At 44.4% G+C, this 71,580-nt stretch overlaps 2 protein-coding genes across 2 annotated transcripts; one reads left to right on the forward strand and one right to left on the reverse strand.

Annotated features, from left to right (window-relative positions):
• Positions 1–10,225: 10,225 nt before the first annotated feature.
• Positions 10,226–15,241, reverse strand: MMGT1 (membrane magnesium transporter 1). The gene is made up of 4 exons (XM_065410803.1): positions 15,119–15,241; positions 12,832–12,884; positions 11,739–11,842; positions 10,226–10,653 (listed from the first exon to the last, which is right to left on the reverse strand). Exons 1-4 carry the CDS (start codon positions 15,198–15,200, stop codon positions 10,491–10,493), a joined length of 402 nt encoding a protein of 133 aa, XP_065266875.1. The 5' UTR covers positions 15,201–15,241; the 3' UTR covers positions 10,226–10,490.
• A 4,379-nt stretch (positions 15,242–19,620) lies between these two features.
• Positions 19,621–60,028, forward strand: SLC9A6 (solute carrier family 9 member A6). The gene is made up of 16 exons (XM_065410338.1): positions 19,621–19,644; positions 28,962–29,161; positions 29,667–29,744; positions 30,850–30,926; positions 32,771–32,883; positions 35,815–35,920; positions 43,892–44,033; positions 45,457–45,562; positions 45,980–46,068; positions 46,252–46,365; positions 48,126–48,237; positions 48,856–49,009; positions 50,932–50,962; positions 52,734–52,813; positions 54,532–54,637; positions 55,486–60,028. The coding sequence occupies exons 1-16, from the start codon at positions 19,635–19,637 to the stop codon at positions 55,759–55,761; spliced, it is 1,794 nt and encodes a 597-aa protein (XP_065266410.1). The 5' UTR covers positions 19,621–19,634; the 3' UTR covers positions 55,762–60,028.
• The last annotated feature ends 11,552 nt before the right edge of the window (positions 60,029–71,580 follow it).

The following is a 71,580-nucleotide window of genomic DNA, read 5'->3' on the forward strand; positions in this document are numbered from 1 at the left end:
GCTGTGTAGTCAAACTTACACAACTCGGCCACTCAGTAAAACCCAGAATTACAACAGCATCATAGGTAGTATTGCAAATGTGAATCGGACATTTCCCACTGCAGGTACAGATATTCACTGCAATGTAGCTATTTGCTGGTCAGGCTGCAGCCTAGTTTTTCGTGGGTATTGCCCCTTGAAGAGTTGCTTTTTGTTGAATAAATAAACCGCACATGGTGTGCGCCAAAAGCTTTTTCCCCTGCTGAGATGAGCACTAGCTGTCTTACGAAGCCAATACAGGCTGCATCAGAACTAAAGACAGTGGCCCAGATTCTGAACTTTTCATCTACAGGTGGAGATGCACCTTTATGCTTCCCAAATTAAATACGTTCTTTTAAAAAAAACAAAAACCACCACCTATTTAAAATTATGGCAACCTATGTAAAGGCCTTAACTTGCTATGCTGCATTAAAGTCATTTCTATGAAACCAATATGCAAGCAATACATGTTTGCTGCCAAGCAAAAACATCCGCATGCAGAGAAGCGCATTGTTTGTCCCCATCTGTAAAATATTTGCCTAGCTCACAAGGGTATTGAAGCTTGATTGTCAAGTGCCAACTTTCTCTTGTGTGTGTTAGTCTGGGGTGTCTTTTGCTGTTTTCTCCCAGCTTTCTTGGAAATAGGTCCACTGTTGTGAGACAGTCTGAATTGGAAAAGCTCCCCCCCCCCCCCCCCCAGCTGTGACCCATTTGCTCCATAGCTGCTGCCTTGGTGGTCATTAAACGCTGTACAGAGGGGGCTGGCGGGCTCAGATTTTCCATGCAGAGGGATTCTGTTGTGGAGCTGTCCAATTGACTTTATGCTGAGAGGGGGTGTGGCTGCGGGGAGCTGCCTGTTGGAGGCTGGAGCTGGCTTTTGGTTAGATTTGTGAAAATATCTTTCCCCTCAGTAGTGGAGTGTGGTTTTTAATGTCTGAGGATAACGGTAAAGTTTGGGGTTCTTGCTTGTTTTTACATAGGTTCCAGGCTATGCTGAGTGTGATTATGTTGATCAGTATTCATTACATTGTCTAATTGCTGGCTGACCTGTGCCAAACTGCTAGTCTGTATATTAGAGTGCGTCAGGATGAAGAGATGCTTCAGGAACAGGGAAGTGTTTAAAAAACAATACTAAGGCTTGGTCTACACTTACCCCCCAATTCGAACTAAGGTACGCAACTTCAGCTACGTGAATAACGTAGCTGAAGTTCGAAGTACCTTAGTTCGAACTTACCTCGGTCCACACGCGGCAGGCAGGCTCCCCCGTCGACGCCGCGGTTCCCCCGTCGACGCCGCGGTACTCCTCTCGTCTAGCTGGAGTACCGCAGTCGACGGCGATCACTTCCTGGTTCGACTTATCACGTCCAGACAAGACGCGATAAGTCGAACCCAGAACTTCGATTCCCAGCCGCCGAACTAGCGGCTGGGTGTAGACGTACCCTAAGATTAAAAGTGCTGAAAACATTCTGCTGCGTGTGAGTATTACAATGCAGCTGCACAATACCAAGATTCCTGCCATGGAAAATCAAATGGGTTCTTCACTAGCTATTTCCCAAGCTTTGCAACATATTAAATTCCTCAGCGCAAGCGGGCACCCTTAGTTTTTTTATTTTGAAGTGACCTGTCCAACTGCAGCCTGGCTCTCCAGTTGCTTATAGAATAAGGGGGGGGAAAGGCAGTTTTCACTTTTCCGCAGTCAATTCTTTTTGAAAGTAGTGCTTTATAGACAGTCACATGGCACCCTGCGAGATGGGAAGGGACTTGCCCATAGTCATGTGGCAGAGCTCATCATAGAACGCAGAAGCCAGGACTCCGGCCTCTTCTCTAGCCACTGTTCTCTCCCTGCTTGTTTGTGGTGTCTGTCAAAGGCACAGGGACAGTCAGTTGTGCACTGTGATGCACGTTGGCAAGAGTTCATCCATAATTAGCCCTATGTGCTTTCCCATTAGTGCAATGTCGAGCACCCTCAGCTGAGTACAATGCAACCAAGAGGATAAAACAGCAACGCGGGCAGCTGGGCAGGCAGATTGTCCAGTTCTGCTGTTGCATGACACTTCCCAAAGGAGGTGGCAGGTCAGCGTTGGCCTCACAGCAGACGTGCTGCTGTTCGACTGGTGCACCCAGGAAACTTACTCTGAAGTTAAGCTTGTCTGGTGAGCAGTAATGAAAATCTGTCCAGACTGGGTTGTTTTTCGCTTCTTGCACATTAGGATTATTCCTAGCCTCGGAGCTGGCCTTAAGGGAGCACTCTGCGTTGCCAGGCAGGAAAATTGATACCACTGTAGCACCTATTTCCTTGCTCATTGGGAGCAGTATTCACAATCATAGAATCTCAGGGTTGGAAGGGACCTCAGGAGGTCATCTAGTCCAACCCCCTGCTCAAAGCAGGACCAATCCCCAGACCGATTTTTGCCCCAGATCCCTAAATGGCCCCCTCAAGGATTGAACTCACAACCCTGGGTTTAGCAGGCCAATGCTCAAACGACTGAGCTATCCCTCCCCCCTGAAACTGGGAGGGGAACAAGCAAAGAGCAGGGAAGTGACTTGCACCAGGTCACATACATGGTTAGTGGCAGAGCTGAGATTAGAACCCAAGTCCCCTGATTCCCAGCCCACTGGTCTATCCACTGTACTATGCCGCCCTGAGAACATTTCTGTTTCCCCTTTCCGGGTGTCTCAGCCAGTAAACTGACACCTTCTCTGCACTGTTTGTGGGGTTTTGCACAGTTGTAGCTTACACTAATAATCTTGCAGCTAACCCTGGCTTCACATTCTCCTTACGCCAGTGCAGGTTTCAAACTGGGTTTTAGCTGCATCAGTGCAAGTCACTTTTGACACTAGAACACCATGTGTACACTCAGGGTTTGCAGTAATGCAGTTAGTTACACCTCGCGTAGACCAGGTCTGGGATGCAGAATGGCAGTCATTAGCTACAGAAAGGTGGGGAGGGTACAGAGAGAGACAGGGAGCCCTAAAGGAATTTTAAAAACCTACTGGGCATCTGCACTTTAGATGCATCTTGATTTTAAATCCACTTTGGTCACCAGCCCAAATCACTGCCCAAGCACACTTGAAATTTCTCAGCCTTAGCAAATCTATTTTAAAAACCATGTGAATTATATTTTGCTAGTTTGGGGGCTTTTTGGTCTGGCATTAAAACGTACAAATGTATAGTGGAAATCCTTGAGAAGCTGAAATCGATCTGCCTTAACCTTTTGTAAAAGCTCTTCCAGGGGATGGCGGTTTTAAATCGACAGGGATTTTGTAGAACGCCAATTCTGTTTCCGGTTTGTTCACTGACATAGTGGCAGCAGCGTACCACTCCGACTAAATGCTCCCTGCATTCTCTGCACCCAGTCTGCTGCCCTAAAAGCAAGTCAGGGTACTTTGATCCAGCACACTAGCAGCAACGTTTGGGAGGTATTTTTTTGACATCCCGCTGGATGAGAGCTGGTGGGGAGTGCCTGGTTTGTTGCCAAGGAAGAAGGGCAAGTGGCTGGTGACCCATAAACACTGTGCGGCCTGGCTGTGCTTGTCTGAGCTAACCAATTACTGCCCAGTCTCTAACCTCCCTTCAGGAGGACTGGATCCCTCTCCGTTCGAGGCCCTTGGATATGCCAGCATTCGTCTGGTTAGTGACCTCCACAGGGCAACGGAGAGGGGTCAGGAGCTCATGCCAATATTACTTGGTCCACCAATAACTAGCCAAGTGCTTTCATGCCCTTTTGGAACCTGGGCAGGAACCAGAGGGCAGTGATTGGTGGACCTTTTCTCTTGGGGAATGTCCTAATGGATGGACACCGTCAGGCTCCAGCTTGTGTGCCCTCTTGTTTAGCATGTCTGAGCTGTGGAGGGAGAGTGAGGCATTCAGATGTTGGGATGCTGTATGATAGGCATGAAAGGAGAATTCCTGTAACTTCAGAAAACTATTTAAAGTTCATGACCTATTGGTATTTATCCTTCCCATATATACCCCATTCGACTCGCCTTTCGCCTGCCTGGATGGGCGGTGAGAGCCAGAACTGCCAGGCAGTCTAAAAGGTGTGAATCGAGCCCTCTTTTTAGAGAGAGGAGCCCCGTCAAATGCTGAGCCTGTTGGAGAGGAGCTGAGACATTTGTAGAGATGGGCTGATTAACATACGTACCAAACTGCTGCTCTTTCCAAAGGCGAGACGGACTGAAGTCACCAGTGGGCCTGGAGATTTGTAGCACAAGTGATTTTTATCTCCAACACAATAGTTAAGCATCCTCGTTAATTCTCCCTCCAACTGTTTCCACCAGTTATAGGGACTCCAGGGAACTGATCTTTGCCAGCAGTTTTCCCTGCTAAAGGACCCTCCTGTTTCTAACCCTTTGAAAGCTGCAGTTGCCCTTCTACGCCCCGGTTACGCTGTCACTGCTGGGGTTCAGATCGACTGAAAAAGGCAGTTAGGAAACTCCAGACCATGTGTTAAGCAACCATCTTAAAGTATCGCCAAGGTTTCCAGTACAGTCTTGTTTGACTTTTTGATTAGAAACCCAGCCCTCTGCTAAGCAGCTGATTTCTGCCTAACCCTTCCTGTTGTTGTTACACATATTAGAATGCAGAGATCTATGGTGATAGCACAAAGCCGGGGCTGCGAGCACAATCCAAACCAAGTAACAGTTTGGAGGTAGGGTGAGCAGACGCCCTGCTATTGTCTTGGGAGGATCCCCTCTAGCTTTCCGACCAGCATATCCGAACCACCCAAGAAAAGCCTTTCCTCACAAGATCCATCCCAGAGCCAGTGCAAACTGGACCAAGGCTCTGGGGGCTGGATTTTCCCATGTGGGGTCATGTACACCAGCACAAGGTGGGTGAACAGTTACTAGTCTGATCTGGTAGTACTCTACCTCCCACTTCGTACTGTAACGAAACTGTCTGAATGGCTGCAGAGCATTAGTGCCATAGGGCTAGCGTGCAGAGCACGTGAGCAGCAAAGCTCTGATCTCGGTTCCTCACTACTGAGTCTCTGAGTTAAGGAACTCCCAATAATAAGTCCAGCCCCCACCTCAGCAGAGACTGACCAGGCAGCAGCTCTGTCATGTGAGCTGAAAGGGAGCCTGCCTTTGGCAGAGGCACTGGGAGTTGTGCTTGGCTGGAATTTGCTCTTCACATTGCTTCATCCGTTGTTGTGTAAGCCTGGTAGTTACCCGAGTTTCTGTGGTTATTTCAAAATTCCAGTAACGCCCCTTTCATTGTCTGTCTGCACAGATTAAAAGGGGTGGCTCTCTGGCCTGGGGTCAGCTGGCAAACCTCAGAAGTTGGCCCCATGTGGCCAATTTTGATATAGTAAGTCAAAAAGCCTGGCTGGGACTAATAATGTGTTTCAACCTGGCCCCAGGTAAAATACCCAAACGCTGAGTCTTTACTATGCGGGTTTGTCGTGGACATTTCCAGCTCCATTTCAGACCCACCTTTGAATCAGAGCTGTCGAGCCGGGTGGGCTATTTGGAGATTGCTGGCACCATAGTGTGAACTGTAGCTAGTGCTCTGTTTAAAAATTGAGTAATTATATAAAATAAACCCTCTTGTCCTGTTAAGGTCTGGGGACGGACATCTCAGAGGATGCTGAGATGTGGGGAGTTGTCCTTTCCCCATGCTTTTAAAGTTGTCCTGATAAACAACTGTTGTCATCCTGGGTGATTTGAGAGGCTTCAGTGTGAACTGCAAGGCAAAGTAAAGTAACTTGTGCCCTCAGGGCTGCGTCGTAATGCAGGGAGCAGGTACAGGTTTTCTGCTTGTTTTAACATTCAAAATATCTCACCCCCTGTCCCTACGGTCCTTTGGGATCACTGGAGGCACTGACTAGTGATGACAAGGCAGCTGTAACCCAAGCGGCAGCTCTCCCTGCCCCTTTGATGCTGCCTCCTAAGGTGCCTGTATTCCAGTAATGGTGAAGCTGCACTAGGTTGGCAGGGCTCAGGCATTCTTAGGCTAGGTCTACCCTACCCGCCTGAATCGGCAGGTAGAAATCGATCTCTCGGGGATCGACTTATCGCGTCTCGTCAGGACGCGACAATCGATCCCCGAATCCACGCTCTTACTCCACCAGCGGAGGTGGGAGTAAGCGCCGTTGACTGGGAGCCGCGGAGGTCGATTTTGCCGCCGTCCTCACAGCGGGGTAAGTCGGCTCCGATACGTCGAATTCAGCTATGCTATTCGTGTAGCTGAATTTGCGTATCTTAAATCGACCCCCCCTGTAGTGAAGACCTGCCCTTAGCTGCTGTTTTCTGAGGCTGAACTGCCCCTGAATTGTCTATATGCATCCGAAGAAGTGGGCTGTAGCCCACGAAAGCTTATGCTCTAATAAATGTTAGTCTCTAAGGTGCCACAAGTACTCCTGTTCTTTTTGCCCCTGAATGGATTCCAACCACCAAAAAGGGCAAACAAATTCTCTGCAGGGTGGAAGCCCTGAGAGACTAAACCCCGGGAGGATGTTGAGGTCCATGGCTAAAGTACTAATTCAGAGGCATGGGTTGTAGGGTTCTTCCCTCATCGATCTGGAGAAGAGGCAGTGAAGTGAATGCTGGAGTGGGTTGAATCTGAATGGCCCTTCCACCAGGCACAAGGAGGTAAAAATTAAATAGTGCAGGAGCACTTCAGCTTGAGAAGTCATTTGTGTCACCTGCTTACAAGTAAATAGTCACTTATTCCGTGTCAAATCTTTGGTAAGAGTCTAACACCCATCTCCCAGAGATCTAAACACTGCTCTGGGAAAATGGATTACAGCTGTGGGGGGAGCACATACCAAGTACTAAAAATAAAGCCACACCAATTAATCTGATTGTCTTTTGTTTTCCTGCACTAAAGAGACGTTTCCAGCTCTGTTACACTACAGACTTGTCCAGAGTCTCAGTTATGACTACCAGAGCTGGAACCAAAGGAGAGTGTAACGAGTGGCTATTTTAGAGACATGTAAGCGTTCAGGCCTATTTGACCGATCTTTGAGAAAAGACACTTCTACCAGCTGTGGTCCATAGAAGAACCAATACACCATAACAACCTGTACCAGAGGAGTGGGGGTATGAACTGGGAATGTTTTCTCACAGAAACTATTGCCCATGTCCCATTGTTATTTGAAGGAACAGTTGATTGACAGCAGCACTTTTTTTTATCCAAGATAAATGTGGACCTACATTAAATAGTGAGGAGAGGGAAAGAGAATGCAGCAACACAGATGCTAATCTGGATTCAAATTGCAACCAAAAGAATAGAAATGCTCGTTAGTGGCCCGTCTTTAAGGGATTAATCTTTTGCAGTATTTAATAAAGCCTGCTGCTTGAGCAGAAATATGCCCTGTACACTAGCCAAGTAGATACAAAGAGTAAAGGCACTGGAAGTATTTGGATGAGCTGGGGAATGATTTCCATTTGGCTCACTCAAAGCTTTTGATGGTGCAACATATTTTTGCTTCCTTGCCACTTTCTGAGAACAGAAAATAGTCTATAGCAACTTACGTATGAATGCCCCAGGGATAAATGCAACATAGCTGGTTTCCAGAGCAAATCTGCAATACTGCAGTGCCCCCTCTTACGAATACTGTACTAAGGAGTGTGTTTGTACCTAAGGTGCTGAATGTAGACAGGGGACTTAATAGAGTGAAGAGAGTATAGTAAACAAAGATGAAGAGTGATCTCTCTATTGCAACCATGTTTAAAGCTGTAGTTAAGCAAATTGAAATATTTTTCTTTGCTAATTTTACAGCCTCCAAATACTATTGAATGTGATGAGTTAGATGTGGCTACGCAGTTATGACCAGTGTTTATCTCTGGCCTTAGGAAGCAGGGGTGGGACTTTCCTCAACAACTCAGACACCAAGGAGACAAGATCTTGGGTGTACATGCCTTCCAATGAGGTTGCTCATCATTTAAATATAGTATTAACTCACATGTGAAGAGACTTTACTCAGAGTAAATATATATGACTCAGGCTGTTGAGATATAGACTAGGAATGTTGAAGGCAGCCAGATAATGCAGGCCAAGGATTTAGTGATCCTAAAAGCTTGTTTAGCCACCAGGACATTGTGTTGGTCTGATTCCCTTTTTATGTATCTGACACAGTAATGGACAAGTGGCATGCAAGAACTTCACTGCAAAGATGCTACAGCCAAAGTAAGGTTATTAATTTCTTTAGAACTACTAGCGGGACAATTTCTTGATAACCCTCACTGACCTTGGTCTGACAAGGTGCAGGACAATTGGGAGAAAAATCACCACCAAAAGCTCTGTAAGGATATCTGTTCTTTATTGGACATTGCAAGACAAGAAAAAAATAATTTGTACAGCTTTGCGATATAACCATTGTTGCTAAAGAGTAAGGCTACTCCTCATGTGGTTAACAGGCCTGATGTAGCCACCAACGTGCTTCGCAGCTCTCAAACTATGCAACATTGAGAGCTTGAGAAACAAACATTTGCTCCGAGCAGGACTCTAGCCTTCACGTTGTAGTGCATTTTGCACTGAGTGGGCCTTCCAGTAGCATGAACATGGCCTCCCTAGATATTAATAGGTAAGCAGCCCTGCTCTACAAGCCATTATGCAAATGGTACACTGCCAAACACAATTGAAATATCAGTCTGCTAGGCTGGTTACAGGGCTCTTGCTGTCTTTCTTCACCTCTTCTTCTGGCATTAATCCAATGGCATGAGAACCTCATTCCATCTCCCATCCCACTTTTGCTCCTCCAGAGCTAGCAAGAGTCACGCTGGCTTAGGCATCAGTCTGCATCCATTTCCTCCACCTACCCTGCCAAGGCAAAAAGCAATCCTCTCCTCGTACACCAGCGCTGTACTTGACAATGGAAGTTTTAAGTTAAACGGGGCAACATGAGGCCTTTAGTGGTAGCAGCTATCGGTTAATCAAGTTTATTTGTGACTCCCAGGGAAGGAGAGCCAATACACTTTAGGAAATAGCTCAGTGGAGTGGAGAGTAACGTTTAAATGACCAGAATACTCTTCTGAATATTTAACCAACCCAACTTGAAAATCATAACTACTCAGAGCAACCATCCATACTGCTGCTCTCACCCCTGGGGTCCCGGGCAGTAGGATGGGCCAGTAGAAGGTGCTCTGTTTTCCTACACTTTCTGCCTTTGAACTTTCCGATTGCTGGGTTGAATAAAATAGATTTTTAAAAATAAAAATATTGTAGGGTAAAAAGGCTGACTTGTATGCTGAGGTGAGAGAGCTTCAAGGGGGAATATACAGAACTCTAGGTAAACCCGTAAAGCATCTCACGCAATGCAAAGGGTCTTAGCTATGTCATGGAAGCAGAAGAGAAGCTTTCAGTTACCAACGGGAAATGCCAGAGCTGGACAAAGTTTAACAGTAAAAACAACCTTTTAAAAAAAAAAACATTAGAAAACAGTACCGGTTAAAGGCTATGTCATGTTTTAAGAACGCATGCCCTCAAAACAGTTCTCTTAAATCAGAGAATGGCTCAGAGGTAACAGTTTCGTTAGCTTAATTTGATGCTTCGGGGCTAGTGACAGGGATAGTTATACCATGCACACTTAGCCCCCTTTCCTGTGCTAATCCCTATAACACCTTACTATTGGAAAACACATACAATGCGTTAAAATGGATATTTGTCTTAATACTTATGAAAACTGCTTCTCAGAATGCATGAAAGAAACTAGTTTCTGGTGCCGTTTATGGTACTGAAACACTACTCAGCCATTTCATGAATGTTCCTGTATACATAAGCAAAGAGCAATACACATACAGTGAATAAACAAGCTGAACATATTAGATTATCCAAAAAGAAGCAAGCCGTCTCTTCCATACATATACCAGATGTAGAGTCCCAGATAATTTTGGGAGAAGGATAAAATCTACTTTTAAACAGGAGGATAACTAGAAACCAATAATTTGATAACGAAGAGTTAAAAAACCTGTCAGACATAACCACTTTTTTCTAGCATTGTAGGAATGAAAGCATTCTTTTGAGTTTCACAAACATACACCAAAAGGGGCATTTTAGACATTCTAGGAACAGGAGACGGATAGCTTCCTCTCCTCTATCTTTTCATGCCGCAGTGCACCCATGGTTTCTGAAGGAGTTCCATAAAGGGTAATGCAAGCAAACCAAGAAAATAAATAGCACTAAAGCATTCCCTCTTTTTAAACAATATTCATTGCAATAAAAACTTATTTGCCTTTTCTTAAGGATAGGAATAGTTTTAAATGAAAAAATCAACCGCAACATTGTTTAATATATGAAAGTTCAAAGATGTTTCACAGCATAATTGTAGCAATAATTTACACTCCATTGCCAAGTCAATTCAGTCATTTTCATTAACAGTGTACAAAGAAGGTCCTTAGTTATATATATATTTTATAAAGTCTGGAAGATCAATATAAATACTGCTCCAGAAATTAAAAAAAGTGTTTACACCTCCAACTCCAATATTACATCTCAGTGTCCTGTTCTATTATAATCTGTAAAAATCTTAACGGCGCAGAGGTTCAAGTTTTCGTAACTTCAGTGATGCGCTGGATGACAAAGCATCTTGGTTTGAAGAAGAATTCACTATATCTGGAGACTGGAACAATACTCTACCACGATGATTAAATACGTAAAAAGATGGATGGTTCCTTAATGTGTCAAATGTCCTTAAAATAAACATGAAAAATGAAATTAATGTGGCTTTAGAATGATCATTTGATGAAAGTCACTCTTGGAAACACCAGATTTTTACAAACAGACAGAAAAATAAGTAAGTGCTGTTACCAAATGGCAGAGGTGCCAAGCCTCTAGATCTTATGCAAATTCCCTATGCCATAACACAAACGTTAAGAATTTTAAAGACAAGATGGTAGTGTTACAGAGATATAGATATGCATACAGAAAACACCCACATCAGTAATAAACTTTACTCTCCCTTCTATAGTTTCCTTATGTACAAGTGTTAATAACTACCCACAAAATATCACCCAAATTCCTCCTCCCTTTGACCTTGCCTCAGCCAAAATCCATATTCATGCCTCAGTGCTAATAATGCTGAGCGCCCTTAATTCTCACACACTTCTTAGTACTTCACATTCAGGCCCCCTTATACTGCCTCTTTCATGGATTTACTTAAGTCCCATATTATTCAGACTACTCTCTATAGGAGCAGCTTTTCTGCCCATCTGACTTCCTATCCACCTCAAAATTCAATTCAAAATCCTTCACAGATTTATACAATTCAATTCAGCATTTCTATAGCATTTAACTAATTCATCATCAACACCTTTAGGGGGGGGGGTACGTGTTATCCCTAATTTACTGATGTGAAAACTCAGGCAGAGATGGTTGGAGATAAGAGCTTCTGCCTCCCAGTCCCCTGCTGAGACCACTGGACAGGAGTAGTTCTGTAACCTCATATCTCCCTGTTCCTCACCTGCTCACTCCACTACTCCAACTCTGAGGTGGGTTTTTAGGAGGCCCAGGGAAGGAGCCAAGGAAGGGCAGAAAGTGTCCCAGTCACTGCTGTAGCCTCATCCTATCTAGAACACTACATCCCACAGCCAGACGTTGTGTGGTGGCTTCCTGGCTCTGCCTGTCCTTCCCAGCATCACCTTTACAGCAGGTTGGCAAGAAGGCATGAGCTAAAAAGGAGAACGTTTCTGGGGCTGCTATTTCAAAGGACATGCGGAGTTTATTTATAGAGCAACAGGAAAAAGTGTGTTAACGAAGAGAAAGAACCCCAACATACTTATTTTTTAGTTCTGAAGTGGCATCCATGTCTTTAAATTCTCCTGCAATATGTACTATTCCATAACACGTAACTGCAAAGGCCAACAGTGTCTGAAGAACTATCTGCAACAGAGAGAGATACAATACACCACACAGAGGTTACTAAACAATATAAGAGAACCCTTGTACAAAATTCTCATCTTTTATTCTCTGTTTTGCTCACAGTTGTCTTACACAATAAGCACTTACACATTTTTCAACCAGAGATCTAGGAAACTGGGCAAATAATTATATCCCCATTTTAGTGGGGGGAGGAAATCGAGGCACAAGGATTAAGTAGCTGCCCAAGGTAGAACTGCAAGTCAATAGCGGAAGCAGGAACAGATGGGGGATTTCCTGGCACCCACGCTGTACCCTCTGAACTAGATCATGCTGCCTGGCAGAGTTCTTCAGGCAGATTCTGTATTCCTCACAGCAGTCAGAATCACTGTTCTGTGCACTCAAATTACTGCTTTAACAGGAAGAATCTAGTACTCAGACAAATTATGTAACCTCCATAACACTGTCAACAAGGATGACAACTGGGCACGACCTCTGAAGTCCACTTCTGCACATCATTTTCTTATTGGTCAAATCAGGAAAGTAAGATACAATTAAAATCAGAAATAAGAAAATTGAAGTAAATGAAGTAGGTTGTGCTGGGATAACAGCAGCACACAATAGTACTGAATAAACAAATGTCAGCCAACAAAAGCCAGAGGGAGGCAGATGTTTATGCTGCAGAGTATAAGAGACTTATGCAAGGATTTTCCAAGTTCTAACGACAGAAGCCATGGAATTCCTGGAGGAGACGTTTCACCAACAGTTCTAAAGAAGTAGAAGGAAGTCAGGGCTTATTCTGATTTGCAAACACTCTTTGTAAGAGCTGTAACGCATTACTGGACATTAGGACTGGTAGGTGAAACATTCTCAGGCAGAATGAGAACGTGAAAGATTTAATGATTAAAATTCAATTATTCAAATAAAAAAAAAATGAACAGGAAAAAAAGCAAGAGACCAAACTATATTATTAGTCTTAAATCTTCCAAACACAATGAAAATGTATAACTTACATCTATCGGTAATGTTTCATCTTCCTTTTCTGTTAATCTCATATAGGAACGATCTATAAAGTAAAGACATACTGGTAAGTTAATTTTTTTTGTAATAAGGCAAATCAATATAAATTCCAGGAGTGTTTGGGTTTCTATGTATTATGCCATGGAGTATTAACTCCCAGTAACTCTGCCATTTTTAATCTTGTTTCCACATTTGCTTCCTCAGACAGCATATCTGATCTTCCAAACCTGCCTTGATAAATAATTTCAGCAATAATTTAATCTTTCTGCATGAGAGCGAAAAGGGTGGAAGAGGGCTGATGATGGGGCACGCATATGCAGGAAGAATTCTCTATGAATGCCAGATATTGCTACTCAAACTGTAGTGCAGCCAGCACTCTCACAAAGCTACTTCAGCAGAAGGAATTAGATGTTCTATTTTATTGCAATATATATAGCCACTGTTCCCTATTGAACTTATCTAAATTGGTCATCATTACTAGTAAACTGAAGAGCATGTTTCTGCACAAGACAATCTTCAATTGCTTTACTACTTCAGCATCAGACTACTACATTTAATAAATGATTCCTTCTTGTATACCCTTAGGGCATTGTATATAATATCTACATGGAATACTATTGCACATGAAGCACAAATCTCTTACAGAATTCTTCAAAAATGGGTACACTTTCCAGATGGGTTGGCTATAACCCGTGGAGGTACTAGAACTGTGTGTAAAGAAGGATCATTGAGGAATTATTTGTAAATGTTATACTTACTAGCCTAATTCTACTGACATCCACTAAGTCATAACAGGTAGAAATTTAGCTCATTACTGTTAATTATTTTTCATTCTATTCAGAAGTATGTGTAGTGTGGAATTTTAAAAGCACATTTTGCATTAACTTAATCTGTCATAACATTCAGATAACTCTGGGTTCTAAAGGATACACCTTTTTCTGAATTATAAACATCATCCTAAATGGTTTACTCCATCTTAGTCACTGGGAGATGCACCCACTTACACGAGGGCTGAATTTGATCCACTGTGCGCTAAGAGTTGAAATAATGTGGCCATCTTCTCTAGCATCTTCAAATACTCTTGGCAAAATGGTTCTCTTGCCACGGATTGGAAACTGCACTGTAGCAGTTGCTGTGGTCAGACGCTGACTAGTACTCCAAATGCATTGCTATGCCAAGGAACTAATGCAGCACTGACAAATGGTAGCTTCAAGCTTTAATACCTCACAAACCGTCAAGGTTAAATAGTGTTTGCTTCTAGCACGGGCATGTGGAAAGATACTCAACCTTTAAATCATATCATACTAGTTGTTGGCATGTTCCCCAATCTCCCCACCTCAATTCTGAGATGATTTAGCATCTGGTGTCTCAAAAACCCACTAGCATTGAAAAACAGTATTTTAAAGAAATTGAAAACTTGGAATTACAAAGATAATCATAGATAGTAATCAGAAGTATGTAATATTCAGGTTTGTCATCTACCACAGCTAAACCCATTTTGATGGATCAGAATAAATGTTTTCAGGGAACAGTATTTTTTCCCAGCAAGGGTCCTGGATTAGTGATCAGAAAAAATAATTGGATCTCTGACTGCATAAGCAAGCATTTTTGGAGAAATGATACTGTTTTGCTTTAAACATATTAATGATATCTATTAAACAAACGTAAAATGCACTAAAAAGAGATTAGCTACATTCTACAAATTCTTTTCCTACACAGAATATATTAAAAATGGACTCTGAGTTGTAATCACAGCTTGGTGCTGTATTCCCCCCCCCCCTTTTCTCCTTCCCTTGCCCCAGCCCCCACTGCTGGAAATGCAAATGGCTTGAGGTCCAGTGACTCCTCAATAACAACGTGGCCCTCTATTGCCCTCCTGAACCTCTCTCCCGTCTTGATTAACTCTACCCCATCCCCGCATGTCATCCTGACGCCCACTATCACCCTGGTCCAGCTCCTGCATGCCAGATCTCACCCCCTCAGCTCGATGCACTCAGATTTCATCCTCCCTCCAAGCCCCCCTCACATCCCTTGGTCCCCTCCAAGCCGCCCCCTGCTCGCCCCCCGATCCCTTCACATCCCCTGCTCTCCCCACAAGCCGCCCCCACATCCCCTGCTGCCCGCGCAGTGAGCGTGGGGGAGGAAGGCACCGGGACCGAGGGTGGCTATGGGGATACGACCCCCGCCCCGGGCAGCTGCCCCTCTCACCCACCCCGGATCCTTGCCCGCGGCGTTCCCGGCCCGGGGACGGGGTGTCCGCGCGGGGCCCCGCTCACTCACGCTGCGCAGCGGAGAAGGCCGCGTGGGCCAAGGCGAAGAGTCCGATCCCCACCAGCCCCTTCCACAGCGAGGCGGCCGCCATTGTCCCCCACGGGCCACGGACACCCTCCCCTCCTCAGCCCGGGCGGCCACCGCCAGGGGCGCCCGCAACGCGACCGGCGCACGGAGATGGCGTCACCACTGAGAGGGACCAGAAGGCCGACAGTGATAGGAGGGACGGGCAGGGCCATAGGTCGAGAGGCGGGGCCAAGAGAGATAAGCGGCGGGGGGCAGGGTCATAGGTCGAGAGGTGGAGCGCAGGGTGCGGTGCTGGGTCGGGTTGGCGCTGCTGCGCATGCGCATTCTAGCCCGGGGCTGGCGGCGCCTGGCGAGGGGGCTGCTCCTGGCCGCGGCGCCTTCAAGGGCGCAGCATCCCCTTAAAGCGGGGCCCGCTCCCGGGGGCAGAGTCCGAGGCCTCCCCTACGCCGCCCCCATAGGGCCTCGGCCCCCCAGCTCTGCCCGCCCGGCCCCGCTGCGGACGGGGGCATCCGTCCCCTGCGCCCCGGCAGCCCCTGGCCGCCTTCCACCGCCCCGGGAGCCGCTTCTCCCCTGCCTCCCAACCAGCGCGGCCCGGCTGTCAGCCCGCGGGCTGGGGCGGGGCAGCAGCCCCAGAGCTGCCTCCCCCCGCAGTGTGCCCCGGCCCGGGACGGATCGCTGCGGGGTTGGGGGCGAGAAGAGAGTTGGGTCCCCAAGTCCTGGGCGCCTCCGCAGAACAGTGTGCTGGACAGGGGGGTTGTGACACAGGCACTAGGGATAACACCCCACCAAACTGACTTCACATCTGGCTCTGAACCGCTTCTGAACCTGGAGGTGGCAGACAGAAGTTGCTACTTAAGGGCTGACAACCTGAGGGCTGGTTGTGTTTTAAGCTGCTGTTTGCCTGAAAGGTATGGAGGCAGCCATATGGTAGGTAATGCCCAGGCAGGTACAATAGGCTTGTACCTCAACCCTACAGGATAGGAGGTTGCCCCACAAGCATTCATCTTCTACTTCCAATGCATGATCATCCCTCTAAGCCTCCCCACACCTTTATCCCAGTTTAATCACAGACACAATATGTTAATGGGTATTCATTTTTGAGCCTCCAGGTTTCTCCCACTTTCTATGCACAAACCAATGATTATTTGATAGTTTCTCTCTACTATCAGGGGGTAGCCGTGTTAGTCTGTATCCACAAAAACAACAAGGAGTCTGCTGGCACCTTAAAGACTAACAGATTTATTTGGGCATAGGCTTTTGTGGGTAAAAAACCCACTTTGTCTTTAAGGTGCCACCGGACTCCTTGTTGTCTTCTCTCTACTGTTTACTCAGGGGAGATGGTAGCACTTTGCCCTCCCTCATTATTTTTGTTCTGATATTAAACAAAAAACAGACAGTTATGGGGACTGGTAAAGGATTATGGAGATTTTGTGAACCAGAGGTTTAAGAAGATGGCTATGAGAGTGATGTGTTTGTGTTAAGAAATAGCCTGGCACTAAAAATGCCATCTCCTGTTTCCCTGACTTCTCTCATAATTCAGACTGTTTTACAAGAAATAATTCTGAGCACATTTAAAAAAACAAACAACCACACTTTTCAGAATTATAATTTAATCCTAATCAAATTTGAAATTAGTTCTGAGAACTTCTTGGGGCTACCCTTTATCTCCCACTTGGATAAATGTATCATTGTAGGTACATGTCTGCTTTGTTGTCTCTGCATACGTAGGCCCATTAAATCAATAGGAGTTCTAGCAGTGCAGAGTGTAGGATTAGGTTTGTAGTCTTTTCTCAAGAAACACTAATTAGAGTAGCTTGTCACTGAGGGGGTGAGGACAGAAGATCGTTAAATTTGTTCTCCCTCTTGTTTAAAAACCAACATATTGGAGCTAGGAAGTAGAATTTTGTTGATTCTAATGGTCTAACAAGATTTGCCCTATATTAAAAGGCAATGATTGCTTTTAATACCTTAAAGGTCAGTTAAATGAATATTTACAACAAAAATAATATTTAAACAAATAGGAATATATTATATATGTGATCTATGTGGAATACATGATGGTGTGGGAGAAAGGTTTTGTCAGCATGAGTTTGGGATGAGTGCATTACAAGGGGTGAAGCTATGAGCAAATTACGCAGAACAAAAAATGAGAGCTGATAAAATTATTCTGCACCATGTCATGCTCTACATGTCATGTATGTTCTAAAAACTACTTAAGGATTGTTTTAGAGTTTTTAATCATTTGAATGGGACTTTCTTGTATCCCTCCATCTATACAGCCTCAGGCTTTGTCTGCACTAGGAAATAGAACCATTTCAGCTGTCGGGGTAGCTATCCATTCCTACGGTTCAGTCAGTGGATATCCCTGCGGATAGTGTGTAGCCAGATACCATTCTTTCTATTCTTACTTGATTAAATGGAATCTAGGGGATGCTGCAGTTGAGCATAAATTAGAGCTGCCCTGGGGCTGCTCTAATTTACTCTGAGAGCAGAGAGTGCCAGAATAAGGGGATCCACTTTTTCCTCCCTCTCCGTTCTTGTGCTTTGTGGAACTTGGATGGGACAGCAATTTAAGGTTCCTGTTTCTAGCCCTGCAGGGCTCATTTTTAAGCTGTTACTAGTCCATAACTGGATCTCGCTCATGTTGGGCCTCTGGGATGGGGTAATTTTTGGGAAATCCACATTTGGGGAAGAAGGAGGAAACATTTATCTGGCAGATTAATTAAAAGAGAGCTGCTGAGGACGGAGTTTGGAGTGATGGAATAAGGAAATAGTTTAGCAGTCAGAGAGCATGTAAGGCAGGCAGAAATGTAAGAAAATACATTAATCACAGTTATCATTTATTGTATTATAACTTAATGTGAGATGTATGTATGCATGGTTGTGTCTGTGTATTGAGCAACTGAAAGGAGATATTTTTTTCACACCATTTGAAGTTTTTTTATTGGTTCATTTTTAGTTAATACTGTACCTGTTTAACTTCAGTTTCTAATGAATATTTGAGAGAAAGGATGGCTTTGTTAAGGATTCAGTACTCCAACCCCTTCACTTAAGAGGCTAGAACTTACCTTTTTGAGAAACACCGGTCTCTCCCAAAATAGGGAGAAATGGACAGCCCGCTTATTTGTCACCTTTGACTTTCCAGCCTGTAGGACCAGTGCTGTTGTGAGGGTTATATCAGCATGTATCCTATGCTCCAGGTACATAGCTCACACAAAACTACTGTTACGGGGGGAGGGAAATCACACTAACTGCACTGCATTAATGCCACTGTACACAGAAGTGTTTTAGATCCCACTGACTGACTGCCGTTGTGTTGGCTGGTGGAATCATCTTGAGTTTTGAAGCCGCAGAGCTTATGAAATATTGTGGTGTTTTGGTGTACAGTGGAACCTCAGAGTTACAAACACCAGAGCTAGGGACTGACCAGTCAACCACACACCTCACTTGGAACCGGAAGTAGGCAATCAGGCAGCAGTAGAGACCCCCAAAAGAACACAGTATGGTAGTGTGTTAAACATAAACTACTAAAAAAATAAAGGGAAAGCGGCATTTTTCTTCTGCATAGTAAAGTTTCAAAGTTGTATTAAGTCAATGTTCAATTGTAAACTTTTGAAGGAGCCATGTTTTGTTCAGAGTTAGGAACAGTTCAGAGTTACCAACAACCTCCATTCCCGAGGGGTTTGTAACTGACTGTTTTACCCTGTGGCAGGCTGATGTGCTGCTCTCCGATGCGAGGCACGGGTCTAGAAAAGTGGGGTGTCAAGGGCAGGAGGTGGCTAGCTATGAAACGGAGGGGGCGCTTTCTTCCTGGCAGTTACTCAGCTACAGACAGTCCTACTCGGCAGGTGGGCTCCCGCGAGCCCTGGGAACAGCTCCTCCGGCGTGATCCAGCGGCTGAGGCTGGGCGATTTCCGACGACACAGAGGCAACTTGCCCCGCCTGCGGCCCCCACCCAGGGCCCCTGACTCTGTCGCCTCGGGGGGCCCCTCTCCCCAGTGCAAACGGGCGGGCTCACCCCCGTGCCAAGCAGGCTCTGCGCAGAGGGGGTCGGGGGAGCAGCGGGCCCCGGGGCACAGCCAGGCCCTGCGCCCCCTCACCCCACCCCCATGGCTGCCCCGTGCCCCCGCCCCCCGCTGGCCCCGCCCCGGCGCCTGCGCCGAGCCCCGCTCGCTGCTCCGCTCGCCAGCCGGGCCCTGCGGACGGAGCCGGAGCCATGGCGCTGCGCGGCGGGGCTGAGCGCCGGCCCGGGCGGGGGCTGCTGCTGCTGCTGGCGGCGGGGCTGGGCGCGCGGGCCGGGGCGGCGGCGCGGGGGGAGGCCGCGGCCCGGCCCGTGGCGCTGGAGGAGGAGATCGTGTCCGAGAAGGCGGCGGAGGAGAGTCACCGGCAGGACAGCGCCAACCTCCTCATCTTCATCCTGCTGCTCACCCTCACCATCCTCACCATCTGGCTCTTCAAGCACCGCCGGGCGCGCTTCCTGCACGAGACCGGCCTGGCCATGATCTACGGTGAGGGGCGCCCTAGCAACCGGCCCCCAGCACCTACCCCCTGAGCTGCCATCTAGCCCCCCCCCCAATAACCAACCCCCAGCTCCCACCCCCTGAGCTGCCATCCAGCCCCCCTCATCTAGCAACCAGCCCCCAGCATCCCCCATCTAGCCCCCACCTAGCAACCAGCCCCCAGCATCCCCCATCTAGCCCCCACCCAGCAACCAGCCCCCAGCACCCCCATCTAGCCCCCACCCAGCAACCAGCCCCCAGCACCCCCATCTAGCCCCCCCCAATAACCAACCCCCAGCTCCCACCCCCTGAGCTGCCATCCAGCCCCCCTCATCTAGCAACCAGCACCCCCCATCTAGCCCCCACCCAGCAACCAGCCCCCAGCACCCCCATCTAGCCCCCACCCAGCAACCAGCCCCTAGCACCCCTCATCTAGCCCCCCCAATAACCAACCCCCAGCTCCCACCCCCTGAGCTTCCATCCAGCACCCCTCATCTAGCAACCAGCACCCCCCATCTAGCCCCCACCCAGCAACCAGCCCCCAGCATCCCCCATCTAGCCCCCAACCAGCCCCCAGCACCCCCATCTAGCCCCCACCCAGCAACCAGCCCCTAGCACCCCTCATCTAGCCCCCCCAATAACCAACCCCCAGCTCCCACCCCCTGAGCTGCCATCCAGCCCCCCTCATCTAGCAACCAGCCCCCAGCATCCCCCATCTAGCCCCCACCCAGCAACCAGCCCCCAGCATCCCCCATCTAGCCCCCACCCAGCAACCAGCCCCCAGCTCCCACCCCCTGAGCTTCCATCCAGCACCCCTCATCTAGCAACCAGCACCCCCCATCTAGCCCCCACCCAGCAACCAGCCCCCAGCCCCCCTCATCTAGCCCCCCCAATAACCAACCCCCAGCTCCCACCCCCTGAGCTTCCATCCAGCACCCCTCATCTAGCAACCAGCCCCCAGCATCCCCCATCTAGCCCCCACCCAGCAACCAGCCCCCCTCATCTAGCCCCCCCAATAACCAACCCCCAGCTCCCATCCCCTGAGCTTCCATCCAGCACCCCTCATCTAGCAACCAGCACCCCCCATCTAGCCCCCACCCAGCAACCAGCCCCCCTCATCTAGCCCCCCCAATAACCAACCCCCAGCTCCCACCCCCTGAGCTTCCATCCAACACCCCTCATCTAGCAACCAGCCCCCAGCATCCCCCATCTAGCCCCCACCCAGCAACCAGCCTCCAGCACCCCCATCTAGCCCCCACCCAGCAACCAGCCCCTAGCACCCCTCATCTAGCCCGCAACCAGCCCCCAGCACCTATCCCCAAGCTGTCACATGACTCTCAGCTGCCACCCAGCAACCAACCCCCAGCACCCATCCCTGAGCTGTCACACGACTCTCAGCTGCCACCCAGTAACCAGTTGATAGCAGCCACCCTCCAGGCACACTTCCTGCATGAGGCCTGCCTGGCCATGACTTCAGTGACAGACACCCCGCCCCCCCAGCCATCCAGACCCACCCACTGAACTGCCACCCAACACCCAACACTTACCCACCCATTTGGCACCCACTGCTGGGGCATGTTGACTGCACAAGATCTGCCTGGCAACAATCTATACTGAGATACCCTCCCCAGGACCCAACTGTCCTCTGAGCCACCCAGCAAACAGCCCCATCTCCCACCCACTGAGTCAGACCCGTCCCTGCGCACAGTGCCTGCATGAGACCAGCCAGGACATGAACCCCTCCCTGCACCCCTCATCTAGCACCCACCCTGTAACCCCATCACAGCACTTGCTGCATGGGACTGACCTGGCTGTTATCTACAATGATGTACTTTCTGCGTGAGACGGGACCATGATCTGTGGTGAGACTGACCAGGAAAATGTCCATCTGGGATCTCCCTCACTGAGCCACCAGCTTAGCACCCGCTGGTGCTGAGTCTCAGCACCCACTGTTGGGCACAATTTCTGCATAAGAAAGGTTTGGCCATGAGGGGTTGAACTAACTCTAACCCAAGGATTCATGAAAGGCCTATATAATAGCGGAGGTGTGTCTTTAAAGGTTGCAAGAAAATGTATTTTAGCCAAGAGGTCTTGGGAATATTGAAAGTGGTCTTTTCAGATGGGGGCAGCCTGTTAAAAATGTTCCTGAGTGCAGGCGTCACTCTGTGACAACTGATTTCACATGGTTCTGACTACTGAGTAAGGGAGGTGCAGTAGGCTAAGAGGATGACAGAGACTTGCTCAGATCCTAGGCTGTGTTCTTTGCCTGGGAGGTATGTGTATAGCATGTCACTTACTGGGTGTTAATAAGCTTTTTTGAAATAAATAAATTATATATTGCATCATATCAAGACTAGAGATCTTACATCTAATGTCCAAAAGGGATCACGCTGGAGTGTTTATATAATTCCTGACCAACTGACGCTTGTGGCAAAGAGGTTGCACGTAGAGGCCCTAATCCTGCAACTTGTCTCGTGGAGGTGAACCTCAATGCGGCCCTGTGCAGAGCTGTGCCTGTAAGAATCTCAGAGGTCATAGAGCTTGTCATCAATGAAAGTGCGAGTCTGTGGAGCCAAGATTTTACAAAAGTGATTAGTGATTCTAGGTGCCCAACTTGGGTCCTGACTGTCAGAAAGTGCTGAGCACTCTCCTGCTGAAAATTAGCTTCCTTTAAGGTTTCTCAAGTTGGGCACCCAAAATAACTAGTCACATTTTAAAATCTTGGCCTGGGGCATTAGTGCTATTTCTAACACAGAACTGAACTGTACAAAGGGCAGGAGGACCGGAGTTCTTTACCACTGCCTTCACTACATCCTGTGATGCAGCTTGATGAGACCAGGGAAGTCCTAGGTGGCAGTGGATTTGTTACAACATAAGAATGTCTCATCAGGCAATGAAATTCCAGGGTTCTAATCCTGGTTCTCTGGCTGGTTTATACTCAGACTGTAATCCAATCACAGCCTCTGTCAGTTTCCCCTTTTGTATTATGGAGATAATATTTACCATGGTAGGGGGAGTATTTGCACTGCACCCGGAAGACGTAAAGTACTCCGTTTGTTAAATAGTGTTGTTAAACCATTATCGTCCTCATCATTCTTCCCGCACTATCAGATGCATGAGGCAGAAGTCACACAGCATCAGTCATCCCTATCCTAGGCACATTTTTCCATGTCTTTTATATTCCAGTGTAATAATGCTATTTCAGCTGTTATCAGATATGGAGCGTGCATCTAGGTTGGCTGCTCCATCTCTTGCCCTGGGATTGCCAAAGAAATGCTTGTTTAGGTAGCCTGTTACCGGGCCTTCTTAAAATATGTCCCAAATATGGCTTGCTCTTCTTTCGTCCTGCTTGTATTGTTGTAGATAGTTTTACTGTGCTAGGACTTCTTAATTACTTATTCTATCAATCCATTTTACTTTCAATATTCTATGCGAACACCTACATTGAAAGCTGTTCAATTTGTTGTTAAATGCCATTGAAAGGAAACCAGTTAAAGAGTAGCCTTGCAGAATGATTACCCCATAACAAATGGATTGTCAAGAAGATATGATACAGTTAATCCCTTGTAAGTAACCGGAACGTAAATAATAGAAAGGAGGTCCTGTTCTGTGTGTGAGGTGATGTAGGAATTGACCTACATTGGGGGTTCAGAAATCCCAAATGCAGACAAATATTTGAAGTGGTGTTTTCAAAAGCACCTGAGGAATTCAGGAGCACAAATCCCATTGATTTAAGGATGGGTGCCTAGCAGTTTGAGGGACATGCTCCTAAATCTCTTGGGTCATTTTGGAAATCTGCCCCATAGTGTTTGTCTTTGAGCAGATGAAACTGTTCTAGTTCACCTGTTAAGAGCACTTACCATCCAGGTTGTAGTTCCACCTCTGAATACTTCTCTACAATGAAGCGATCAAGTGGGAAATAGGTATAATTATTTGAGGTGTGAGGTGGCCTGTATAGAAGCAGTTCTGTGCAGGAAAATATCCTTTGCAGCCCTTTATAATATAGTTGGATGGGTTCCAAAAAGGGTAATTTCTACAAGGATGTATAACATTCTCTCTCTGATCAGGTTTTTTTTTTTTTACTGGAGTGCTCCTGAGAACTGAACATTTCTAATCGATAACTGATTAGACTGTGTCTGTGATCTCTGCAAAGTATTAACTGTATTTTGGGGTTGTAATGGATAGGTAGGGTAAGGCCAGTCGGCTACAGGTGATTTAAACTGTGCCATTCCAAGCCTTGTCTAGATTAGGGTTAACTCATTTGTTCTTAACTCGAGTTCTATATCCCCATTAAAACTAATCTGGTGGATTGCATCCATGCTCTATTCATACGCATGTATCTTGGATTTGTTCAGCCTCCTCGCGTCTACATTGTCCCAGCATTCAACCATGTTAGATGCAGTGATTTGTGGCAAGCATCCCCCAGTTCCTGAATCCAGCTGATTTTGAAGGGCTTTGTGGTAGAGCTTGTCTGTTTATGTGGGGATTGTGCATGGAAAAGTCACTTGAATGAAAATTCCCACACTCCATCCTTTCACCAGTTCCAGAAATCCATGGGGCCAGAAGGCAGCACTCCATCTCTCTGTTGTCTGCTTGTTAGTTTCCTTCCCTGTGTGTTGCTTAGCTGTTTGTGAGCCTGGATTCCTGGGCTGAGCTGTAGTGAGAGGTGATACCATACTGAGAATTCTCGTTAGCTGTAGGAAGTGAGTTATCTGAGGAAGGTGCAGTGTGTAGTTGCAGGTATTTCAGGACCCAGGAGTTGACTGATGCAGTGGAGAGAGGGGAGATGGGCAGATAGAGGACCTTGTCATGCATTGTGTAGTAGCACTGGAGGACTGATTTGGATCAGCATTGGAATCTTGCCTTACCGTGGAGCTTCATGGGTATTAACATGATTGAGATGACATGACTGAAACCAGCAGTGGGATTGAGATGACATGATGAAATCAACACATTGAGGCGTTTAGGAGTATGGGCAGAGAGAGTTAGAGTTGAGCTAGAAGGAACAGTCAGGTTATAACTTGACCACAAATCTTAGCCCTTACTAAGTATATGTTTAGGATTGAAAAGTAGCCTCCAGTATTTAAAATTGTAGCTAGTATTAAATGTCTTTTATTTCAGTTTTCCTGTTGGTTGTTAGTTCTAATTGGCGTTGCATGATTAGGTGCTTGTGATTGAGTTCGTCAAGCTGGTAGCTATCGTACTGCAAATGTCCTCAGCAAAAACATTGTCCAAAAGTTGTGATTTTTATCCATTCAGCTTCTTGAGTGTTGGTGCCCTATTTTCTCATTAATTTTAAAACCAATGGAAGAAGGTTGTTTCCAGCGATGTGCAAAAAATTGTGTAACCCACTGATGAGTATGTTACAGGACCCCCGATTCTCAGAGGATATGAGTTGGTACAGCCCCAGCTAGAGAAACTTAGTTCTTTAGCTCAAGCTGTAGTAGCTCATGCTTTTACTTCTGGAGATCCGTGGTGTGTCAGCCAAGATGGCAATTACACAGTTTTTTCAGACTTCCTTTTGACTCCACTTGTCTCTTGAGGTTGTCTTCTTTGTGCTACCATTACCCCTTATCCCATCCCAGGGTTGTTCTCCCTTCATTTCTAGAGGATGAGTCATGTCATTTGGATCCTAGACTAATCTGTAATGTGCTTTTTTTCCATCAGCACTTTCCTAAACTGAATTTAGAGAATCAGTAGCAGAATGAATAACACCAAATACATACTTTTTCAGTGGTTGCATAGGAAAAGCTGGACCATTCTCTGCCTCTATGGCTTTGGGGGAAATATTGGAAATTTGCCACTTTTGAAGACTGATCCCAAGTGTGGAATTAGGAAAAATGAAGGCTAATCTCTTGAAGTGCTGTAGAAGCTGTTTGGACCCTGGATTGCTCAACAACAGCTAGCTAAAAACTGCACAAAGTAAACTACTTAAGCTTCATCTTTGCCTGTAAGTCCTCAGACTCAAGTAACTTGGACTCAGGATTTCTGATCCATCAGGATTTGAGTTTGGGTACTGTAAAGCTGCTAACTAAGCACAGAGGATGCCAGCCCAGGTGTAGCATATGTTGGGTTGGATGATATTTTGAAGAATTAGCTGATTCTGGGCTGAAAACCTATCTGCTAATTCTATTAGAAAGCACTGATATTTGATCTCTTTCAGCTGCATCTCTTGCCAGTAAAACACAATGCTAGGGTTCAGCTTGTTCATATTTTCACTGTAAATTATAACACATCTCTCTCTCTCTCTGTTTGTATCTCTCTCATAAATTGTGCTGTAGGCTAAAGTCTGCCTGCAATAAAAGACATAGGCACAGCAGTGAATTATTTCAGCACATTGGAAAATAGCATTTTGATGGTCTTTGTGCTTCACACAGATGTTTAAAACGAAGCTCTCCCAACCCGGGCATCACAAAATGTAAGATCATTAAAGCTGTGTTCATAGACAGTACATGATCTTAATTTTAAACCCTAGCTCAGAAATATTCAGAAACACCTAAAAAGCTTATGGGCCTCCACTGTTTGTTGGAAAGGTAAATGTGATGAAAACAGTTAGCTTTAGCATCTTGTTTCAAAATGATCCAATTAATCTACCATCCTCGCCTTTAAACTTTCCATGCCTTTGCTTCTCTGCATCAGCAGGCTCGCCACCATCAATCTCCAGGCCAGATTCAGGGAGAGGTTTTTATAAGTGTTACCAAACTAAAACATTAAACCCTCTCCGATTGTGGCATCACCAGAGTGGAGCTCCAAGCCAGCAATCTTTGCCTGAGATTTTATACTATTCCCCAGCAACGGTAAGAAGTAGTAACACATATACATGGTACAGAGAGTGAGAGCTGACTGTGTGGCTCGAAAGCTTGTCTCTTTCACCAGCAGGAGTTGGTCCAATAAAAAATATTACTTCACCCACTTTGTCGCTCTGAAGTTTATTGCCATCTAGGGATTTATCCCTGGCACTTCAAACTAATGCTGTCTTGTAGCCACGAGATTCCTGTTGAGAGGGTCAGTTACACCTAAAACCAATGCAGGCCAGGCGAGATTTTGCCTAGGTGTGTCCCATGTTTCAGTATTCATCTTCAGCGTAACACTGGACCATTGTCAAAACAGATCTGGTTTGGGCATAGCAACATTGTCCCTCCCTAATAGGTAAATCTGAATGACAAATCTGCATTTAGAAGTGAGGATGTGTCACCCAGTGAGTCAGACCCAGGGTGCTTGAGCTCTCATTTTTGTGTATGTGTATATATTTTTTTGCGTACTATTTAGTGATTCCATTTATAGTAAGAGTACTTATTTTTGCTCTTTAACATGCTGTCTTTCAGGCTCTTCACTCTGTTAACACACACAAGATACAGTATCTTTAGGGCTTGGATGGTCTTCTTAGAAAACATTATAGGTTTATCCAGTGCTTTCCCTCTCCTGCTTTCCATGGAACCGGAAATGTATTTGGCAGGATATTGCAAGGAGCAACAGGTGTTGAGGAATTTTAACTTAGAAGCCAGTATTGTTAAGGTGCCCCTAAATTGTTCATATGTGCACAGGGTCATGTACAGATCTGTTTGAGTTGGACTGAAAGCTGGACTGCAATGTGCAGAAAGGCACCTGCTAGCAAACCAACTTGATCAAATGAAGCACTGCTTTGCAAAGATTAAAAGACGTGGAGAAGCAGATGAAGAAAGACGAGATCCCTTAGAAATTCCTGTGGAAGGTCTTATCAAGTCCTACCAGCTTCGAAATGTTAAAAATGATCACTGAATGAACTGCCTGGGTTGTATTAAGGAGACCCAGACAAGGTTGACAGTTATTCTTACAGTTTCAAATATTCATGACAGTCCTAAAATCATCTCTTTCCAAGAAAATACATCCATTGTGCATACCAAGAGGGGCTTAACATCCCATACATCAGTCCAGTCAGATTTCTCTTTGGGTACTAGCTGTCGTGTACACTTGAAAAATCTGGAGCAGGGCAAAAACCTAACAAGAACTTCTTTATTCTGGGAGCCCCTCTCATTAATTCTCAGTCATTTTGCTTTTGTGGGTGAAGCTGGGCCTTTCAGTATAACTTTAATACTGGTGAGTTTGTGCAATGAGTAGCGCTTTAAGATTGTCCTTATGCCAATGAAAAAAGTTGAAGACTCTTGTGTTCTTTGAGTGTTACATAAAAGATGAGTGTTTTCTATATGAAAGGAATGCACAGCACTGTCCTTATTGTATGGCATATGTACCCCCCCTGCCCCTATGAATCAGCTGAGTCAATAACAACTCATTAGCTGGCAGCAGCAATATACTAGGTGCTTTCTGATCAGCCGATTTGCAGTATTGTGGTTTTAGTGCACGGGCCTGCAACTTGTATAGTGCCCTTTATTTGCAATACAGTTGACTGGCCAAGCAACAGGAGTCTTAAACTCAGCTCCACAGCATTCCTCTTCCTGATTTCAGGTGCTACACTGCACTAAACACCTTCCACGTTGGCAGGACTGACTTCCACCTAGGACTCTCGTAGTGAGCAATGGTCTCAAGTTGCAGTGGGGGAGGTCTAGGTTGGAAACACTATTTCACTAGGCGGGTGGTGAAGCACTGGAATGCGTTACCTAGGGAGGTGATGGAGTCTCCTTCCTTGGAGGTTTTTAAGGCCCGGCTTGACAAAGCCCTGGCTGGGATGATTTAGTTGGGAATTGGTCCTGCTTTGAGCAGGGGGTTGGACTAGATGACCTCCTGAGGTCCCTTCCAACCCTGATAGTCTATGATTCTATGATACTGCTTCTTTTTTATCAACCTGGAAGAGATCTTTTATCCTGGTTAGAAATCTTTCAATCCTCTAAAGCTTTTATGGTGCCCTAACACACTAATACGTATGTGTTCCTCAATTCTAAGAAGAATGCACAACCACCTCTGTGTATTTCCCCTCAGCAGTGCAAGTATTTTATTCTCTTCTTTTATATAAATGTTTATAGTTTGGGAAGGCGTCATGGGAAACGGGGCAGTTTCTGTGTATAAAAGTTTCCAGTCAGTGGGATGTATATGGTTTATCTGCCCACATCTCAGGTGTGTTTCCTGGATGTAGTAGCTGCATCCTAGGAAATGCTAATTCTGTCCACCCTCGAGAAGCAGTGTGCTACCAATATGGGCATTCTGCAGGTCAGTATGCTAGGAAGAAGTTCTGATGAAATTTCTTTTTTAAAACAGGTTTGGGGTTTTACAGCTCTGAGAAGCTGGTGAGGAGCTAGTACAAATTCAGAGTTTATCTACCACATCTCTTGGTGGAATTTAGATGGTTAATATTTACAGATGTTGCATAGCTAACGTTGTGTCTTTATTTGCAGGTGTTCTGATGGGCGTCATCCTTCGATATGGAATTCACGTTCCCAGCGATGTTAATAATGTGACCTTAAGTTGCCAAGTGCAAACTAGTCCAGCTACTTTGTTAGTAAATGTTAGTGGGAAATATTATGAGTATACCCTGAAGGGGGAAATCAGCCCTCATGAACTTAATAACGTTCAAGATAACGAAATGCTGAGAAAGGTGAGCTGCTTAGCGTCTGGAAACTTTGCACGGCATAGCTCTTGGCAAATGTCCAAGACAGGATTTGTTAAATCGGGGGGAGGGATAGCTCAGTGGTTTGAGCATTGGCCTGCTAAACCCAGGGTTGTGAGTTCAATTCTTGAGGGGGCCCACTTAGAGATCTGGGGCAAAATTGGTCCTACTAGTGAAGGCGGGGGGCTGGGCTCGATGACCTTTCAAGGTCCCTTCCAGTTCTATGAGATAGATAGGAGTTTTGTTCTCAGCTGCAGCAGGGGCAGGATTGGGCCCAAACTGTAAACCAGAACAATAAATATATTCTTACTACAGTAGCTAATTATATTGTAAAAGGTACAAATTAAAGGATTGCACATCATATTAGTCTTGTAGCTTTCATGCCAAACTGTCTTGTTTGATTATATATAAAATATGCAGCATATTCTGATTACTGTGATTTATTTTGTCTCTTGAAATCTTAACTTCAACAGATTTTATTCTTTTTAAACAGGTGACTTTTGATCCTGAAGTGTTTTTCAATATCTTACTCCCTCCAATTATATTTTATGCAGGATACAGCTTAAAAAGGGTATGTCTCATTGCATTTCATTTTATTTGAAGGTCGTAGGTGTTTAAAATGCTTGTAGCTCTGGAAGTACGGTAATACAGAACAAAGGTCAGCAGGCCTCATTTGTAGTGCACAGTCCTACGTTCCGTCTTAGTTATTTCTAGAGTGGTCATCGCCAGAGTGACTAACCACAAAGGTTCTCATGCTGTCCTATACTGTGGTGTATGTATACAAAAAAAGGAGAAAAGCTTAAAAAATATAATTGTGACTTTTACAATCTTTGTCTGAAATCTCCAGTTTTTGTTCAAATTTGCACTCAGATGTGAGGCTGCTTGTCTGCCTGATCCCTTGTAAAATTTCTGTCTGTATCCCTCCCCAAAATACACAAGCATAAAGGATCAGGTATGGGAGTTCCCGTAAAAAAGCATCGAAGACTGGGGCAATGGAAACTATAGCCATGTCAGAGACTTGGGTCCAGTACGTGTTAGAATATTGTGTATGGGTCAGAGCTGTCTCTTGGGATCCAGAAGTTATTGAGGCAATTGTTACCAAGGCTTACAAAAAGCAGAGATAGGGGAACTCGGCTTTTTGGCCTGGGTCACTGAGGAGAACATAAGCTTCCTCAGGAGTTCCCCGGGAGGCAGCTGTTACAAACCATTTACAAGCACTTTAATCAAATTAGGTCACGTGAAGCTTTTTTTGCAGGTTTGAAATGAGCGACAGGTTCCTTGTCCTAGCCAAATCTATGAAGTGCTAATATGTAAGGAAGGAAACATGAGCCTGTTTGGCTCATGTAAAAGGAAACAATCCTTCCAGGCTTGGAAATCCCCCAGTCCTCAGCAGCAGCAATCTGCTAAACAAGCTGCTAAAAGCAAACAATTTGTTCCTTATTATTATTTATTAGTAGTAGTATTGTGGTAGCACCTAGGGGCCAGATCATGGATCAAGGCCCCACTTTGCTAGGTGCTGTACAAACACACTTTGATTGCCCCAAAGAATTTACAATCAAAGTATAAGACGAGATGCTGACAACACTTCCTTAATGTGTATGGTCTGAGGAGCGTACCAACAGTTTGAATACAAAGCATCCGTACAGCTGTAATGCAGTGTGTTTCTTCTCTTCTAGAGGCATTTCTTCAGAAACTTGGGGTCAATCCTAGCATATGCCTTTCTTGGAACGGCTATCTCCTGTTTTGTGATAGGGTGAGTATTTGAAGTCCATCCACAGGTTTTGGCAATATGGAGGGCTTGTACTCTGGTTGCTAGCTTATGCCAACACATCTGTGGTGCTCTTACCTATGCTGGCTAGATTAAAGGTAGTATGGAGATGCCTACCCATTCTGTAATCATATCTTCACTTGCAGTATAGACATATCCTTAATGTGGAGTAAGATGGAGTGATATGATTTGAGCACAGGACTTAGAGCTAGGACTCCTGGGTTCTAATCCCAGCTCTGACAAGATACTCAACCTCCCTGTCTCAGTTTCTTTAAAGGAGGAATTAATACTATTTGCCTACCTTTCAGAGGTGTTGAAGATCAATTAGGGTCTCACAAATATCATACTGTATTTCTTGGTTTCTAGTTACTACTGCAATAAATAGAATATTGATATAAAAATATTAAATTGGGTTTAAAAGGTTTCCAGAGATTTTCATAGGTCTTTAAATACCAGGTATTACTTACTAGACTGGATCAGTGAAAGAATTGGTAAATATAAGTAACTAGTGAGGCACTGGTATGAAATATAGAGCGTCACACAAACTGCATAGTGGTTTAAAAAAAACAACCCCTAAACACCTGAACTGTAATAGTGTCTAAACTGAAAACTTGGCCTAAGAGTAGCGGTTTCTACAAACGTAATTTTAGTGTTAGCAGTAAAAAAATCTCCCAGAGGGATTAAGGGCTTTAGGAGTTGCTTCAGGAGCAGTACGGAACGCTGCTGTGCTGTGATCCATTCTTTTGGTCTGTGGTAGGGCACAGTGCTACTAGACTGGAGAAATGCAGCAGAAACCTAGAAGATGATGTAAACTTTAAAAAAAACGAAATTACCTATTTTAATTTTCTTTGCCTAAAAGATATGGAAGTACCTCGGGGTAGAAGGAGTTACTCTAAGTAACACAAGATAAGGCTATTGAAGTAATCTGTAGATTTTTCCCTTCTTTCTTCTTTCCAGGAAGCCAACTATTTCCTACCTTCCCTTTCCCCCACACATGCTGTGTTTAATCCAACCTGTGATTAGTGATGTGATGCCCTTTAGCTACTAGGATACAATATGTGCATACATAGCAGTAGCTGAAGCAAATTTGTGTTTGAAAATGTCCCTTACTATTGCAAGAGAGCAGGAGAATTACTGTGACGTGTTAAATTGGCAAGTTAATGGGGCTTGGGTTTGCTCCTGGATATTGTTGGTTATGCCATGCTGTGATTCTATTTAGTATTATTCATCCATACAGACAAAGGGAACTAATTCTTATTCTAAGTAGTAAAAATGTGAGAATTACATAGGATGTTCCCAAGAGGAGATTGTGGAAGATCAAAGCAACCTCAGCCTCCATATAGACTTGTCTTAAAAAAATTGAGAGAAAAAGAGGCATGTTCCAAAGTCAGTGAAAGGTCATTACATTGACCAGTCATATAAAACGTTGTGGAAATTAAACCACTTGTGAGATGGGGGAGGTGCGATGGTCTGTGTTACACATTCCACAAGCTGCTGACATATTTATCCTGTCAAACTGCGTGTATTAAGTAGCTTTATGCATGGAGTAGTTCAGATGTTAAATCCATTTGCTGCTAACCACATATACAAAACTGTGTATTGATTAAATGGGAGTTGAGGGCTCTTAGCGCTTTGCAGACTTGCCCCCGTCTTTGATCACAGCCCAACCCGTCAAACTCTGCAGTTCTTGTTTAATGTAAATATTAAATAAAATATTGTGTATTGAGGTAACTTTACGGGTTAAACTTGCAAATTCAAGCGAATTGCATTATTAAAACAGTATTCACATGCTTTTCAAATATCCAGCCATGTCTCCGCTTATTCAATAGGTCGATCATGTACGGCTGCGTAGCACTGATGAAAGTAACTGGGCAACTTGGAGGAGATTTTTACTTTACAGACTGTCTGTTGTTTGGTGCCATAGTATCAGCTACTGACCCAGGTATATTGTGATCCTTGTTTCCTCTCTCATGTTACCAAAGTATTGTTCTGTTTTGGGTTGGGGGAAGAGAGATGTGTGGCTTATGGCGTCTTTCCCTGAGTTTTGAAGTTTAAGCAAATTATGACTCATTTTTAGGGGTAAAATTGATCTCCATCAAGAAAAATAATACTTGAATTATATATAAAAGCTGCCCCCTCCAAAGCCTTGTCCTCACATTAATGTCATTGGGAGGTAGGGTGACCAGATGTCCCGATTTTATAGGGACAGTCCCGATTTTTTGGACTTTTTCTTATATAGGCTCCTATTACCCCCCACCCCCGTCCCGATTTTTCACATTTGCTGTCTGGACACCCTATTGGGAGGCTTTCTGTCGATTTTACTGGGGTTTAGTTCAGGCCCACAGTGAGTGTGGCAGATGTAAGCCTCTAGCACCCTGTGCAAGCAATCAGCACTGCTCAAAGTGTGTGAATTCAGGGTGTTTTCGGGTATGTGCTAGACAATCTCTAGCCTCAACGTTTTGCATGGATAGATTTTTTTGGTCTTAATCTAAAATATGAACTGACTCTATCTAACCATAACAAAAACAATGGTGATTATTTTTAAAAATAAAATTTATTCCAGTCTGCTGAGCTCTTTGTAAATCTAAAGAGCTATACAAACGCTAAATGTTGTTATATTTGAATGCAACAAGGTTTTTTTGCTTGTTAACTGTCTTCATCACATTTGTACTCATCAGTATAATCAAATCTAAGAACACAGAGCAAAAATTTACCCTTTTTTTTCTGGATGAGTAGAACTTGAATTTCTTCCATTGGTGCCTTACTTCGCAGCAAATTTGAGTAAATCCTTCAGGGGTCTGAGACACTGCAGCCTAGCTCTGCCTCCTAAGTTATAGCCGCTCTTATGGTGTGTCTACATAGCATCTGGGTATGTCTACTCTGCGAAGTTGTCAACAAAACGTTTGTCTTTCACGGGTACTTAACCTCCCCCCCCCCCCCGCGCGCACGCGCGAAAGACAAAAGTTTTGCCGACGAAAGTAGCAGTGTGAACGCAGCTTTGTCCTGCCGACAAAGCTAACGCCGCTCACGGGGCTGGAAGTATTGCCGACAAAGTACCAACAAAGAGCGTCGACACAGCCTTGTCGCTAAAAGCTGCGTGGTGTCGACAAGCCCCCAGTGCGGGTAGACAGACATGCATTGGCTCTGCTCTAGTGCTCTACACTAAAAATTGCAATGTGGCCACTGCGGCACAGGTGGGCTTGCTCGGGCCAGCCACCTGAATATGTGCCCGGGGAGCAGGCGGAATTGCATTCAGGTGTGTAGCCTGTGCCACTGTGGCCATGCAGCTCTTTTTAGCAAGCCGGCTGGAGCTCGTGTCTACATGTGCTGAGAAGCACCCTCCGAGATGCCACGTAGACATACCCACGTAGGCCTGTTTAAAAGCTGATATTGACATCCTGTGTTGTACAGACTGGGCAGATTTTGTGTATGTGCAATGCCTGTGTCTTTTTCTCAATCTGGACAATAAAATGAATGCCTCTGGTTATTCTTGCCAGATGGAGTTTGACTCCTACCTCCTCATCTCACCCATCAATTACTTTCTGTTTTAAAAAAATAAAATAAAAAAACCACCGCGGCATCCTAAAATAATGGTCCAAAACATAACCTCTTAGCATAGAGTCACTGCCTTGTTTTGGATCATTACTGTACGGAATCATAGTATTGTTCAATTTACTGTAAAAGTTGTGCCTGTACACTTAATACAGTCAAGTGACACTGACAGTTACCCCTTAGTAGAACACTTTAAAATATGAACTCAAATCCTTTCCCAGCTTCTCCCAGTGTGTTTTGTGTTGTCCATTTGTTGAGACTGTTAATTCTTCTGGGCAGGGATTGTCTATTCTGTGTCTTCTGCAGCACCAAGCACACCGTTAGTGCTTAACAAATGATTCTCTTTATGGCCCCCGTTCAGGAAAGCAGTTAAGTACATGCGTATGTTTCACTGACTTCAGTGGGACTTAAACACATGCTTAAAATGAAGTATCTGCATTAGCGGCTTTCTGCAATGGGCATGTTTTCTTGAACCGACCTGTTTTTGGTCACTGGGTCCTATGCTGCTTCAGCCTGAATAAAGTATTACGTGGATTTTAATCTCCTGTCAATCAATGAATGCCTTTGTTTGTGTGTAAATGGGTTAAAGCTCCTTAAATATGCATATCTGAGTTTCTTGCCTTTCATATGGTAATTGTTTTAAAAGGGTTTTTAGGGCAGTCACATTGCATTAGTCCAAGCCTATGTGAGAAATGCCTCCGTGTGACTTTGCATGACACAAGACTTTGCAGTGTATTACATCTTGCTTATTCTAGACATTCTTACGGTTCCCATGAAACTGATCGTAAAACTTGGTTTATTTTCATTACCAATTCGGAGTCAAACAGTTGCAGAAACAATAGATCAAATTCCAATCTCCATTACACTGCTGTAAAACCAGAGTAACTGGAGGCAGAATTTGGCCCATTGTTTTGTTGTTTCCAGATAACCCCAAAATTCTAACATGTACTGGCACTTTCCTTGATGTTGGTTCATATTGATATTAACCAGCACTTCTAGGATCTTATGATAAAATCAAGACTACTCCGAGATTAAGATAGAATTAAAAAAGGCCTCCAATGGGGGATAACTCTGTGTTATATGGGGGAGAAACAGGTCCTCGTTCTGTATGTAAAAAACAATATAAACTGTAAAAAACACAAAGTTGAGTGGGCACAGGGAAGAGTAGCAAAGACTGCATGAACCATTGCTACACTGAGAAGCAGACTAGTAAAATATGAAGGAAGGTAGAATTCTAGAAAGGCCAAGTTTGCTTTATATATATCTACATAAAAAAAGTAATGGCATCTTTTAAATGTCTCTCTATTTTTCTGTTTGTCAGTGACTGTTCTTGCCATATTCCATGAGCTTCAGGTTGATGTTGAGCTGTATGCCCTTCTCTTTGGTGAAAGCGTCCTCAACGATGCCGTTGCCATAGTCCTGTCTTCGTAAGTGTGTTCTGTTTTTTTAATTGTTGTGTATGTCACATGTGAGACACTAAAAATCACCTGGTCTTGCATCAGAGAAAATAGAAATATCAATATTTATAATAATCAGAATTCATTACTAATCCACCTAATACAATCCTCTGCATTAATCACTCTCGAATTAGCCTATCAATGAAAGACTGCTGCTGGGAATTGAAAGCAACACTGAGGCCATAATTACAGCTATTACAGTGCATGTTTTATTATTTATTTATTTTTGCCTATTGAATGAGTCAATAGGAAATCTTAACACCCACCTGTAATGTGAAAAAGGAACAACACGTCTGCTCTTTTGCTGTGGCATCCTGCTAATGCTACTCACGGGTGAGATCACTCTCAAATAATTCTCCACCCACACACACTTGCTTTTCCTCTAGTGGAAATTCTTGGGAAAGCAGCTGCTTCCTTTCACCTTCCACATGCCATTGCATTGAGAAGAAGACAGTTGTTGCAACTGTAGTTAATATCTGGACTGAGAGCACCAGTGCCAGAAATTCAGTGTCTCCTTAAATCAAGTGGATGCTTTCAAACTTTTCTGCATCTGTAACATATTTTTCCTGCATATTCATTGTATTTGTTATCATGAAAGTTTTGTTTTGAAATATATAGTATTTGTGATCATGGCAGATTCATTTATGGTTAAGATGAATGCAGAAAATAATTTAGAACTTCTGAAACATTTGAGAACCCAGACTGGTAATTGTCCACATTTTAATTACAATGTGTGGACCAGTCCTGCACCTCGTATCTGAGCAGTACTTACTAAATTGAATAGCCTATTGATGTCTCTTCGACTATTTGTATTAATCTCTTTTTGTTTTTATATTGGGTCCATCACCAGAGTATGTAAGTGTTGCATGATCCAGCCATATTTAAGACGTGTCCCAGCATAAAACTGAACATTAAGGGTGTGTGTTGCAAGGTTCTGGGTGAGAGTAGGTGAATATGTTGCACATCACAATGATGAAATTCAGGGCTGGTCTACACACCCACTTGCCTGTGTGAACCTAAATAAATAAATCAATTGTAATTCATCCCTTTTGTTGCAAGTTCTGTATGTGGAGGCTCATATTTCAGATTATGAGCATCCTCTTCTGATTAAATTAAATCGAAATAAAACACTCTTATTCAGAAATCAGAGCATTCACTTGTACAACTTGTACCAGAATAAAAATGGTGTGAGCTACAATCCATTGAGTTATTTTGGTGCAAGTTTGTGTGTAGCCCTCCCCTCGAAATGGGGAGGAGTGACAAAGGTAGAAGTGTTTTAGGTGACCTAATACATATCCCTTTAGCAATGTCTAACAGACAGAAACACACTTTTTAAATATACCCTAGGTTTGTAAGTATAGAGTGCATTACTGTAACTAGTTGATTACATTGAAGACCTAAATATATAATCTACAAGGATTTCTCTTTATGTGGATTTGATGCATACCAATTGCTCAGAGCATACTGACCAGGCTTACCTACCTTTAGTAAGTTAGCTACAGAAATCTCTTCCTTGACACAGAAAAAAGAACTCATTTTTAAGTGTAACAGGAGAGTCAACTCAGTCTTGCTTGCAGTTGGAGATAATTACTGTGCTAGGAGTCCAAAGCTTTGATTTGTTGTCTCCCATTTACTGGGGTAGTTTTTGAATATTTAACAAAAAAAGGCAAGACTTTGGAGACTGCTTAGGTAAAATTCTGGAATTGCATGTAGGCTTAGATCCTGCCTGCCCCAGCATCTCCAGGACAGCTTTCCTCCTCTTAGGGTTTGTCTGTACTACAAGCGCTTCAGTGGCACACCTACAGCGCTGCAGTTGTGCTGCTGTAGCATACTGTGGATGCTTCCTACAGCGATGGAAGGGGTTTTCCCATTGCTGTACTTAATCCAGCTCTCTGAGAGACAGTGGCTATACGTTGATGGAAGAATTCTTTAGTTGACTTAGCAGCTTCTACACTGCGGGGTTGGTTGGCTTAACTTTGTCACTCAGGAGGGTGAATTTTCCAGACCCATGAGTGATGTAGCTAAGTCAACCTAAATTTTAAGTGTAGTAAAACCATTTCCAATCTCCCCTCAGGGTTGAAAGGAGGGGAATGAGTTGGATAGTTAGCTGTGTTGTGGTGCATTTGCATTACCTACTTCTATTTCAGTCACGAAAGGTGCTTTGTAAATGCAAATTCTATTCTGCTCTCACTTTCCTACTATAAAAAGGGGAAAACTGCATGCATAGTTGTTGGGTTTTTTTTAAACATTTAAGTTTTTTGCTGCTGTTGCTTAGGAAAGAACTAAGAAAAGATTAACATTAGAATAGGGTGCTGCAGCATGCATTTAAAAAGCCTTAAATTGGATAGTTTACCGTTAAAATTCAATCTAGTAATAATGTGAATCTGTTGAAATGGTGGGTCAGGAGAAAACCACAAACTGCAGTTTAACTAAAGTTTTAATGTGGACAGAAGCTATGTGGGGCATTGAAATCGCCAAAGCCTCTGTTGTTATACTTGTTGCTAAAGCCTGAAGCTGTTTATCACCGTAGTATCTGAGCACCTTCCATAGAAAATCAATAGAGAAGTCCCTATTGAGCGTCATGGAGTCTCTGGCACTTCTCCCTTTACGGGGCAGGTTTTGGAGTCTGGTGGGCTTTGGTGGAGTGGGGTTGGGAAGGCTTTAGGAATAAAAGTTGTGATTGAATTGTTGCTTATGGTGGAAAGGCTTTCTCAAAGAGAGAGGCTTTGCAGGGTTTCCTAAAGATGGTCAGGGTCTGGTTTTGTTTGATCTCCTCTGGAAGACTGTTCCATAGGCAGATCACCTGAGCTTTGTGATCTGCATTGTTCCCAAGGAGCACGGCTATCACAGGTTCATGGATCAAAACTTGGTCTTTGATGTAACTGGGGCTTGATCCATGAATTACTTTGAAAATTAGGACCAAGGACATAAACTGGCATCAGGAGCTGACCGGGAACCAGTGAGGGACTTGAGCACAGGCCTGGTGGGCTCACGGCAGCCTGAGCCATGGAGAAGGGAGCAGCTGCAGTCCGTACCACCTGGATCCTGTGCATCGTCTTCACGTTCAGCTTCCAGTACCATGAGCTGTGGTGATCCAGCCTGCAGAGGACACATGCGAGGGTCACTATGGCCAGGTCCTCATCTGGGAGGAAGGGGTGACGTTTCCTAGCAAGCTGCAGGTGAAACTGAGGCCACCTGACCATCCAAGCTTAGCGGGGAGTCACGCAGGGCCTTGAGCCTTCACACCACTTTGATGAATGGGGCTGTGTGCCTTCAGTGGAAGGTGGTGACAATGTCTTGGCCGCCTCTTCAAAGCTTTTCTTCTTTTCAACCCGCATCACTTCGATCTCACCAGGGTTCAGCATGAGCCGGTTGGTCTTCGTCCAAGAGCCAATTTCCTGTAGGCCTCCTGGCATTTTAGTAGTGGGGGTGGCTGTATCATTTGAGAATGAGAGAGAGAGTTGAGTGCCACCAGCATACTGTTGGTAGCTAAGCCCATGGCATCCCAGTGGTCTCATGGAGATGTTGAAGACAGGATGGATCCCGGCAGGTGAGGGCCTTTAGAGAGGAGGAGCAGTTACCATCATCACTCTCTGAGCGCTGGAAAAGAGCAACTCCTGCTGCTGCGTCATGTAGAGTGTTAGCAGTCCCTTATTGTCCACTGTGTCACAGGCTGCAGAGAAGGCCGTCAATGTGAGTCTGGAAATCTTACCTGTGTCCACAACTGTGAGGAAATCATCTTTTAATGCCACTAGAGCTGTGTCCTGGTGCAAACCCTTATTGTGAGGGGTCCAGGAGGTTGGCTGATGTCACACATTGTTGGAGTTTAGTGGTTTCTACTTTCTCAGTGATTATGCCCAGGAATGAGGGGTTGCAGATGTGACGGTAGTTAGGGAGATCTTCAGGGTCACGCGTTGGCTACTTGAGGATTGGTGAACTATTGAATTTTTCAAGGAGTTTGGTTGGTGTGCTTCTCAGAAAGAGGCATTGACTGTTCCCATTCACTTTTACCAGCCAGGAGGAGCATGGATCTTTCACAGTTGTGGCTCTAATATTTTTCAGGGCTTCTTGAGCTTTGGCATGGGTGATGGGACCCAGGGGTTCATTCTGGAGTCTGTCTTGGCTTGCAACATACAGAGTATCCTCTGGGGATTAGCTGTGCCAGGGTAGGATCAGAGGTTGCATTGAGCCATGTTCCAGTGATATAAGCAAAGCCAGGTGTTTCATCCAAAAGGAGACCAGGGATGGTGCTGGTTTTCTTGATGACTGACCTTGCATTTGGCAGCAGGAGCTTCAGGTTATTTTTTTCCTCCTCCATTGAACGATATTATTGATCAAGAATTTGGCTTTAGGTGCCTAGGATGTATCCTAGTGGGTGGTGTTCTAAGCAGTTGTTTCCTCAACCCAGTGACAGTGAGGACTTGGGAAGAAGTGGGGTAATGGGGTTCGAGGCCCTTTCAGGGGCTGGTCTTCCATGTTGCCACATTCCTAGAGTCTGGCCGTGTTGTGCTGTAGTCCAGAAGATTTGCATTATGGTCCTTAAACAGGCACCATAGACAAAGGATGGTGGTGTACTGCTGGGTTGTGGTGGGAAGGGGGGCATTTCCTCCCTTCTCATTTTACCCTCTTCTTTGTCATCACCACTTCCCATTTCTGGACAGGCTGCTGTTGTGGGGAGGATATGGAGCTGAGAGGGTTTGGTGCCAGTAGGGAACTGGGTAGCCAACAAGGTGGAACAAGCCCTTTCAATTCTCTAGATGCTGGGGGAGGGAGAGAGTGAGACGCAGAATCAGACAACAAAATAAAAAAATCTAGTAAAGTTGTGAAGATGTTTGTAAAGGCTCCCAGCTCAGCTTGTGGCCATGACAGAGCCCCCATTCTGCTAGAGTAGATCTAACTCTGTATCAAACCTAATCTTGACCGATAATGAGGAGTTGATCACAGAACTGAAATTAGTGGTTGTTTAGGTGCAAGTGGTCATGACTTGATTACGTTTGTTGTGTGTAAATAGAATAACATCCAAACCAGTAATATATGGTGCTATAAAGGGTCAAATCCACAAAGCTGAAAACAATTTGAGCCAAATCAGCTTGGAGAATGATAATTGGGAACTATTGAAGAATATTTTACTAGATGCCACAAGTGAGACAGAAAGCTATGCTGGTTAAAAAATCAGCCTGGCTTAGAGGAGAAGTGAAAGCTGCTATAAATATATATAAAACAATTGGAAAAAAAGGGGAAGTTGATTTAATGAATACAAATTAGAAACTAGGAATTGTAGAAAATTAATAAGGGAAGCAAGAGGACACAAGGTGAAATGTATGGCCAGCAGAATTAAGGACAATAAGGAGTTTAAGTATATTAGGAGGGAAAAGAATCCTATTAATAATATTGGTTCATTACTAGATGGCAATGGTAAAATTGTCAGTAATAATGCAGGAGAAAAAAAAATTCTATATTTGGTAAAAAGCCAGGTGATATATTCCTATCATATGATATTGATGAAATACTTTCCATTCCAACAGTAACTCAGGAGCCGCAGCCACTGAAGTTAGACATTTTAAAATCATCCAGTCTGCATACCTTGCATCCAAGTGTTTTGAAAGAGCCGACGAGGAAGCTCTCAGACCATTAATACTCATTTTCAATCAGTCTTGGAGCACTGGGGAAGTTCCAAAGGACTAGAAGACAGCTAATGTTGTGCCAATATTTAAAAAGGGTAAACAGGCTGACCTGGGTAATTACAGGCCTTTCAGCCTGATATCGATCCCAGGCAAAATAATGGAATGGCTGCTATGGGACTTGATTAATAAAGAATTAAAGGGGAGGGTAATAGTGAATGCCAGTCAACATAGGTTTATGGGTTTTATCTTTTTTTGATGGGAGTGTAAGTTTGGTTGCTAAAGGTAATAGTGTTGACGTAATATACATAGACTTCTGCATGGCATTTGACTTGGGACTGCATAACGTTTTGATTCAGGAACTAGAACACATCAACACATCACCCATTAATGGATTAAAAGCTGGCTAACTGATGGGGCTCAAAGTGTAATTGTAAAGGGAAAATCATACCGAGCAGTTGTGTCTGTAGTGGGGTCCCGCAGGGATCAGTTCTTGGCCATGCTCCATTTAGCATTCCAATGACCTGGAAGAAGACATAAAATCACTACTGGTAAAGTTTGAGGTAACACAAAGGTCGGGAGGTGGTAAATAATGAAGAGGGCAGGTCACTGATACAGAGCGATCTGGGCGCAAGCAAACAATACATGTTTCAATATAGCCAAATGTCAGGTCATATATCTAGGGACAAAGAATGCAGGCCATGCTTACAGAATGAGAGACACTATCCTGGGAAGCAGTGGCTCTGAAAAAGATTTGGGTGTTGTGGGGGATAATCAGCTGAACATGAGCACCCAGTGTGATGCTGTGACTAAAGGGGCTAACGCAGTCCTTGGATGCATAAACAGGGAACATTGAGTAGGAGGAGAGAAGTTATATTATCTCTTTGTTTGGCACTGGTGCGATCACTGCTGGAATACTGGGTCCAGTTGTGGTGTTCCCAAATCGAGAGGGATGTTGAAAAATTGGAGAGGGCTCAGAGAAGACCCACGAGAATGATTAAAGGATTGGAGAACACCTTACAGTGAGAGACGTACAGAGCTCAGCCTGCTTAGCTTGTGAAAGAGAAGGTTAAGGGGTGACTTGATCAGTCTGTAAGTAACTACAAGGGGAACTAGACAAATTCAGACTAGAAATGAGCAAATTTTTAACAGTGAAACTAATTAACCACTGGCACATCTTAGCAGGAGTGGTGGTGGATTCTCCAACTCTGGACGTTTTTAAATCAAGACTGGATGTTTTTTGAAAAGCTCTGCTTTAATCCAACCACAGCTATTGGACTTGAAGCAGGAATTAATTCAGGGAAGTCCTATGACCAATGTTATGCATGACGTCAGATTAGATACAATCTGGCCTTAAAATCTATGCCTTCAGGGACAGCAAACGACAGTAGGAATAGTATATTTGATTTTTATGTGCCCATGTCCGTGTTGTCTGGACATCATAGATAGCTGCAGCATCCTGTTAACTTAAACTTCACACAGTGGGCATCACAAACAGCCCTTCTCAATGTACTCCTCCCATGCCGCCAAACAACTGTAAATGAACTAGCAATTGTGCACAGCTTAGTGTCCAAAAAGGTGTCTTGCGCCAGGATGAGAGGGTCACTAAATTTGGGGTATTGCATATCATCAGGAGGAGCAAGTTTCACAGTTGGGGAGCCTCCCTGGAAACTTCTCACGGCCAGTGAGACCATCTGGGCTTGTTGGTAAATGGGCCTTGGCTGTTCCCAGGCATCATGCTGCTTTTTAGGGAGATAGGGTCCAAGAGAAGGTGAGTCACATGAGGCACTATAGTTTGAGCCAGCATAGTTCACAGAGCACAGGTGTAATATGCTCTCACTACCCACTCTAGGAAACAGGTGGGCTGCTACATTCTGGACTATGCTGAAGTGCCAACATGGGCTTTAAGGGTAGCCCCAAGTAGAGCATATTTTAGCAGAGTGGCATGGAAATGGCAAAGGCATGGATGACTGTGGTGAGGGGTCAGTATCCTCATGGAATGGCTCCTGCCTCCTGGCTACCTGCAGGTGACAAACAGTAGAATAAACCTCCTCAAAACCCAATAGTATAGGTGGCTCCAAAAGTACAGTGAGAGCTTGATTTGGTTCCTCGAGCTGGTGCGATGTGTGCTGAGAAGTCAGGTGCAGTCTCAGCGTGGCTTCAACACACTACTTGAAGTCCCCTTTTTGCCTTTTATCCCATGTTTCTCCATCTTTTTGAGATCGTCATCAGTAGAAGCCATGGCAACAGCCATTAGATTAACATGCAGCTCCACACACCTTTCTTTCCTTCCAAACTAAGGAGTGTTCATTTCTTCCAGTTCAATCGTAGCATACCAGCCGGCGGGCGACAACAGCCACACGTTTGATGTCACAGCAATGTTTAAGTCCATTGGCATCTTCCTTGGGATATTCAGTGGCTCTTTTGCAATGGGAGCTGCTACTGGAGTAGTCACAGCTTTAATATCCTTTTCATTGGTATTTCAGAAAGCGTATTCCATGCTATTAGAATGTGTTTCATATAATCATAAGCGTTTATGATTTTCTGTTCTAGTTTAATGAAAGCTACTAAAGTTGTGTGATTAGAGGGAAGCCATGTAATGTTACCCATTGTACAGAACATGGTCTGATTTCCTTGCAGTGTACAGTTTCTTTCTACATCACAAACATTATATCATTGGGACAGTTAATATAGACCACTTCATTTTATTTGAAGGAGATTTCAGATACTACCCATTGTTCATAAGTTGCAGCTTAGTTTATCTAAGTCCTGCACTTGTTATATAGCTCTACAAAAGGTATATTGGGAGTTAAATTCAGTGTGACTTCTTGTGTGAGTCAGGCAAGCAGGATCTGGCCTGATATATATACAGTAACTCCTCACTTAAAGTCGTCCTGGTTAACGTTACATTGCTGATCAATTAGGGAAGATGCTCGTTTAAAGTTGCGCAATGCTCCCTTATAACGTTGTTTGGCAGCCGCCTGCTTTGTCCACTGCTTGCAGGAAGAGCAGCCCGTTGGAACTAGCTGGTGGGGGCTTGGAACCAGGGTGGACCAGAAGCCCCGCATCAGCTCCCTATACCCCTAAAATTCACTTTGACAGAAAAGCATGCTTAATTTTGCTTGTTCTGATTTCTCTGCATACACAGTACTTCAGCACTCAAAAATAACATTTGTCCCTTTAGACTAAAAATAATCAGTTGTGCAATACTGTACATGTACTGTACATATATATAGTCTTTTGTCTGATGAAAAACATTTCCCTGGAACCTAACCCCCCCCCCCCATTTACATTAATTCTTATGGGGAAATTGGATTCGCTTAACATCGTTTTGCTTAAAGTTGCATTTTTCAGGAACATAACTACAGTGTTAAGCGAGGAGTTACTACTGTACCTGGCACAATCAACATTTTAAAGGGAAGATAAATACTTCTGTAGTGATTTTAGGTACACCTGAAATATGAATGCCCATGTATATTACCAAGTTGGGGACAGTAAGTCATCAAGAAAGTTTTCTGTAATTCTTTAAATCAAAAGTTTACATTACATCTCAATTCTTGGATTATGTGAAGTTAATTGCCATAGGACTGATCCAACAGTTATTAAAGTCAATAAATATACTCCCACCCTAACTCAGTGTAAAAAAAAACAAAAAATGGGCTTATCACCATGTCCTTACTCTGCCACTGCCCTGCTGTTAGTATGGGCTCTCTCTGCCTCTCACCTTGCCGTTTGGAAATTTGTCCTGATAGGTTTGGGCTCTACCATAATATAAATGTCTGATACTCAGAAAATAAGTTATAGTGTGAGTCTTCCTGTTTATTTGTTGTATGTAGTGTAGCTACAATCTGCTGTGTTAATATATTGTCCTTAACAGTCTTCAACGTCACCAAGTTTACCAAACTCCGTGAGTTCCCCTTGCTGGAAACTGGTTTGTTTTTCTTGATGTCTTGGAGCACATTCTTGCTGGCTGAAGCATGTGGTTTTACAGGTAAGATACAGCGTGTTAGCTGCTGCAAATGGGTAGGAGAGTTAGGGATTCGTATAGCTGAGAGACACATTAACACATATGTGTTGAACTACTAAATGGCTTCCCTATGCTCAAATGTATTTATTGCAGCCAATAATCTCACTCAGCATCAAGTAACTTACACTACAGCACAAAACTTATCATGTAGCCTAGAGGGAAAAAATCTAGTGATTTCCCCCCCCCCCCCCCCCCAACCGCTCCAAATTTAAATTGTGTACATTTCATGAGTCTCTTGGGAGAGAAGACTAGAAGAAAGGAATACAAAAGTTATAATTATTTCAATATTTTAGTGTTGCATAAAAATCAGGAAATATAAATAAGTAACTCTTGTTTCCCATTTTACGTACAAAAGTTTGACTGTGGAGTTCTGATCCCCAGGTGTGGTAGCAGTATTGTTCTGTGGAATCACCCAGGCCCATTATACCTATAACAACTTGTCTACAGAGTCTCAGCATAGAACTAAACAGGTAAGAACTGTTCAACCTCTGTGAATATCAAATTCACTTTTCTCTCTCCTTTGCAAGAACTAGTTGGGTTTTCTGAATGTGCCTGGCTTTTATTAAAAATCACTTTTGTGGACGTATTTTACAGGCAGGAGAGCACCTTTGTCTTATTGCAAGATAACTAACTACGTTTATTTTTTTCTTTAGCTGTTTGAGCTTCTGAATTTCTTGGCAGAAAATTTCATCTTCTCCTACATGGGACTCACATTGTTCACCTTCCAGAATCACGACTTCAACCCTACTTTTATAGTGGGAGCCTTTGTATCCTTTGGAGCAACCCAGTTTAGTGGGCGTTTCAGGCAGGAGTAGGTCAGGGTGTAGTAGGGAGCATTTGATGCACAGTAACATGGTTTACACAGCCAGTTGGTGCATAGTGGGTGAGTGTGCTGTAGATATACACCCCAGCTTACTGCACACTACCTGTCTGTATAGACAAGCCCTTATGCATTTTTGTCTCGGTTGGTGATTTTTAAAGATGTCAATTTCTGCTTTTGCCAAGCTTTTATGTCCGTTACTTGAGTCCATGTCAGTGGATATTATAACCACCTCAGCCTGAAACTCTGCATTGAATTATAAATGTGCTGTTGAGGAACTAAGGGTTATCACGTGTTCCTGTGGCACTAAATAAAACTGTAGTGGTTTTGCAAGATGGAACGCTTCCTGGTAGAAAAAGCCATTTACATCCGACTTTCTCTGTTGATCAGGATCGACTGTTAAGCTTGGCTAATATCTGAAAAATTCCTCTCAAATCAGCAGCATGAAAGCGTGAGCTGGTGCCTACAAGTAATGCGCTAAAGGCTTTGCTGTTCTGCATGGGCTTGTGCTAATGCAGACCGGGGGCTTGTCCTCAGACAAATAAAAGGGAATCTGGATGTCTCAGAACAAAGAGTGAGGGTTGTGAGGCGTTCAGTTTGGGATTGTAGGGAAACCAGGACAGCCTTGTAAAATTGTCTTCTCCCGTTTGCCTGGGTTGAGTCACTTGCTTTGGATGGATGAGTAAAATATCATGAGCTTTTTCTTTGTCAGGGTTGGAGAAGAGATATTGTGGCGGATGTGGTAAATGGTCGTGATTTTTTGCAAGGCTGTGCCAATGTGCCAAGGGGATGGAGAGCAAAGAAGTCCTGCCTGGGGAAATAGACAAGAGTAGTATATTGCGCCTCTGCAGTGGAAACTGGCTTAGGGAGTGGGGACGTTCATGAGCACTATGATGAAAATGTGTCTCATGCAATTCATGACATTCGGGAAAGAAAATAAAAGCTGGAAGGGTTTTTTCATGTTATTGTAGGCAGAACTGGAACCTGGCTACAAGGTCATTGTTACCGCGGGGGGGCTTCAGTATTAAAAGGTACAGTTTAAAAGGGAAAGGCAAAAATGTGAAGGGGTTGGATCTCCAAGGCTGTGAAAACTGTGTGAGAATATTCCCCGCTGGCTGGACTCTTACAGCTTTCATTTCACGGGATAATCTGTAGGGACTGGCCCTTTCCTAGAGCATGTGTCCTTCAAACTCCAGCAAAGTTTGGAAATCTGGTACCCTTGGGAGAGTGACTTGAGCAGAAGGATGGACGTAGTCGGGATACCTTGAACTCCAGAAAGGTCCCTGAGGATGATAAAGTTGCTGTAACTGTTGCTAGGTGACACATATGCAGCTAATAGTTTTTGAGGTTGAACAAGAGCTGGAGGGGAGGGTATGGAATGGAGAACTAGTGATTTTTTCCCCCCTCTTCCCTGCTATGTAATTTGCACTGTATTCTTTGTCTCGTTTCTTTTGTTTATACTTGTCTCTTTATGATTATCTTGAACTGCAGTCCTGGATTCTGCTTAGCTAAGATTGTAGTTTGCCCCTCACCGGGATATCGGAGCACCTGAAGCTGGGTTACTATCCATTAATTGCAATGGACGGGACACTTTTCAAGTTTCTTAAGAATCCTGGTGTACAGTAGAAATTGACTTTGAATGCAGATGTAGGGTATATTGGGAAATGAACTGAAGAAAAAATGTCCTTAATGTGTGTACAAATGTAGCTTGCCATCTTCCTGGGAAGAGCTGCTAATATTTATCCCCTGTCCTTTTTACTTAATTTGGGGAGAAGAAACAAGATTGGAACAAATCTCCAGCACATGATGATGTTTGCTGGTACGTTACCCCAGTCCCTGTGTCTCTTCCCTGCCACTCCCTCTCATGAATCCACAAGTAACCACCCTGTGTCAACAGCCTGAAACATTCTTCCTCCAACTTTAAACTCAGCTGGGCTACGTGTGAAACCAGGGCCGCATGTCAGATATCCACATCCTAACTAGTTAATATAAATGTATCAGTTTTGAGTACAGTTCTTCTCTGACATGCAAAATGGCGTAGTGCTTAAGGGGCCAGGATACATTCTCAGCTCTGCCATGACCAGCTGTGACCTCGGGCAAAACGCTTGACCTCTCACTGCTTGTTTTCCTCATCTTTAAAATGGGGATTGTAATGCCAGCTTCACTCAACTCATCGGGGCACTTTGAGATCTCCAGTGGCAGATGCTCTGGAAATGCAAAGGATGATGAGAACTTGATTGCAGCCAAGAGTAACCTGGCCGGCAGAATGGGTGCGGTTAGTCTAGGGAGAGGATTGTAGGATGCCAAGGGTACGCATCTTAGATTAAATAAGCCCCTGTTTGGGGCTTGTAGAAACCTGGAGATGGACAGTGGGAACCAGCATGGGCTGCAGATTTCAGGAGGCTACTGGAGTTCACCACTTTGCCTTTCCTCTCAGGATTGCGAGGCGCCATGGCTTTTGCCTTGGCTATTCGAGACACTGCCACCTACGCTAGACAGATGATGTTCAGCACAACACTCCTCATTGTGTTTTTCACCGTATGGGTTTTTGGCGGTGGCACTACAGCCATGTTATCTTGCTTGCATATCAGGTGAGTCAGACCTTTGTCCCCCATCCTCTCTTTTCCTAGAATGCAGTGATCCCCCTGGAATCCGGTGCAGTATTGTAGCAGGACTCAGTATTATTTGGTTCCTTCCAAGGTGCAAGTCTCTGTGATTTCCCCACTCTGGAATCTCACAATTGGGCCTTAAAACTGAAACAGTCGTCATTTCTAATCCCCTTATCCCATTATGGCAATCTGACATCTGTTTCCATGGAGGCAGCCACCTTCAGCTGTGTACTTTAAGCTGTCTGAGACTCAGCAGTAAGTGCTGCTTAAGCATTGGGGTCCTATAGCCCGTAGGAGTTTTTCACAGGTGTGGATGATGGGGAGATCAAAGAAACTCATCTCCTTTTGTTCCTCTCTACCACTGTTCTCCCAAACATGTAGAATTAAGGATTTTAAGGAGGGTAGAAGCTGCCTTATGTGATGCCCTGTATATGCGCACACACTCTTTGTGTTCGATGGCTTCTGCACCAAGTGATGACACCAGAAATGTTTGGGTGCTTTGAATATACATGCTGGGTGCCTCCCAGCAGAGCCACCAAACCAAAAGGCATGGGTGTGCAGAGGAGCCAACCTTTGGAGAACTGCCATTCATTTTACTGAGAGTCTGAAAATGTTCCAGCCCTTTCAAATGAGAATACAAAAGACTGAATAAAGCCTGGAATCCTGTTTTTTCACTTCCAGGCAAAACCAAAGCCGTTCAATTTTTGCATGTTCTCTTATGTTTGTATGGAAGACTGCTCTGTTATACAAGTGAAATGAATCCTCTTCACCACTGGGTGTCGCTGTAGATACATACTGTACTGTGGTAACTGGCAAATACTCAGTAGCAGAGTGGAAGCAATAGGTAAATTCGGTTCTGAAATAAAGTGTTCCTGATGGTGGTTACCCTTGGGCATCAGTGCGCAGGTTCATTTTCGTAAACCCTGCCCACAACTAAGGCCAGTCTAGATAGAGTCATCAAAACACCTCAGTCACTTTATCTTGGGCATCTACCATGCTTCCTTCCGCCGCGCCCCCCCCCACCCCCCCCGGGAGGAATACTAGAAGTACTACACCTCCAGAGTAACGCTCTGGGGAGAGCACGCTTCACCCTCCCCTTCCAGTGCTCCTCTGCTGAGTCCCACCCCTTGTGAGAGCAAAAAACAGGCGAGGTACGTTGGACAACTTTTTCTAGCATCATATTCATGGTTATTGGCAGCCCCACATAGTCCTGTGTATTGTAACCGTGGCCTCTGAATGCATTTACTTGTACTTATGCAGCGCTGTTAGCACACTTGTGGGGAGAGAGGGCTGGATTTTGAATATTGCGAGTGAGGTGCGTTAGCATGCTCTGGAACCATGCTCAGTACAGGCACATCAGACCACTTTCCTCACACAGCTCTGGCGCCAGTTCAGGAAAACGTTTAAGCACATGGCATACCTATATAGTCGTCAGTGGGACTTAAGCATGTGCTTAAAATTAAGCAGGTGCTTTAAGTGCTGTTCTGAATAGGGACATCAATGGACGTCAGCCTTGAGCTGCCATGATTGGTGCTAATCCAGGCCTGGGGGCGTGGCTGAACAGAGTGTGGAAACAGGAAATTCTGAAGAAGTGAGGTTCTTACCCACGAAAGCTTATGCTCCCAATACTTCTGTTAGTCTTAAAGGTGCCACCGGACCCTCTGTTGCTTTTTGGAAATTCTGAGCTAGGCTTGTGCTGCGTATCAATGTTTGTCCATTATGGGCAATCTGTCCCATGTGAGTGGAGCCAAATCTGACCCTACCCCTCTGATAGGAAAAGCTGATGAATGTACTTAACCTGCTATGAATCCAAACCTAAAAGAGAGCTCCTCTAAAGACTGTCACGCATGGCTGTGGGTTTGTTTGTGTTCACGCTAACCATTTCCTTGTGTTCTCCTCCACAGGGTCGGTGTGGATTCGGATCAAGAACACTTGGTAAATATTGTTCCTTAACTGCTTCCACATGAACCTTTATCTAGGGACTTGCACCACATGTCTGGTGGAAGAAGGTTACATAGAACCACGTGAGTGGTTTACACGTACATCCGAGTGCTCTTTCTCTCTTCCACTCCAGCCCTGGGGTAGGTGGAAGCTTTTAGTGCCATTAGGTGAAAATATGAAAGAAAGTGGGAAAAGCATCACAACACTCTGTATATTGTCACTTCCATCTGTTCCCTGGTACAGTCCCTCTCTCCCTTGCTGTAAAAAAGCTTTTCTAAACATAAGCATTGGAGCCAAAAAACTTCTACACATTTTATTTTGAATTTCAAGACATGCTATATATAGAGTGCCCTAAAGTTGGAGTGTGACTGGGTTTTAAGACCAGAACCCTAATTTTCCTGCTACTGAGGTGTTTGATCTTTAATAATACTTAAACCCTTCCTCTTCTTTATTCCAACATGTAACACTTTACAGCAGTTTCCTTTGATGATATCTTCTTTTCTGTGTCTGCCGTGCTATTCTTAACCCTCGAGTTGTCACACACTATTGTTTGTTCACACCTCTGTTGCCTTACTGCATTTGTTTATTTTATAAAACAGGAAATACTTACAGCTCTAAGATGAAGACTCATGCAGTGCCCCATCAGAATTATTAAAGTGGGTGTGACACCTGCACTGTTAGGGCTTGAGCTGCTCTGTATTTGGAGTTCTCACTGAAATCACTGGGGTTCTGCTTGCGAGGATCCCATGCACAACAACATCTGTAGGGGGGTATTCTGCTCTCTGTGATTACTAAGATACTGTTAGGAGGAGCCCAGACCCATCAGTCTGCAAGCCAAACTTCTATGAAATATTTGAGTGAAGAAAAATATTGTTGTTCAAATGGCAAAAACTGAATCCATGTGAAGCATCTGCATATAAAAATCTCTGCTGTAAGAAATTATGTCATTTGAGTAGCAAACACTGCAATGGATCAGACATTTTCTTTGTTCAGCTTCTTGATTTTTCAAAAGTAGCACACTGCACCGGTGGGCATTAAAAAACATAGCCTCTGCGCCAACAAGTTGGCTCTGTTATAGGGACAAATAACATTAGACAAGGGGGAAGGGAAGTCCTAGAATATCAGGGTTGGGAGGGACCTCAGGAGGTCATCTAGTCCAACCCCCTGCTCAAAGCAGGACCAATCCCCAGACCGATTTTTGCCCCAAACCCCTAAATGGCCCCCTCAAGGATTGAACTCACAACCCTGGGTTTAGCAGGCCAATGCTCAAACCACTGAGCTAAGCTATCCCACCCCCATCCCCACTTCTACTTCTACTTCTATTGGGCATGATGTGTAATTCCACTTTAAACTGTCGCAGGAGTGAGGGTTTGCGCTGGAAAGGTGGTAGAAGGAAGTGGTTTCTGAGGTTGAGCAGTACTAACATTTCTATTGCAAAGATTTTTTGGCTGGTCACATGGTACAGGCTGCACCTTCTTATTTCTGCTTGCTAAACTGTGTTAAAAGAAGCTTCAGATGAAATACCTCACTAGTATTAATTGCCATGTAAGCAATTGCTGAAGGCACCATAAGGATGTTACACTATTGCCAAAAGAAGATGTGTGTGTTAGCACCTTAATTCATTATTCTCTATGAAAAAGCTGGAGAACCCCTCTTCCTCGACTTACACATATCATCAGAACAATGGGTTTTCATGCCGATCCTGTTCCTAGAGAAAGAGAATTGCATTGTGCAGTCATCGTTTAACTTATGACTCTTGTTGCAGGGTGTCCCGGAAAGTGAAAGGAGGAGTACAAAAGCGGAAAGTGCCTGGCTGTTCAGGCTGTGGTACAACTTTGATCACAAGTATCCTTAATGGAAATAAGAACACATAAGAGCCAAAATCTGGCCCATCTGAGTAACCCTGTTAACTCAGCGCATGCTTTGTCCCCTGGGAGCGGAGTAGCCAGCGTTAACTGATCCATTGTTCTTCTTTACTTCTTATAATGTCTGCACCTGTGAGAATTTATCCAACTCTTACCACCCACAGTTTTATATGAATGGCTCGGCTCAAAGCCAGGCTCACAATAAGGATCACCATATGGAATTATTTAAGTTCCGTGTGTGTGTGGTTCTTGTGGCAAGAGTCCAGTAATAAGTTCTGAGGCTTTTCTCAGCCCTTTCCTGTCCTGTGAAAACATTCTGAATTTTCGCTGTGCCTGTCTCGTTTGTCCTAATGCATCGCAATGAATTAATAGTGAAGTGATTTGCCAGGCTCTTACGAAAGGTGCTGTCTGCTGGAAAAGTGGTGGTGTTGCCCTTTCTAGAAAAGGGTGTTTAACTGGGACTGTGGTCTGGTATGTTCATTACGCTAGTTTCCCCATTCATTTGGTTGCAATCGTGTTTCCTTGTGTCTTTCATTTGGATGCTTCCAAATATCTACATTTCCTCCTTTACAATTTATGTTTGGAACTGGTTGCTGTATTTTAGTTGAAGCACCATAGTCCTTGTAAAATGCTCTGTATTCTTTAATGCAGGAAGTGGGAAGAAGGCTTTTTTTTAAATAAAGAGGTGACATAAGCCTCTCGGAAACAAAATGGTTTCAACATTGAGCTTGTTCTGCTGAGCATTAGCAGGTCTCTGTGCTGCCTGGGCCAATAGCAGCTACAGCGTTTTGTCCGGGGGAAAACCACTGACTAGCATGTAGGAAGGAAGCGAATGCATCATGCAGGGGCAAACAGCTGGGCGCCAGCTCCGGCATGTGGATGCGGAACTAGATTTGGAATCCGGTCATGGTTTGAGTCTCGTCAACACTTTTGCTAACCCAGTGATGGGATTTTCCAAAGTAACTTAGAAGCACAAGTCCCACTAAAAGTCATTGGAACTTATGTTCCTTCAGTCACACAGGGCACATCTTCATTAGGAAAAAAAGATGTGTTCTTACCTGACGTTAGCTAATGTGCAGGAACTGGCTCGAGAGGAAATCCTAGTGAAGACAGGGCGGTTCGTAGTTTGCACACGAGTTAGGAGGCTGAGGTAAAGACTGGGAGAGCCCAGGGTTTGCCTTGGCCTGCTAACTTGTGTGCAAACTGCTAACCGCCTTGTCTTCACTATTTTACCTCTTGTTAGTTCCATGCAGTAGCTAACACGAGAGAAGAATGCCCCTCCTTTCCTAGAGAAGACAATGCCTTAGGCACTCTTGAAAATCCCACCCCAAACCTTTGCTGTTTGCCCTTAAACACACCCAGAAAATAGAAGATGGAAGTGACATTTCGCCCTGAGACAGTCTGCCGGAGACGCTTGCCAAAGAACAGCGATAGCGTGTGCGAAGGGATGCACACAGCAAATAGCAGAATCAGCAGCTACGCAAAGGGTCTGGCATAGACTTGACTGACTTACCTCTGTTGCTTGATGCGGTGCTCTCAGCAGGGCTGCTTGATGCTGTGTTCTTTCTTGGCTCCCTAATCAACAGAAATGTTTAAATTTTGTGCCCTGTCTCAGCTTCGTATTTCTGCCCCATGGCATTGTGTGCTTTGATTTATAAATACAGCCTTGCTCCGTCTCTGCCTTAACACACCCCACAGCTATCTGAAACCTCTGTTAACGCACAGTGGCCCTCCTCTCACAACGACACTGCCTAGTTGCTGCGGACCTGTTGCCAGATGCTTGACAAGTCCTCAGGCTTATGAAGTAAGTGTAGTACTAGTCTGCCAAATGTGTTCTTTCTACCCCAGTGTTGTGTGAATCGGATGTATTTATCTTTCTGTCCACTTTCTGGAGGATGTACACTGATTCCTTAAGTCCAGTGTTTTGGGTTTTTTCATCTGTTATCTAAAGTTATAGAATATAGTAAACGTATTTATTCATCAGCTTTTTCACTTCAACAGTGTGTTGCCAACACATAGGTCACTGTTGGGAACTATTTTGGAACTCCTGCTCCATGAAACAGCTGATGCTGGGAGCTTTATGGAAAGTCAGATGCTTAGTCTGGCAGATGAAGTACCTTCTTTGTGCATTTTGCCTTCACAGCTGAAAATAATTGGTCACAAAGTGACCGTGGCCTTAGAGGTGGTTGTGTCTTCCATACCACACGGTGATCATGACATTTACCACAGTGGATGGATTGAATTAGAAACCAGAAAATAGCCAGTCAGGGTCAAACTGTTTATAGAATCCTGACAACAGCAGTTCTTAGTACCCATAATGCATCTGGTCATTTGTGAACTGTTGTACATGATAGCCTCTTATGATGGACTCTGTCCCTACCAAGAGTTTAGTGAGAAGTGACAGCTCAGAAGAAACATTGACATGAAAGCCCTTCTTGTCCTCACTCGGTTAAGCTAATATCTTATGCCTGTGTCTTTGGATTGAGGAAGTCTTTGAGGACACGACTTTGTGGTCAGAGATGTGAAGGAGAATCCATCACTGGATACTGCTTCTCGTCTGTTGTTGGTTGTTCTCAGACTTTGGGACCAATTCTAGCTGTATGTATAAGAAACCGATAAGCAAATAAAGTCTTGATTCTGTTTATCATTCAGAATCAAGAGCAGCTGAAGGATGATGATTCTGACCTTATTTTGAATGACGGAGACATCAGTTTGACATACGGGGATTCTACTGTGAACGCAGATTCTATCACATCCGGTGGCACGTCGAGGAGGATTGTGGGAAACAGTTCTGAAGATGCTTTGGATCGGGAGCTGGCATTTGGGGACCATGAACTTGTAATACGGGGAACACGCCTGGTCCTTCCCATGGATGATTCCGAGCCTCCGTCGAGTTTGGTAGATAGTGCAAGACATGGCCCAGCGTAAGATTGACGTTGCTCGATTTAATTGACAATAATATCTGCATATGTGATCACGAAGAAATATGTACTACCTAAAATCTAATGCATGTCTCAGAATGTCTAAGCTGTATAAATATTATTTATATGGTGTCAGAAGAATATAAATATTCTCTACAAGATGGCTTGTGAAGAGCAAGCTGCAGTTTCTTAAGTTGAAAACCATGCTGACTGCACTGTGTAGAAAGAAACTAGTTTTTAGCATAATAATCTTTTGCACATGGTGGACTTCTTTTCAAGTGGTGTGATGTATGGCCTTAGGTCCCAGCTAGGTAGGGAAAGTGGCTGATTTCTCTGTTGTTAGCACTCAGAATTCAGCTTGACACAGACCAGAATGACAAATGAAATGTTGCCTTTGCTTTGCCCTACCTAGAGTTGTTAGGGAGGTGTCCGCTAAAGATGTAAATTGCTTATTAGTCACATGATGACTGTTTTGGTCTCTCATATCTCTGATTGTCAAATACTCACATTATAATATTGGCAAAATCTCTGCTCAAAGATTGGCCTGATGGTCTAGCAGCCAGCCATACTCTGCACTGCTGTATTTGAATCTGAGCTGGGGTCCCCATTTATCCAGGCCAGGAGGAGCTGTAAGGCATCATTGACTCAGAATGCTTTGCTCCTGGGAAGGAAAGGGAGCATTATGCTCTGAAGTGACTCACCCACTCTACTAAGCCACTGTTTAGATAATGGGGAATCAGCAGAAGCCATTCCCAGCCCTCCTCTGGTCCAGGGTGGGTCACCATGATGTATGGGGCCCAGAGCGTCAGTTTGTGTTTTGCTGTAGTATTTGAGGGAAAGAATTGATCACACACAAGCTGCATCAGGCTTGTTGCACAGGCTCTGTAGTTGGTGAGTTTGCATTTCAGGTGTGGCTTAAACAGCTTTTCTAGAGATAACAAACACATTTTTAACAGGTGATTGAGTTCTGAATTTTGGGAAGGGGCCATGTCTCATGCGATTGAAGCTCTTTTACTAATTAGTCATTGAGGAAACTAAATAAACGTACAAGTCTACTGCAGTTCCATGCTATACCACGGAGTCACACCTATCCAAACAGGAAGTGTAAAGGTTGTAGATTGAAACTGTACATGCAGATTTCTTAAGAGGTATTTAGAAAATGAGGTGGTACTGAAAGGGAGTCGTCCGTACTCCTGTCTAGTTGAAATTGTTGCACTTTGTTTGATACACTGCATGCTAAGGAATTACTATAATCTCCTCCCTGATTCATTTTCATGTCTCTTACTGTTTATAATAAATGTTTGTGAGTTTCCATGTTTTTACATTTTTCCAAGGAAGAGCACAGAACAATTTGCTATTTCACATTAGAGTACTGGGATTTATTCTTCAATGATGGGAATGGCTAAAGGTGCAGTGAAAATTTACAAAGCTGAGAACTCTTATTTCTTGCTTTCCCCAAGAAAAAAGTTCCAGCCTAGAACGTAACTGTGTATAATTTTAATTTATTTTTAGCCACACAATCAGCCAGTCCTTTCACAGTCACAAATACACACGCTACTGATTTCAGAGTTAGCACTGACTCACTCTGTTAAAACAAGAACGCACTTCCTCAAGGTAGCGCGGGACCTGATCCTAAGAGATGTCTGAGCACTCCCAGCTCCCAGTGACTTTGCTTGGAATTGAGAGTACTCTACACCTCTCAGATCAGGACCTGAGACCTCATTGCAGTTTTCTTTGGATGTTTACCCCCCACCACTGTTGTGGAGTGGGACATTCATGCAAAGGGGAGGAGAAACAAGGAAATATTTAGACTTTGACTGAGTGTATATTTATAGTTCAGAAAATAAAATTACCTTTTTTCATTTTCTCAGGTCTAAATAACATTGCCTTAAAATTACCGAAGTGGAACTAATATTTTGCAGTTAAAATATCCCCAAGAATTTTTTTTTCCTTTTCAAGCAAAATGTACAGGTTTTTTCTATAGGACTCCTCTAGAACTCTGTACGTTCTGCGTTTACATTTTAGGAAATAAGAATCTTCATTGCACCCAGTAAATGGCAGTTTTAGCTGTTAACATACCCATTTGTTGTTTAGTGCTAGCCGGTTTGTTCCCTGCTATGCAGGGTTTCCATGCAGTGTGAATTTTATATTATGTCTGTATCTTAACTTCATGTGTTTAAAAAAAAAAAAAAAAAAGAAAAAGAGAGAAAAAAGTTAATGTGTTGATTTTTGGCTGCCGCACCATTATACAGCAAATATTTTTTTATTTTGCCTTTTTAAAAAGAGGTAGGTTAAATAACTACCTCCTGTTTTTTCCTATGTAAGCTGGGTGCCTGTGAATTCAATTTACAAAGATCCATGCTGATCCCATAGAATGTGGAAAACGCAGCTATTGTTGTTCAGATATGCCTCTGATAAGAGTGCATCATATGATTTCTTCAGTTACTAGCTATTCAAAGCAATTTGAGATTGCTTCCCAATCTCTCCCCGGGAGGATCCACTGCTATCAGAGCACTGGAGACCCCCAGCTTTGCCCACTTAGTAGTTTCAGTGGGGAAATACCCAATCACTCCGATCCCAGTCAGAATTCCTAGAAGGGTACGTCTAGACTGCGGCTTCGAGGGTGCTTCCCAATGCAGGTAGACAAATGCACTAGCTCTGCTCAAGCTAACACGCTACAATAGCAGTGTGGCCGTGATGGCTCCAGCTAGCTATCCCCGTCCAATTCTGCCCGACCCTTCCGTACTACCAGTTTGTGCCGCTGCAGCCACGCTACTCTTTTTGGCGAGCTAGCATGTGTCTGTCTACCTGCATGGGGAAGCACCCTCCCAAATGCTGCGTAGACATTCCTAAGCGACAATTCCTGAAAATGGTTTGCAGTGTCGTTATAGCTGTGTTGGTCCCGCTTATGCGAGAGAAAGAGAGACGGTGGGTTAGGTAATATCTTTGATTGGGCGAACTTCTCTTGGTGAAAGAGACAAGCTTTTGAGGTTACACAGGTCTCAAGAAGAGCTCCACGTAAGCTCAGAAGCCTTTTTTTCCCACTAACAGAAGCTGGTCCAATCAAAGATATTACCTCACCCACTTTGCATTGAGTGTGCTGAAGTGTCCCTAGCAGCTAGGGCCTCATCTGGTACTTATTGGAAGCAGTGGCAAAAGCCTCACTGGTTTTGTCTAGCCTAGGACGAAAGGTGTGGTGTTAGAATGTGTTTGCACGCAGCCTTTATGTTTGGAACTGGTCGAGTTCAAAACTAGGCAATGCTCAACTTTTAAAACACGTTAGGAAGAAGGCGTTAGCTAATATATGCTACTGTCGTACCTTAAATCCTACCCTAGACAAGGCCTTTGATTTTGGAGTTAGGGCCTGCATGCATTGCCTCTATAGCCTAAAACCCTGTGAGAAATCAAGACTCACCTGGCAATTCCAGGTATCATCACAAGGCCGGAATTAACTCCTATTAATTAACTGTTGTTAATGTGTTTCTCTCTCCAACTTTAATACATTAGCTACAGTATTTGAATTGCCAACGCATTACTACAGTCCTAGGCTTTTGATGTCAATTAACATTTTAATTGATTATTGAAGTACTTTAGAGAAATATTCCAGTGTGTATATTTTTGTGTAGTCAGGAATTATATTGTGCGTTAAACATAATATAAGGACTGCTTTAAAAATAAAAACGGAATGAGTGAATCAATCAAAGCTGAGACTCAGGAGTGACTTTACAGAAACAGCTCAAACTAACAGTAAACTATTTCCTTTATCCTGTTGTAGTGGAGAATACAGAGGGCTTGATCTTCAGTGGTGTTGAGAACCTACAGTTTCCACCTACTTCAAAGGAAGTGGTGAATGCTTAGCACCCCTGGCATTCAAGCCTGTAGATCTTTTGCCAAATATGTAAAACAGCCCCAGATACACAATTTTACAATGCTTTTATAAAAATTTAGAGATGTCACCCCTTGAGAATCCTCTCATCTGTAAATTGAATTGACTTGGGTTTTGCACATGAAAAAGCACTGTTGATCAAGTTTTGATTTCTTCTAGTATTGTTGAATTGTCCAGTAATGGCATTAACTTCAGTAGTTGTGGTGTTTGTGCAGTTGGTGTGTGATAGTTGATGATCATTATTGCACCTTCTGTTTACGCTGACTAAATTTTTTACTGTTGCATTGTACTGTGAAAGAAGGATCCTAGGCCTATAAAAAGTTCTTTTTTTCTTGAATAAGTCTGTAGTGTTTCTTTAATTCACAGGGAAATAAAAACCTATAACAAATGTAACAGAGACATGACATTTTTGCATTGTTAAAAGAATTTTTCACAGCAGTGTGTGATAAATGGATAAGTGATCAGCCACTGCTGCAAATCACTGACATTGCATAGCGTGTGGTTTCTTCCAATTAGAACTATTTTATTTGGAGCAGTAGGTTGGAATATTAAAAGATGTTCACAACTTGACTGTCCCAACATCAATACAACTTTGGAGTGTGGAAGGTAAGCAGGATGGGAAATGGCTGGTGATATTATTGCTTGTAATTCTTGCAGTAGCATCTTGGTCCACGACCAGGGCCCTTTGTGTTAGGTGCTGCACAAACCCAGAACAAAAAGACCATCTTTGCCTGGAAGAGTTGACAATCTTTGTCTAAGATCAGAGGCAGTAGGTGAATACCACAGACAACACAAGGGAACAATGGGACAATACTGGTCATATGGTAAGTGGCCATTGCAACACTCAGAAACAGCTGGAAGTTGTGGTGGTGTTGTCATTAGGTAGTACCTCTGTAGACTGCCCTGAATCAATCAGGGTCCTACCGTATAGTTAGGGGTCATGGTGCTGCTGGAGGTGTTGCTGTAGGAGACAACATAAAACAAAGGGGCTGACCACCTGTGGGTTCTGAAAACCCCACTCAGATTTTAGCCCCTGGATCCTGGTTGAATTCTAATTACATTCTGCTCGCCCAGATTTCCCCCTTGCAGCTGCATTTTGATACCACGCTCCTCTCCCACTTCGTGTCCTACCTGGTTTTGTGGAGCCGTGTGTTGTTGGAGCAGCCATCGTGTTCCCCAGCTGAGGTGGCTTGGGCTTGGGTGAAGTGGTTCCTGTTTTCTGTTTAAGGCCTCAGAGGTCCTTCAGCATGACAGATGTTATGGAAATTTCAGAGATGTAATTTGGGGGTTGTTCTCATTCCCAAAGTGAGATGAGCACCTAACTCTGGAGTTTTTAGTGGCTGAAAATCCCTTATTCTCTGTAGCCCTGTGCCATTCATAAATCTTCATTGACCGCCTATTGCTAAATTTGCATGCAGTGTGATGAGGCGTCCACCCCACACTGGCAGAGAAGGGGTTAAAAGCAGCCTAGACAGGCTGTGAAGGGAGCAGCCAATAGGAGAGGGGCTGTGAAGAACAGCCAATCAGGGCCTAGCAGGTCCATATAAAAGGGAGCTTCAGGACAGAGTATTTCCATTACTGCAAGGAGCCCAAGGGAGAGGACTGGGTTCCTAGAGGGCTGCAGGAGGGTAGCGCCTCAGACAGGGCAGCTGCTATCAGGGACCATGGGAGCTAGAGAGCACTCCTGGCTGGCTGCTAGGACTTGCAGGCTCAAGGCCCTGGGAAGAGGGTGAAGAAGGTGCTGGGGCTGTGGGGAAGTGGCCCAGGGAATTTGAAGCAGCACTGGTGAAAAGTTAAGGAGAAGCAGCGGGAGGCTGATAGCTACAGGGTCCCTAGGCCGAGACCCGGAGTAGTGGGTGTGCCCAGGTCCCCCCCCACTCGCCACTGGCTACACTTTAGAACTGAGATAAACACGAACAGTGACGTGGCCAGAAGGTTGAGTCAGGAAGAGGATGCTGCAGTACTTGCACTGAGGTGGGTCTGCAGGTGCAGCCAATGAGGGGGCGAGGCACCACCAGAAGAGGGCACACCGGCTAGCAGAGCTAATCCCTGTGAAGGCCAGCAGGAGGTGCCGAAGTGGTGAGTGAACCCTGTGACATCCAGAAATACACTGGCTGTTTTTCATGTACCCACAGTCCATAGAACAACATTGTCGCAGGCCATCAATAGTGAAAAATTCCTCCCCTTCCTTCCCTCTGTCATACCTAGAGATTTTTATTCTGCAGGCATGTGGAAGAACATTGCCCGATATCCTGGGGAGGATACGACCTTACTGGTGTTCAGTAGGTTGCATAACTGACCCATCTTTTGAAATAGGATATTACAATACATTTGCACCAACTCATCTGTGGTACATAGTGGTAGCAATACGATGGAGTTCTGTTGCATCTTCCATCCTCAGATCTCCAGGTGTATTTAAAACAACCTGCACAACACCCCTGCGCGGGAGGTATTCTCCCCATTTTGCAGATGGGGAGACTGAGGCTCAGGGGCACTGCAAGTGGGTGGCCAAACTTGGGGTTGAACCCATGACTGAAGACTCTCAGGCCTTTGTTTTAACCATAAGCCCATGATTATTCCTTCCTGCACATGTCCTGGAAAAGCACTTCATGAACCCCTTCTCTACAGGTTTATATGAAGCATTCTCTGTCAGAGATATACAGGGCTGACTAATCCAACCCAGTGGCGTGCTATCTCACTTCCTGTAAAGAGATTAAAGCAGTTCTGTTGAGTAGGAGTGATAGAAATAGGGAGATAGAAATAGGACTTGACACGCAGCACAACTGGTCCATCATGCAGTATTTACAACCCCAAGACCCCGGCTAGTATTTGTGGGTACAACCCACACACAAAAGGAAGCACTTTAGCAGTTGGACTAATGCTTTATTAGATGTTTTTATTCTTGCAGATCCTCCGAAGGAGCACAGCATGTCCCTTACGCGGACATTTCAACTCAACAGAACTTGATTTTAACGGTGTAACATAAACCTGTTTACGTTATGTTGTCAAGGCAAGTCGGACTGAAGTTAGACGTCAGCGGTGTGGGAATACACAGCCGCATTCATTCATACTGCACTGTCTCTCCACTCTCTGTGCTGTTCTGCAGAACAGAAAAGATAATGAAACAGACAAGGCTCCTGCTCCCTGAATCAATTTTATTATCTATTTCAGTACCTGGTCTGCTTACAAAAGCAGGGCAGCTAGGCAGCATGGAGCATTGTGCAATACCACCCAAACTTAGCCTTGGGGATTTGTAAAACAGCCCACATCTCACTAGTTGCAACTTTTGTTTGGGGGAGGCAGGAGGCTAAGATAACTACCAGCATCAGGAGGGGAAAATTTTAAGGTAGAATAAGTTATTGTATCTTGCCAACTCCACCTCCTTGGAATTTGCAGTAGCTTAAATAAATATAAATATATGGAGATATACCTATCTCATAGAACTGGAAGGGACCCTGAAAGGTCATTGAGTCCAGCCCCCTGCCTTCATTAGCAAGACCAAGTACTGATTTTTGCCCCAGATCCCTAAGTGGCCCCCTCAAGGATTGAACTCACAACCCTGAGTTTAGCAAGCTAATGCTCAACCACTGAGCTATTCCTCCCCCCGTAGCATTCCTCTCAGTGCTTGTCTACAGGTGGAGTTGCCCTGGTTTGCACAGTCAGAGAAGGTATGGTTTTAAACCGATGTAGTGAAACTGGTGCAAAAGGCCGTGTGGATGTTCTTATTTCGGTTTGAACCAAGCTTGTTTCAGTTTAGTTTAAGCTGTTTAGGAAGACGTTTAAGCTACCGGTTACATAACTCTTAGGCCTGCTCTGTGCTTAACAGTTAGGTCGACATCGCTAGGTCAAAAAATCCACCCCCCTGAGCAATGTAGCTATGCTGACCTCACCCCCAGTGTAGACACAGCTGGGTCAACGGAAGAATGCTTCTGTCGGCCTAGCTACCATTGCTTAGGGAGGTGGAGTTCCTACAGCAATGGACACACCCGTTCGGTCACTGTTGGAAGCATCTACACTAGGGGGCTCCAGCAAAATAGTTACAGCCCCATAGCTCTGCCCCGATAACACCTGCAACGTAGATGTGACCTCAAACCAAAATAATAGTTTCCACATAAGGGTTTGCACTGGTTTAACTAAACTGGTTTAATTAAAGTGTTGCAAGTGAGTGTGTAGACGAGGCCGTACACTGCAGATTAAGGTGCCTAGTGTTTGCTGTCTCAAAGTTATTCAGGATTGTTAATCAGAACACTCCTGTATTTTAATGCTCAAGCAGTTGGCAATCCTGAGAGCCTGCGTCTCATCTTGTCTACCAGGCCAAAAGCCTTTGAGTGGAGCAAAAAAATCAAGCTACTTAATCATCTTGCATTTCTTGCCATTTCTCTGTCTGAACTGTGGGCGTCCTTCCTGGGTGCACTAGATGGTGCTCTTGCAACAGAGACCAACTGCACAGACCTCGATCTTCCCCTCCCACTCCTGGGCGGGTGTGTGCTTCGCAGGTCGTGCCCTGCATGACGAGAAAGCTGTGGGGAGGCAAATGTATGTCCCTGCTTTTGTCCCCGAAGCTCAATTCCATTGGCATCCCTATCACAATGATTGTGGCGGCAGCATTCACAATGCCTTATACCCTGGGCGGCTAAGACATTTATTACTTTTCCATCAGTTAGCAGGTGCTCATTCCTCCTGGCCTTTGCGTTTATGGGAAGTGCTATACACCACCCCTTGACTACAACACCTAGCTGCCTATACAGTTTGCCTTTCTATGGAGAAGCCTGTTGAAATCTGCTATATTGTGAGTGATACATTTTCACGGTGACTGCCCCTTTGCTTTTTGGGGCTGTGGTTACATTGAGTCAGTGGGTATTTTTCCGCAGATAACTAAGGAACAGAGGCCAAGGCCTTAGTGCAGCCTGGATCTGGTTATTTCTGAGCTGGGTGCCTGTGTGTGTGAGAGAGAGCGTTTATGGAGGCTTCCAGGCTGGATCAGCACCTGATTTATTTCTCAGCATTCTGCACCTGTTTGGTGAATCTTGCCTTTCCCTTCCCTCATCCTGCTGCTTTTCGCACTTGGGCTGGCTTTTTCTTGTAGACCAGAGATTAAAAAAGAAAGAAACCAGCAGTTTGTGAATGGGCAAGACGAGCTGATGGTGTCACCAATTTTAGCCACTTACAGTGGGATTTTCAACCGCACTCCGTATTCGCCAAACTCTGCTCCCATTGGCGCTGCTGACCAACGCTCAGTGCTGTTGAATTTCCCACCCTTAGTAACAAGTTTCTGTGCCTGAGGCCCCTTCCTAAGCTCTTCCATTCTTCCCTTTGCAGCATCATTCAGGCTTGAAACAATCACAGCGCTTAGGAAGCAACTTCTCTGCTTTAACCCACATTTCCCCTGTCCCCCAGAAAAGAGTGTTTTGGATAGAAGAGTGAAGATTTCAAAGCACTTAACACTCACTTTGCAGCATCCCAAGCAAATGGCCCTTGTGAGAAGTAGGGGGTTGGTGCAAATGATTGAATATTTTAAAATAGTTTGTCTTAATAATGTAAGGTAGCCGGTCTCAGATTCTTTTGCTCAGAGGCCCACAGTGTGGCCAAAGAAATCATCCTGCACCTCCCATCCACTTGTGACTTCAAAGGATTGTGGGACTTGAGGCATGGGATGAGTCTTTGCTGGCTGTTTTTAGAGCATAAGATCATAAGAGCTGCCATACGAGGTCAGACCAATGGTCCATCTAGCCCACTGTCCTGTCTTTGGCAATGGCCAGTACCAGAGCTTCAGGGAGAGTGTACAGAACCGGGCAATTTTGAAGAGAGACTCCCCTGTTTTCCCCTTCTGACTTCTGGCATTCAGAGATTTAGGATTGCTCCCAGCATGGGGTTGCATCCCTGACCATCTTGGCTAAGCTATTGAAGGAGTGATCCTCCTAGTTCTTTTCTGAACTCAGTTATACTTTTGGCCTTCACAACATCCCATCGCAATAAGTTCCACAGGTTAACTGTGCATTGTGGAAAAAGGTACTCCTTTTGTGTATATTAAATCTGAAGCCTATTAATTTCATTGGGTGACCCCTGGTATTTGTATTGTGGGAACGGGTGTCAAACACTTCTCTATTCACTTTTCCATACTATTCATGATTTTATAGACCTCTTTCATATCCCCCTTAGTCATCTCTTTTCTAAGATGAACAGCCCTCATCTTTTTAGTCTCTCCTCCTATGGAAGTCTTGATACCCTTGATCATCTTTGTTGCTCTTCTGTGAAACTTTTCCAGTTTCACTATCCTTTTTGAGGGATGGAGCAACCAGAAACCGGACACAGTATTCAAGGTGAGAGCGTACCATGGATTTATATAGTGACATTATAATATTTTCTGTCTTACAGTCTATCCTTTTCCTAATAGCGCCTGATATTGTTAGCAATTTGACCACCTTGGACGCTTTCAGAGAACTATCCATGGTGACTCCAAGATCCCTTTTTGAGTGGTAACAGCTAATTTAGACCACACCATTATATATGTTAGTCTTAAAGGTGCCACAGGACCCTCTGTTGCTTTTTACAGATTCAGACTAACACGGCTACCCCTCTGATACTTGACACCATTATATATGTGTACTTGGAATTATTATTTTTAATGTGAAATACTTTGCACTTGTCAATGTTGAATTTCATCTGCCATTTTGTTGCCCATCACCTAGTTTTGTGAGCTCCCCTCTTCACAGTCGGATTTGGATTTACTATCTTGAATAATTTTGCATCATCTGCAAACTTTGCCACTTCACTTGTCACTCCCTTTTCCTGATAATTAATGAATATGTTGGACAGCACTGCTCCCAGTACAGGTCTTTGGGAGACCCCACTGTTTACCTCTCTCCATTGAGATAACTGACCATTTATTCCTACCATTTGTTCCCTGTTTTTAACCAGTTACTGATCCATGAGAGGACCTTCTCTGTTATCCCATGGCTGCTTAGTTTATTTAAGAGCCTTTGGTGAAGGACCTTGTTCAAGGCTTTCTGAAAGTCCAAGTACCCTATATTGACGGGAATCACCCTTATCCACATGCTTGTTGGTACCTTCAGAGAATTCTAATAGATTGGTGAGCTATGACTTCCCTTTACAAAAGCCATGTAGACTCTTCCCCAACAAATGGTGTTTATCTATGTGACAAGTCTGATAAGTCTGTTCTTTACTATAGTTTCTACCAATTTGTCCGGTACTGAAGTCAGGCTTACCACCCTGTAATTGGCAGGATCACCTCTGGAGCCCTTCTTAAAAATTTGCGTTGTATTAGCTACCCTCCAGTCATGTGCTAGAGAGGCTGAGTTCAGCAATAGGAGTTCCATAATTTCATACCTGAGTTCCTCCGGGACTCTTGGGTGAATACCATCTGGTCCTGGTGCCTTATTACTGTTTAATTTATCCATTTGTTCTAAAACCTCCTCTGTTGACACCTCAGTGTGGGACAGTGTTTTAGATTTGTCACCCAGAAAGAATAGCTCAGGTGTGAGTATCGCCCTCACATCCTCTGCAGTGAAGACTGATGCAAAGAATTCATTTAGCTTCTCTGCAACGACCGTGTGTTCCCTGAGTGCTCCTTTACCACCTTGGTCGTCTAGTGGCCCTACTGCCTGTTGGGCAGGCTTCCTGCTTCAGATGTACTTACAGCATTTCTTACTGTTGGATTTTGCATCTTTAGCAAATTGCTTCTCAGATTCTTTCTGGGCCTGCCTTATTATACATTTACACTTAACCTGCCAAGGTTGTGCTCCTTCCTCTTATTCTCACGAGGATCTGACTTCCAAATTTTAAAAGATGCCTTTTTCCCCTCTACCAGCCTCCATCATTCTGCTGTTCAGCCACCGTGATCCCCTTATTGTCTTTTCTGATTTACATTTCGTGTGAGCCTCTCTTATGGTGTTTCTAATAGTCCCCAGGCTGCTTGCAGGCACTAACCCTTGTGACAGCTCCTTTTAATCTCCATCTAACAAGTGTCCTCATTTTTGTGCCATTCCCTTTTTTAAAGCTAAATCTCACCATGGTGGGGTTGTTTGTTTGTTTTTTGGTATTATCCCTCCTTCAGGATGTTCAACTGAATTCCATTATGGGCACTATTACTGAGCAGTTCAGCTACAGTCACCTCTTGGACCAGACCCTGTGCTTCACTTAGGACTAAATCAAGCATGGCCTCTCCCCTTTCGTGGTTGGAGGGGCTGTGTTGGTTCTGTTTTAAGGTTGCTTCCCCTCGCTCCCCTAAGCTCTTGGGCAAATCAGTGTTTGTCACAGAGATGGGGAATATTTGGGAGGAAACATCTTGACAGTGTCTCTCTAACACAGCAGTGGGGGCAAATGTGATACCGTTTCAAATATTTAGGGTGCTGAGTGTATTTGTATATATAAACTGCAGGAATGTCTAGTTTCATCTATCTGTAACTAGGAAATAATTGGACCATGAGATGATGGGAGAAAAATGAAGAGAGACTGAATTCTCACCAAGTGCTGTAATGAAATCTGTCAAGCGAGTGAGATAGTGCAGACAAGCTGGGAATATTTGTGTATTCTGTGTGTCCAGTGCTGACATAGCAACAATGCATAGTAACAGGCCTGCATTTGGTTAGACCCAGAAACACCACATTTCCCAGATGTGCAGATTGGCCATTACTTGACAGGATTCCTTCGGCTTCCTCTGTGAGCCCTGAACAGCGCTGTGGCCACTAGCATAGCACCTTTCAGCTGAGGATCTCAAAGTGCTTGACAAACATTAAGTAATTAAGCTTCCATGCACATCAGGTAGATAAGGACATGGAGACTAGGGGACTTGCTCAAGGTCATTGAGCAACTTGGTGGCAACATTAGGAATGTTCTGGACTCCCCATCTCCTGTTCTAAGCCGTAAGTGACTGTGCAAGAAGAATTTTCCCATTGACCCTCCACCCTTCTCTATTATAGTGCCCCAGTTCTGGTTTGCTTATGGCAAAAAATAAGCAATGCAGCGCTGCTGTGAATTTCTGGGGGGAAGGGATAGCTCAGTGGTTTGAGCATTGGCCTACTAAACCCACAGTTGTGAGTTCAATCCTTGAGGGGGCCATTTAGGGAACTGGGGTAAAAAATGTCTGGGGATCGGTCCTGCTTTGAGCAGGGGGTTGGACTAGATGACCTCCTGAGGTCCCTTCCAACCCTGATGATTCTATGACCTCTGGAAAGTCCCTCCCATCTCAGAGGAGCCTGATGAGAAATTAAGTGGGCTCTCAGCAACCTGGCTGCTTCAGAGAGGTGAAACCCCACAAGTAAGCCTAAACCATGGGATCCTTCAGTGGATTGAGAGAAAACTAGCTAAAGCCTGGGAGACAGAATCAGCGCTTGTCCCTGTTTAGCACCAGAATAGCATCAAATTTGTTCCCTGGTTCTTTCCAGATCTAGCTCTGAAGACCTTCTAATCTATAAATAAGAGTTTGGGGAAGTGATTTCACCATGGGGTAAGTTCTGCCCATGTAAGTCAGTGGAGGTTCAGGAGTATAACTGAGGCCCACGGTATATAGTGCCTCACACAGTTGATAGATGGTCATCCTCATGAACAGAGACAATTCAATACTTTAATTTGTCCTGGAGTTTTAGTAAATCTTGGGCATTGAGGGCATGATCCTGCGATATGCTAAATTTCTGCAATTCCCATTAACGTCTCTGGAAGAATCTCTCAGGATGAGGCCCTTTAGAAAGTAAAGTCTTTTTAATGCATCATCAAATATTTAGACAGACGTTTATACAGGGAATTTTGTGTTTCTTAATCACCCTTTTGTAAGAAATTCCACTAGCCTCTTCCGTTACAAGAGAGGTAGGAAGATGCAGCCAACAATCTGGAGTGCCATATATGGTCATAATCCCCTAATCTTGGGTGTTTCATAGAATAGTATGGTCATTGGTCACATCCACTTTTAAGGTTGTGTGTGAATATTTCTTCCCTTTATGTCTGCCTAAGCACTCGGGAATGTAGAACTCAAAATCTTAAAATGTATAAATTAAAGTTGTCATCTTTGTGCATCATGTCAGCTTTATTAATGGCTGTGACTAGGTTCTTTATTCTTTGCTATTACTATGTATTACATCCAACGGGAAGGGCAGAGCAATGCTGAGGATAAAATGTCAGTGTTATGAAGAAGAGAAAATCAACCTGCTCTGACTACTGAATTGGGTCAGCACTGAAATGGAGCCCAGTCTTAGACAGTAGAAGACAGTGGAATTCCCCCCACCAATACTGTATGAGGCCGACTTTTTGCCAGCTCTTAGATGCATGCATTGGAGGCCTGTTGAATTGAGTGCTGTGCCCATCCTAGCCTCCTGTTGGGTCAGTGCACATCAACCCTGCCATGCAGCACCCTGTGCTGTTCCAGTCTTGGGCCCCTCGCACAGCTCAGTCATGGCCTATCCCCCCTGCTGTCCCAACGAGCCCCCAGCCCAGTTCTGCATGTGCATCTCCTTTGCAGCATCCCTGCTCTTCCCGTTTTGGGGACACCAGCTGTCCCAAGGCACCTCATGTCTGCCTAGTAGAACTTCCTGCTGCTCCATTTATGGGCCTCCCAACGCAGCTCTGCAAATGCACATCCCTCCTGGCCTGCAGGCCTCTTGTTCTGCACAGCATGTTGGGGGTGTTTTAATGCAATATGAGCATGGATGGCTAGACCAGTTATTATTTTTTTGTTATAACTTCTAGTTAATACTGGATGAGCTAGAACAGATGAGGGGCATTTTAAATGCAATGTCTTGGGGGGTGCGGGTGGTTTCCACCCAGACAGTTGCAGGGAGATCATTGACATTTTCAGGACATCTTGTGCAAATCTTCCTATACTTCGTAGGTCCCTCTGCAATCTGTAGTAAGAGAGAATTGAAAAAACGGCTGGCATGGGCCACTTGAAACCTGTGCAGAAGGTTGCCAGATGTAATGGAAATTTTCCCCTCCTCCCCAGATTTTATGGACACTTCTGGAAAACCTGCAGGAATTTTTTTATTTAAACAAATACCCATGAAAACTCAAATAAGTTGTGCAGTTAAATTATTTGTGTCTTTGAGCAGTTTAAAATAACTGTTTCATCAACACATATTTGCCCTGGTCTCTGCTGTGAGAGGTGGAGACAGAATTTCTCCATGACAGAAGCGTGGCTGCTCAGGATATTTGTGCAGACTATATGGCGAAGAAGCTACGAACTTGCAAGGTGCATACAGATGAAACATTTTAAGTCCAGTGAGACTAGATCAGCATCTGCAGCACCCCATGCAAATGTCAGAGGTTGAACTGCTCACTATGGAAGAGGAATTAATTCCCTGACGACCCTGCTGCTGCTTTGAGTCACAGTCCTGCTGTATCACACAGAGTTGTTCACAAACTGGGTTTTTCCAGAATTAGTGCTGGGTGGATCCTACGAAGATGCAGTCAGGAAGCCTTCAGTAGAATTACACCAGGGATAAACCTGGCTCAGAACTTCCAGGGTCTTCATTCTCTGTGGCCAGTATCTCCCAGTTTCTCTGATGCGGGAAACACAAGCCTTGATCCTGTAGTAGGGTACATAAGAGAATTGTGTAAGCCTCAAAACTAGAAGGCTTAGAGGGATGGAACTCTCAGCTCCCTCTATAGGGAAGAAGTGAAAAACCAGCTCTGGCCAGAACCATTGACATGAATTATACTGGTGGTTACCCATAGTTCCACACACTGTATTTTGTTGCATTAGCTGGGATTTGTCAGTGTTCCGATCGCACAGCTAATAATAGATTGTTACTATGAATATATTTGTGAAAGGGCATTGGAATTGTGGAAGATACATCCAGAGTAAGTGGGTCACCCTGACTTTATAGGAAGTGGACCCTGGTTTGGGAATGGGATTCAAACTCAACAAAAGAGAGTAGAGAGGTCTGCTTTAAAGACCAGGAGCTCTTGTCTCAGGGAGCAAAGAGGCTAGCC

This window comes from Emys orbicularis, chromosome 9 (assembly GCF_028017835.1).
Source record: "Emys orbicularis isolate rEmyOrb1 chromosome 9, rEmyOrb1.hap1, whole genome shotgun sequence".
Classification (NCBI taxonomy): Eukaryota; Metazoa; Chordata; order Testudines; family Emydidae; genus Emys; species Emys orbicularis.

Excerpts from the sequence above, each read along its gene's own strand:
- MMGT1 (XM_065410803.1), bottom strand. The coding sequence starts at position 15,200 with ATGGCGGCCGCCTCGCTGTGGAAGGGGCTGGTGGGGATCGGACTCTTC. Across the intron at positions 11,843-12,831 it reads ATGAAACATTACCGATAGAT|ATAGTTCTTCAGACACTGTT; the intron begins GTAAGTTATACA and ends TCTCTGTTGCAG. Across the intron at positions 10,654-11,738 it reads ACTTCAGAACTAAAAAATAA|GACATTTGACACATTAAGGA; the intron begins GTATGTTGGGGT and ends GTTTATTTTAAG.
- SLC9A6 (XM_065410338.1), top strand. Across the intron at positions 29,745-30,849 it reads CAGGATACAGCTTAAAAAGG|AGGCATTTCTTCAGAAACTT; the intron begins GTATGTCTCATT and ends CTTCTCTTCTAG. Across the intron at positions 30,927-32,770 it reads ATCTCCTGTTTTGTGATAGG|GTCGATCATGTACGGCTGCG; the intron begins GTGAGTATTTGA and ends CTTATTCAATAG.